The sequence below is a fragment of the Triticum urartu genome, chromosome 4A, assembly GCF_056163025.1.
Source record: "Triticum urartu cultivar PI428250 chromosome 4A, HENAU_Tu73, whole genome shotgun sequence".
NCBI classification, from domain to species: domain Eukaryota; kingdom Viridiplantae; phylum Streptophyta; class Magnoliopsida; order Poales; family Poaceae; genus Triticum; species Triticum urartu.
Genome location: NC_141876.1, coordinates 618,129,207 through 618,201,295, shown reverse-complemented (window position 1 = coordinate 618,201,295; position 72,089 = coordinate 618,129,207). Strand labels below are relative to the sequence as shown.

Genomic DNA, 72,089 nt, shown 5'->3' with positions numbered 1-72,089 from the left:
AGCTGTTGAAAAATTGGAAAGACTGCCCACTGCCGGGAAAGAAGCAAAAGGCGCCAGAGCCGGGAAAGAAGCGAAAGGTGCCAGAGCCGCTGCTGAAGGTATGGAAAACGAGGTCTGTTTTCTGGGACTTGCCGTACTGGAAGATCCACCGTGTGCCTCACAGCCTTGATGTCATGCATATCACGAAGAACGTGTGCGAGAGTCTGCTTGGTACCCTGCTCAACATGCCAGAGAGGACCAAAGATGGGCCGAAAGCAAGGGCAGACTTGAAATCAATGGGCATCAGGCAGGAGCTTCACGCTATATATGATGATCATGATGATGACGATGATGATGAGGCGAAGCAGGACACGGAAAGTCGTCACAAAGGCAAAAAAGCCAAGAAGACCGGAAATGACTACCCTCCCGCGTGCTTCACTCTAAGTCAGGAGGAGATCGAGCTGTTTTTCACCTGCCTCGTTGGAGTAAAACTTCCTTACGGTTACGCGGGGAAGATAAGCAGATATCTAGACCCAGCGAAGCTGAAGTTCAGCGGGATGAAGTCTCACGACTGTCACGTGCTGATGACGCAGATACTTCCTGTTGCAATCCGTGGGATCATGGACGCGCACGTCCGTGAAACCCTATTTGGCCTATGCAACTTTTTCGACGTAATCTCTCGGAAGTCTGTTGGCGTGAGGCAACTCAGAAGGCTACAGGAAGAGATCGTGGTGATACTATGCGAGCTTGAGATGTACTTCCCGCCCGCATTCTTCGACGTTATGGTGCATCTGCTGGTCCATATCGTGGACGATATCATCCAACTCGGGCCGACATTCCTGCACAGCATGATGCCGTTCAAAAGGATGAATGGTGTCATCAAAGGATACGTTCGCAACATGTCACGTCCAGAGGGAAGCATAGCCAGGGGCTTTCTAACCGAAGAGTGCATCTCCTACTGCACGAATTATCTAGGCATCGAGAACCCCGTTGGTCTGCCCGTCAACAGGCACCTCGGCAGGCTCGCTGGATGGGGTCACCATGAGGGTCGTCGCGAAATGCATGTCGACTTCGAGGGTCGACTCGCCGACTTTGAAAGAGCAAACCTAGTCGCGCTACAACACATAGACGTGGTCGATCCTTGGGTGGTACAGCACAAAACCTTTATTAAGAAGATGTACAATGACCGAGGCCAACAGAGGACGGACAGAGATATACTCAAAGAGCACAACTCATGTTTCACGCGTTGGTTCAAGCAGAAGCTTCTGTCGTACCCTTTACATGAGGATTCTTCCGCGGAAGAACAACTCGTATTCGCCTTGTCACAGGGCGCCGAGCACAACCTGATGACCTATGAGGCGTACGATATCAACGGCTACACATTCTACACTGAGGCCAAGGACATGAAGAGCGATGGTTATCAGAACTCCGGGGTAACGATGGAATCCTACAACGGTAACGACAAGGATAGATACTACGGAAGGATCGAGGAGATCTAGGAGCTGAGCTACGCTGGAGAGAAGGTCCCGATGTTCCGTGTCAGATGGGCCAAGAGCGTCCTAAAAGAAGACCAGTATTTCACCACCATGGTTATACCCGAAGCCAAATCCAAGACCGCGGGTGCAAACGTCACCACGAAAAATGAGCCATGGGTACTGGCTTCCCAAGTGGACCAATGCTTCTTCATTACCGACCCGTCAAAGCCCAGTCGTGTTGTCGTGAGGAGAGGCAAAAGGAAGATCATCGGAATGGATGGAGTAGCCAATGAGCAAGACTTCGACAAGTATGGCGACCCGAGGATCGAACATGACGACGATGATGAAGTAGCAGCATACACCACAAGAAGAAGCAGGACCACCCTACCTAAAGGACGTCCGTTCCACAGAAGAACTCCATTTGCGAAAAAGAAGGGCAAGAAGATTGTGAACAGATAGCTAGCTAAGATCGATTGTATTTAAATCGTAACCTTCATTTCTCGATTGTATTTCATCTGCACTTTTTGAACTATCATGAATATTTTTAAATTTCATGGACACTCGATCTCGATCCCCCTCCATCTCGATCGCTATCCCACCTCGCCAGATCCGGCCGTCCCCCTCGCCGCCGAGCACCCCCCGGTCCACCGGCCGCCGCCGCCGACCCCCCGCACCCTCAATTCCCCTACTCAACCGCCGCCGCCGACCCCCCGCACCCCTCCCCTACTCAACCGCCGCCGCCGACCCCCCGCACCCCGCGCACCCTCCCCCGCTCCACCGGCATTACTGTTTGATGTAATTTTTTAAAAAAATATTACTGTCTTATAAAAAAAATATTACTATTATGATTTAAACAAGTTTGAACATATTTAAACACAAATAAGTATCAAACAACATTTTAAATGCATAAAAAAAATTGTGGAGCCTGGGAATCGAACCCAGGGCCTCCTGGTGTGAGAACTGGCTGCTGACCAGTCGAGCTAGTAGAGGGAACTTTGTGTGGATCAGGTCAGGTGGAAGATAACCTGTTGGCTCGAGCAGAAATCAAAAAAAAATACTAATGGCGCACCATGGTGGGGTGCGCCATTAGTATGGATATACTTATGGCGCACCGAGGGGTGGTGCGCCATTAGTATTGTGCCATTAGTATGAGATTTCAGCGCCCACGCCATCCTCTCTCTCCCCTCTGTCTCTCTCCCCTCACTGCGCCGTCCCCGTCCCCGTGCCCGAGCCGCCCCCGTCGCCGTGCCCGAGCCGCCCCCGTCGCCGCCGACCCCCACCGCCCTCGCCGCCCTGACCCACTGCGCCCTGCCTCCTCGCCCCGTCCCCACTTGCCCCCTCGCGCTTCCCCTCGCCCTTCCCCTCGCCCTCTTGCCTTCTCCTCTCCCCCAGATCCGCATCGGCAACCCGCGCGCGACGCGCCCATCGCCGGCCACCTTGCACCACGTTGGGGTGCCCAAGCACTCCACCTCCCTCGAGTACGTCTCCCCGGACAAGCCGCAGGACTCCGGACGCCCCCGCGACACCTTCCCCGCCACCGGCTTCCTCTTCGGCCCGGTGGACTCCGCCGACAATTCGCTCCGGCGAGCTCTTCCCCGAGCCCGCTTTGCTCACCTGCAGGTGACGGTGAGCTCCTCTGTCGATCCCCTCCCTTTCCCCTTCATCGTGATGCACAAGTACATGAATATTGCTACCGTGCTTATAAGATAGGTATATATATCTCATTTGTAAGAACATGAATATTGTGGTTCTGTTGTAATTAGTGTTCATCATTACTTATTGGAACACAGTTTTTGTTAACGTGTCTGCTTGATTTTTTTCATCATTAAAATTAGAGGAATCGAACAAGTGTTGAAGTCAGGTTTATGCATAAAAAAGAATTATACAATGAGGCACGACATAGCAAGGAGACCATTCAAGGAGATGTCAACTATTTTTTATGACTGTGTGCATGATCAACAATTTTTTTTGTATGTTAGTTCTCTGCAAGACCTTTTGTGCAACTGGAAAAAAAGGATAACTAACTGCAACATCAAATTCAATCAATTAAGCCACACATTCATGTATTAGGCATCAAATGGACTAGCATCATACAATGGACTAGCATCATACAATACGAAAATGATTCTGCAGTTCAGATTCGGTCACATGATTCCCGGGGACTTATCAGGAAAGCTAGGCGTTTTAGTATCTTCCCAGTTCCCACTACCGTTGCGTACACACGCCACATGATTCCCTCTGGCAGCAAATTACATCACAAAAAGTATTAGTAGTATTCCAAAAAATTCTCTAAAGCCTTCAAAAATTGAAGTACAGGAAATATCCTAAGAGGCTAAATATGGACTGTGCTTGCTCCCAGGACTGCATCTTGTAAAGCTACATATGTACGGCTAGTCACGTATCTATATGGGATTGGTTAGTGCTTTAGTTTAATGATTTTTTCTCTTGTTAGATCTTAACCTTCCTCAGTTCTCTATGTTTCCCTACTTGGGAATATTAAAAGGCAGTAAGTTGTTCAGAATAAGGATCAATTAGTGAGCTAAATAATGGTGGTTTAGGTGGACATACATGTGATCCCCAATACCAAAGTCCAATTGGGGAGCCTAACTATGCCAGAGCAATAGATTTTTCTTCCCAAGGCTGTTCCCTTTTGGGAGGGCTTTAAAGATTATTAGAATGTTAATTTGCCACAGCTTACTATGTAAGTACTGCTAACTGCAATTTTCTTGATTCCTCCCACTAGAACGTGTTTCTGCGCCCTGATCAGGGAGGAGGGCACTAAAATACTGCTCTGATTCATTATTCTGTGACATGTCTAGGAATCTTTGATGCCTCTTGGCAATGCAACAAAGGCAATGCATTTGACTTTCAGTGTTGGTGATTCTGCAGTTGCTGTAGACTACTATAGTGATGAGTGTCTAGCTTTTGTAATCTACACTTCTTGCATAATTTGGATGTATTTGGCATTAATTCAGATCCAGTCATGTACATTCCAGCATGCTTCCTCCTGTAAGTTATATGATTTATTATACAATCACTACTTTCCTATTCTCTTATGCAAGAGCTGTCAATCTAGTTTGCTACCAAAAAAGTTGTATTAATGAGTAATGACTGAGTTCAGTTTTCATTCTCCAGTGTTAAGAGTGTTGCTCCAAAAAAATGTTGTTTCGTAGTTAAATGGGTGCCTTTAACTTCTGTGCATTGGCTGGACGTCAACATACTACCATAAGTGTTTTGTTTTCTGTTGCCAGTTATTCTCCTTGGGATTGTGAGAAATAGTGCTTGGTATGTCTCCTGTTCTGGGTCATGGACTTTGTGCCATGCCCACATTGGTTTTCTGTTTGGCCTCAATTTGGCCTGACAAATGATGGTCTACTAGCTGGTCTACTAGCTGGCAAGATGCTTGGTATATATATGTTGTGTTCAGTTTTGGCAGGAGTTCAGAACTGTTAGGCAAAGGTCATGTCTCCGACCATCGTGTCCTTTTTTGCCTTGTCCACCCGAGAGGCCCTTGAGTTTGCTGGAATGTCGATTAACTTCCGTTCCGGCAAATTCGGGTACTCCATATGTCCTATTTTCAGCAAAGGTCATGCTGAAATTTTCCGTGAATTTTAGCATGACTTTGCTAAAAATAGGACATATGGGGTACTTGTGACTAATGCATGGGCCGGGGTATCTTAGTAGTTAATTAAGTAGGATCAAGTGCCCCGGTGTACTTGTGACTAATGCATGGCTTTTAGGGTGCCTCGGTGTCGATAAAAACCGAAATGATGAAAGTTTAGGCTTTTAGGGTGCCTCGGCGTCGAAAAACCCTAAATGATAAAAGCTTAGCTTTTAGGATGCCTCGGTGTCGAAAAACCCTAAATGATGAGACCATGATCTTGTTCCTTGACAATAACCAACTTTTTGACCAAACTTTGTTCCTATTTATAGAGAAACATGGCCAAAAACGATGAGGCCGGGGGTTCGGGCGGCAAGAAATTCTAGGAGCTGTCCCAGGAGATGGAGGAACAACCTCACTTGTATGAGGACGCCGCCTTCCCCACCGATCCTGAGACCACTGATGGTACCGCCGAGGATGACCCCACTGATGCCACCACTGATGGTGCCGCCGAGGATGCCACCACTGATGATGGCGGCGCACGCACAGATGGCAGCCAACCGAAGAGGCAACGGAAGGACCGGCGCCCGACCGTGCTCCGCACTCTCAAGGAGGAAGTTACTAAAGTGGACTCCAACGGGAATCCAACGGCGCCCGAACGAATAGTCAAGGGGTACTCGCTTCAGCTCGGGTGCATTCTCCGGAGCACCGTCTCGATCAACACCGAGAACCTCAGGCATCCTGACCGAGGGAATTTGCGCAACCTCCTCTTCACGAAGCTGCACGAACGATACAAGTTCCCCGCTGAATTTGAAAACACAAGCCTCAAAGGGAATAAAGTGAACAATGCTGCCCTCACGAAGATGAGCACGGCCCTGTCTACTTGGAAAAGCAATGTGAAGAGAATGATCGAGAAAGGGAGAGTTATGAGAAGATCAAGGAGAAAAATCCTTCAATCACCGAAGATGACTACAACGACTTCAAGATCAATTGCTCGAGCACCGCAAGCTCCGAATCAAGTAAGTGGGGAAAGAAATGCGGGAGCTGAACTTAGGGGAACACACACTCGGTCCCGGCAGTTACAGAGTGGCGGAGCCTATATGGGACAAGGAGGAGGCGGACCGTGCCGAGCAAGGCCTACCGCCCCTCTTCGATAAATGTGGTGACAAGCAGACCAGGAACTTTGTCAGGGCCCGGTACAAGAAGGACCCGAAAACAAAGGAGCTTACCATGGATCCGAAGACCAGGGCGCTAGCTTGTTCTGGTAAGGAATACACCCCCGCGTAATTAGCTCCATATGGTTGCATTCTAATTAATGAAGCCAAATTTCTAAATGGTTCACATTCCTACCGCAGGCGACTGAAAGCAGTAGCGCGGGGTCGACTAAGAGCAACCCTTGGGACACCACTCTAAATAGGGCGTTGAATGTAATGAAGAACAAGGATAAGCTCAGTAAGCCGACGTCAGCTGGTCGTGTGGCCCGCAAAGGCTTGTCGGCAAAATGGTCGTCATACTATAACACTGGTGGGCGAAAGGAGAAAAAGACCAGCTCGGAGAGCCAGACGCGCGAGGTTCAAGAACTCAGGGCACAGGTGGCGCGGATTCCGGAGATTGTCCAAGAGCAAGTGCAACAACAACTCGGAGCGACGATCACCGCCATTGTGCCTACCTTGATCCAGGGGATTAGTGCGTGGATTGCGGGCGGCCAACAGGGGCCGCCCCCGATTCCTAGCTTCACGACCAGCAACTCACAGAACGCAATGGCGGGGCCATTGGTGTCTCCGGCGGAGGCGGCACGGGAGCTTAATGCACCCGGGTGTACGCCGGCCGGCACCTCTGCAGCAAGCGGCCCCTGCCGGCACCTCTGCAGCAAGCGGCCCCTCCGTCAACTGCACGCCCGCCGTTGGCGGTGCCTCGACATTAGCCGAGCTCGACGCCATCATCACGGTAACTAATTAAGCCTCTCTCGGCCGAGGACTTCATCTCCTTGCCTTTGACTGGGCATCCCTGACGCCCTACATGTTTTCGCAGGGCGCCGCCGACGTTCCATGCACTCTCCTGCACTTCGTGAACAACGAGTTGGTCGATGTCGCCAAGGGCAAAATCGTTCAACTGGGCAACCCCTTGTTCCACGGTACCCAGATGCCACCCAACTTGTTTAGGGTTCAACTGGTTCGGGTGCTGCCAGGCTGCGACGAGTTGTTACCTCCGATTCGACCCGTTGGGGCCGACGATGATGACGTGATGACCCTCAGCGCTTGCCTGAGCTGGCCCCTGCTTTGGCCGAAGAGCCAGATTCGTTTGGGGGCGGGGGACACCACCCCAAAGACAACACCGCCAGTCGTGCCGCCGCCAAGTCGGCCCCATGGCAAGACCGCCGCAACGGTGCCGGACATCCCTATGCCACTGGATCCAAACATGCATATGGCATAGGATCAGAACGACGACGACGACGATACATTTGCCAACGTCGATCAGTACTTTGCAGATCATGGGTACGGTGGCGACTTCACGGGGCCTCCTTCTTAAGAACCCAACCCAACAAAAGACGTGCGCGATCTAGCTGGTATCGCGGAGAAGCCAAGTTGCAATAGGCGTCGTCTGCAGTTCAGCTCTCAGGAAACGCCTCCAGTTGCCGACTTCATCGAGCCTCAGATAGGCGAGGTGCGAAATATGATCAGCCCCAACACACTCAAGAAGGCGGTCTGTGAGCAGAACTCGGTCCCATTACAGGAGAAGAAGAAGGCACGCAAAAGAAAGACTAACAAGGGTGCGGGCCAGCCGGCACCGATTACGATCCGTGCTCAGGACGGGCCACCTTCACCTGAGGATATCTCGAGGAGGGTGCATGTGGCGGGTAGGCCGATGCTACCGAGAAATATGCTCAATGCTGCAACCGGTGCTATGCGGAGTCTGCATGACAGTGTTCTTTCTTTGGAGAAGCGGCGTCTCGGAGAGGATGTGGCATACCCGGTTTTTGCGGCCAAGGTGCCAGAGGGCAAGGGCTTTGTGGATAACTCCATCGGGGGTACGATCGTCCTGCGGTTTGATGACATCCACGCTATGTTGAACCTTCATCCGCTGCACTACACCTTCGTTCGGCTATATTCGCTGACTATGGAGATGCAGATCATTCGCGACAAGACCCCGGACATCGTGATAGTCGACCCCTTCTACATGCATGCCAAGATCTTGGGCAGCGCTGGGGACCGGCAAGTCGCGAGTTCTTACCTCGAAGGCGTCATTCTGGCAAAGCAAGATAAGGATAACTTCCTCGTGCCTTACTTTCCCGAGTAAGTCCTCCCCTCAACCGCCCCGTAACATATGAATTCTTAGATTTTGATCGTTTTTCTTTTAACATTCCGTGTTTTCTGCAGTGACACACATTGCACGCTCATCCTCCTAAGCCCCAAATATTCCATGGCCACGTATTTCGACCCGGACCGTCAGTCGAACATAGACTACACAAATGTCAAGAAGGTTCTTGATGATGTTCTCCCCGGCTACGTCAAATCTGGAGGCACCTTCACCAGGCCTATTCATAAGTACGGCAAGCACGTGTTCTCCCACAATACGACGTTCTGCTGCGTCAAGCAGCCGCCTAGCGGTCAGAAGGGTGGCTACTACGCCATCCATCACATGCGGGCGATCGTACGGGACCATCATCACCTTCTGCTACCGAGTAGACTCAAAGATTGGGCCGCGAGCGTGTCGGCAATCCAGGACGCGGACATCAGACAAGAATTCTTTCGCATCCAGTCGGAGTTTGCGGAAATCATCCATCAAGATGTCCTTCATACCTCGGGGCAGTTCTACCTCAGAAATCAACCGTCCAACAGTGACATCGACACAATCCTACAAATGCAGGCTGACAACGCCCGTTCTTTCATGACTCCCACGATAGACGACGGCTTCATCCACGCTCCGGTCCCTTGAGTCTCATGTTGTAATTAAACTTTAATGAACTTGTAGTATATCTCTTTAGTTTCGAGAGTCGTTCAACTTAAGATGTAATCGATGCTATTAATGTCTTGCTTTTCTCTTCCGATCGTTCTGTTGCATACTTATATATTGCTTATGTATTGTCTGTGAATTGGTACTAATGTTTTGTTTGGCTACTGCATAGCGATGCCGTGGTATGTCGTGTACAAGGGTAAGGTTCCCGGAGTCTACGACGACTGGGAGGAGTGTCGGAGACAGGTTCACTGATTCAGCGGTAACAGTTACAAAGGGTACGCCACTAGGGCCGAGGCCGAATCTAGATACGCCCGCTATCTTGCGGGAGAGGGGAGGGAGCGTTGGAGGAACCGGATGAAGACGAGTTTCATCGTGATGATTCTCATCGTGATGACCGCAACTCTCTTCTATGTGATGGTAGTTTAGATGATCAATATCGACTTGTAATGTGAAGACAAACTTGCGGTCTCGAGACTTGTAATATAATGTTCTATCTTTGTTCGGTCTTTTCAATTCGGAGACTAATATGATGACTTGTATTCGGAGACTAAAATGATGAATTGTATTCAGAGACTAATCTTCTGTTGTATTCGATGAATCTGTTGTTGATGTGTGATGTCTATATTTTGTCCAATTATACATTTTGTAACCTGTGCAAAAAACAAAAAATAAAAAAATAAAAAAAACCTAATATTCATACTAATGGCGCATCACATCATAGTGCGCCATTAGTATGCCAAAGGATACTAATGGCGCATCATCAAAGAGTGCGCCATTAGTATGCCGAAGTTACTAATGGCGCATCTTGCTGTCGTGCGCCTTTAGTATGCCAAAGCACCTAGGTATACATGGCCCCCTAGGAGGCATACTAATGGCGCACTGTTGTATATACTAATGGCGCATCCGGGGTGCGCCATTAGTATACCAGATACTAATGGCGCACGGTGCGCCATTAGTAAAATATACTAATGGCGTGCTAGTAATGGCACACCACTAATGCACCATTAATGGCCAAATTAGGTGCGCCATTAGTAGGCCTTTTCCTAGTAGTGATCAGGCATCCCCAAGCTTAATTCCTGCTCGTCCTCGAGTAGGTAAATGATAAAAAGATAATTTTTGATGCGGAGTGCTACTTGGCATAATTTCAATGTAAATCTTCTTAATTGTGGTATGAATATTCAGATTAGAAAGATTCAAGACAAAAGTTTATATTGACATAAAAATAATAATACTTCAAGCATACTAACAAAGCAATTATGTCTTCTCAAAATAACATGGCCAAAGAAAGTTATCCCTACAAAATCATATAGTCTGGCTATGCTCCATCTTCACCACACAAAATATTTAAATCATGCACAACCCCGATGACAAGCCAAGCAATTGTTTCATACTCTAACTTTTTCAAAACTTTTTCAATCTTCATGCAATACATGAGCGTGAGCCATGGACATAGCACTATAGGTGGAATAGAATGGTGGTTGTGGAGAAGACAAAAAAGGAGAAGGTAGTCTCACATCAACTAGGCATATCAATGGGCTATGGAGATACCCATCAATAGATATCAATGTGAGTGAGTAGTGATTGCCATGCAACAGATGCACTAGAGCTATAAATGTATGAAAGCTCAACAAAAGAAACTAGTGGGTGTGCATCCAACTTGCTTGCTCACGAAGACCTAGGGCAATTTGAGGAAGCCCATCATTGGAATATACAAGCCAAGTTCTATAATGTAAAATTCCCACTAGTATATGAAAGTGACAACATATGACACTCTCTATATGAAGAACATGGTGCTACTTTGAAGCACAATATATGAGACTCGCTATATCATGGTGCTACTTTGAAGCACAAGTGTGAAAAAGGATAGTAGCATTGCCCCTTTTTATTTATTTTATTTTTTTGGGCCTTCTTTTTTTCTCTTTGGCCTTTCTTTTTTTAATATTTGGGACAATGTTCTATTAAATGATAATCATCACACTTCTATTTATTTACAACTCAATGATTACAACTTGATACTAAAACAAAGTATGACTCTATATGGATGCCTCCGGTGGTGTACCGGGATATGCAATGAATCAAGAGTGACAAGTATGAAGAATTATGAACGGTGGCTTTGCCACAAATACTATGTCAACTACATGATCATGCTAGCAATATGGCAATGATGGAGTGTGTCATAATAAACAGAAGGGTGGAAAGTTGCATGGAAATATATCTCGGAATGGCTATGGAAATGCCATAATAGGTAGGTATGGTGGCTGTTTTGAGGAAGGTATATGGTAGGTGTATGATACCGGCGAAAGGTGCGCAGTATTAGAGAGGCTAGCAAAGGTGGAAGGGTGAGAGTGCGTATGATCCATGGACTCAACATTAGTCATAAAGAACTCATATACTTATTGCAAAAATCTAGAAGTTATCAAAGCAAAGTACTACACGCATGCTCCTAGGGGGATAGATTGGTAGGAAAAATACCATCGCAAGTCCCCGACCGCCACTCATAAGGAAGACAATCAATAAATAAATCATGCTCCGACTGCATCACATAACGGTTCACCATACGTGCATGCTACGGGAATCACAAACTTCAACACAAGTATTCTTTAAATTCACAACTACTCAACTAGCATGACTTTAATATTATCACCTCCATATCTCAAAACAATTATCATGCTTCAATCTTTTCTTAGTATTCAACACACTCAAAAGAAAGTTTCACAAATCTTGAATACCAAGCATATTATTATTAAGTAAATTACCATGGTATTAAGAGACTCTCAAAATAATTTAAGTGAAGCATGAGAGATCAATAGTTTCTTTAAAACAAATCCACCACCGTGCTCTAAAAGATCTAAGTGAAGCACATAGAGCAAAATTACTTAGCTCAAAATATATAAGTGAAGCACATAGAGCAAAACTACTTAGCTCAAAAGATATAAGTGAAGCACATAGAGTATTCTATCAAATTTTAATTCATGTATGGCTCTCTCAAAAGGTGTGTAAAGCAAGGATGATTGTGGCACATTAACAAACAAATAAACAAATAATACAAGACGCTCCAAGCAAAACACATATCATGTTGGTGAATAAAAATATAGCTCCTAGTAAATTACCGATGGAAGTGGACGAAAGAGGGGATGCCTTCCGGGGCATCCCCAAGCTTTGATTTTTTGGTGTCCATGGATTATCTTGGGGGTGCCATGGGCATCCCCAAGCTTAGGCTCTTGCCACTCCTTGTTTCATAATCCATCACAAGAATTCACCCAAAACTTGAAAACTTCACAACACAAAACTCAAAATAGAAAACCCGTGAGCTCCGTTAGCGAAAGAAAACAAAAGACCACTTCAAGGTACTGTAATGAACTCATTATTTATTTATATTGGTGTTAAAACTACTTTATTCCAACTTCTCTATGGATTATAAACTATTTTACTAGCCATAGATTCATCAAAATAAGCAAACAACACACGAAAAACAGAAACTGTCAAAAACAGAACAGTCTGTAGTAATCCGTAGCTAGCGCAAGATCTGGAACCCCAAAAATTCTAAAATAAACCGCTGGACGTGAGGAATTTATCTATTAATCATCTGCAAAAATAATTAAATAAATATCGCTCTCCAAATAAAAATGACAGCAGTTCTCGTGAGCGCTAAAGTTTCTGTTTTTTACAGCAAGTTCAACAAGACTTTCCCCAAGTCTTCCCAACGGTTCTACTTGGCACAAACACTAATTAAACACAAAAAAACACAACCAAAACAGAGGCTAAATAATTTATTTATTACTAAACAGGAGCAAAAAGCAAAGAATAAAAATAAAATTGTGTTGCCTCCCAACAAGCACTATCGTTTAACGCCCCTAGCTAGGCATAAAAGCGATGATAGATCTAGGTATTGCCGTCTTTGGTAGGCAATCCATAAGTGGCTCTCATGATAGTTTCATATGGCAATTTTATTTTCTTTCTAGGAAAGTGTTCCATGCCCTTTTTAATGGAAATTGAAATCTAATATTCCCTTCCTTCACATCAATAATCGCACCAACCGTTCTAAGGAAAGGTCTACCAAGAATAATAGGGCAAGAAGGATTGCAATCTATATCAAGAACAATGAAATCTACGGGCACATAATTCCTATTTGCAACAATAAGAACATCATTAATTCTTCCCATAGGTTTCTTAATAGTGGAATCCGCAAGATGCAAGTTTAGAGAACAATCATCAAAATCGCGGAAATCTAGTAAATCACACAAAGTCTTGGAAATAGTAGAGACACTAGCACCCAAATCACACAAAGCATACAACTCATGATCTTTAATTTTAATTTTAATAGTTGGTTCCCACTCATCATAGAGTTTCCTAGGGATAGAAACTTTCAACTCAAGTTTTTCTTCATAAGATTGCATCAAGGCATCAACAATATCTTCGGTGAAGGCTTTATTTTGACTATATGCATGTGGAGAATTTAGCACGGATTGCAACAAGGAAATACAATCAATTAAAGAGCATCTTTCATAATTAAATTCCTTGAAATCCAATATAGTGGGTTTAGCAACATCTAGATTTTTATTTCTTTCAATCCCACTTTGATCAATTTCATCATTAAGATCTAAATACTCCGAATTTTTAGAACGCCTTCTAGGTAAAGGAAGATCATATCCAGTTTCATCAAGATTCATATTGCAAAACAAAGATTTAATAGGGGACACATCAATAACTTTTAGATCTTCATCTTGATTTTCATAGGAATTGGAAGAACACGCTTTAATAAAGGCATCTTTGGAAGCACGCATCCTAGCGGTTCTTTCCTTACACTCATCTATCAAAATTCTCATGGATTTTAGAGACTCACTGATATCATGCATAGGTGGAATAGATCTGAGCTTTAAAGAATCAACATCAAGAGCAATTCTATCAACGTTCCTAGCCAAATCATCAATCTTAAGCAATTTTTCTTCAATCATAGCATTAAAATTCTTTTGCGAAGAAATAAATTCTTTAATATTATATTCAAAATCAGAGGGCATCTTATTATAATTTCCATAAGAGTTGTTGTAGGAATTCCCATAATTATTAGAAGGATTACTAGGATATGGCCTAGGATTAAAATTCCCTCTATAAGCGTTGTTACCAAAATTATTCCTACCAACAAAATTCACATCCATAGATTCATTGTTATTCTCAATCAAAGTAGACAAAGGCATATTGTTAGGATCAGAAGAAACACTCTTAGTAGTAAATAATTTCATAAGTTCATCCATCTTTCCACTCAGCACATTAATTTCTTCTATCGCATGCACTTTTTTATTAGATGATATTTCAGTGTGCCATTGAGAATAATTAACCATAATATTATCTAGGTGTTAAGTAGCATCTCCTAACGTGATTTCCATAAAAGTGCCTCCCGTGGCCGAATCTAAAAGATTTCTAGAAGCAAAATTCAATCCGGCATAAAAATTCTGTATAATCATCCACAAATTCAAACCATGAGTAGGGCAATTACGTATCATTAATTTCATTCTCTCCCAAGATTGTGGAACATGTTCATGATCAAGTTGTTTAAAGTTCATAATATCGTTTCTAAGAGAGATGATCTTAGCGGGAGGAAAATACTTAGAGATAAAAGCATCTTTGCACTTGTTCCATGAATCAACACTATTCTTAGGCAAAGACGAAAACCAAGCTTTAGCATGATCTCTAAGCGAAAAAGGAAATAGCTTCAATTTAACGACATCATTATCGACATCTTTTTTCTTTTGCATATCACATAAATTAACGAAGCTATTCAGATGAGTAGCGGCATCTTCACTAGGAAGGCCGGCGAATTGATCTTTCATAACAAGATTCAACAAAGCAGCATTGATTTCACAAGATTCAGTATTGGCAAGAGGAGCAATTGGAGTGCTAAGGAAATCATTATTATTGGTATTGGTGAAGTCACACAATTTGGTAGTATCTTGAGCCATCACGACAAACAAGCAAACTAACACACGAGCAAACAAGAGCAAATGGGCAAAACAGGCAAATAGAGAGGGACGATAGAGAGAGAGAGAGGGCGAATAAAAAGGCAAGGGTGAAGTGGGGGAGAGGAAAACGAGAGGCAAATGGCAAATAATGTAATGCGAGAGATAAGGATTGTGATGAGTACTTGGTATTTTGACTTTTTGCGTAGACTTCCCGGCAACGGCGCCAGAAATCCTTCTTGCTACGTCTTGAGCTTGCGTTGGTTTTCCCCGAAGAGGAAGGGATGATGCAGCAGAGTAGCATAAGTATTTCCCTCGGTTTTTGAGAACCAAGGTATCAATCCAGTAGGAGGCCACACTCAAGTCCCTCGTACCTGCACAAAACGATAGCTACTCGCAACCAACGCGATTAGGGGTTTTCAATCCCTTCACGGTCACTTACGAGAGTGAGATCTGATAGATATAATATTTTTGGTATTTTTGGTATTTTTGGTATAAATATGCAAAGTGAAAAGTAAAAGCAAAGTAAAAAAGCAAAGCAAGATTAAAGTGATGGAGATTGATATGATGAGAATAGACCCGGGGGCCATATGTTTCACTAGTGGCTTCTCTCAAGAGCATAAGTATTCTACGGTGGGTGAAAAATTACTGTTGAGCAATTGAAAGAATTGAGCATAGTTATGAGAATATCTATGCATGATCATGTATATAGGCATCACGTCCGTGACAAGTAGACCAAAACGATTCTGCATCTACTACTATTACTCCACTCATCGACCGCTATCCAGCATGCATCTAGAGTATTAAGTTAAAAACAGAGTAACACCTTAAGCAAGATGACATGATGTAGAGAGATAAATTCATGCAATATGAAATAAACCACATCTTGTTATCCTCGATGGCGACAATGCAATACGTGCCTTGCTGCCCCTTCTGTTACTAGGAAAGGACACCGCAAGATCGAACCCAAAGCTAAGCACTTCTCCCATGGCAAGAACTACCAATCTAGTTGGCCAAACCAAACGGATAATTCGAAGAGACTTGTAAAGATAACCAATCATACATAAAAGAATTCAGAGAAGATTCAAATATTATTCATAGATACTTGATCATAAACCCACAATTCATCGATCTCAACAAACACACCGCAAAAAGAAGATTACATCGAATAGATCTCCACAAGAGAGGGGGAGAACTTTGTATTGAGATTCAAAGAGAGAGAAGAAGCCATCTAGCTACTAACTATGGACCCGAAAGTCTGAGGTAAACTACTCACACTTCATCGGAGGGGCTAGGATGATGTAGAAGCCCTCTGTGATGACGACCCTCTTCCGGCGGAGCTCCGGAACAGGCCCCAAGATGGGATCTCGTGGATACAGAAAGTTGCGGCGGTGGAATTAGGTTTTTGGCTCCTGTTCTGATCGTTTGGGGGTACGTAGGTATATATAGGAGGAAGGAGTACGTCGGTGGAGCACCGAGGGGCCCACGAGGCAGGGGGGCGCGCCCTGGGGGGGCGCCCCCACCCTCGTGACCTCCTCTTTGATCCCTTGCAGTAGGGTCCATGTCTCCTGGATCATGTTCGGTGACAAAATCACGTTCCTGAAGATTTTATTCCGTTTGGACTCCATTTGATATTCTGTTTCTCCGAAACACTGAAATAGGGAAAAAAACAGCAATTATGGGCTGTATTAAACGCATACGTGCCTTGCCAAAGCTAAGCACTTGCCAAAGCCTTGCCAAGCTGTCACTGGGAAAGGACACCGCAAGATTTAACCCAAAGTAAGCACTTCTCCCATTGCAAGAAAGATCAATCTAGTAGGCCAAACCAAATTGATAATTCGAAGAGACTTGCAAAGATAACCAATCATACATAATAGAATTCAGAGAAGATTCAAATATTGTTCATAGATAATCTTGATCATAAACCCACAATTCATCGGATCTCGACAAACACACCACAAAAAGAGTTACATCGAATAGATCTCCAAGAAGATCGAGGAGAAATTTGTATTGAGATCCAAAGAGAGAGAAGAAGCCATCTAGCTAATAACTATGGACCCGAAGGTCTGTGGTAAACTACTCACACATCAGCAGAGAGGCTATGGTGTTGATGTATAAGCCCTCCACGATCGATGCCCCCTCCGGCGGAGCGCCAGAAAAGGCCCCAAGATGGGATCTCACGGGTATAGAAGGTTGCGGCGGTGGAATTAGGTTTTTGTGGTGCTCATGGATGTTTTCAGGGTACGTAGGTACATATAGGAGGAAGAAGTAGGTCGGTGGAGTCACGAGGGGCCCACGAGGTTGGGGGCGCGCCTAGGGGGACAAGCGTGCCTCCCTACCTTGTGGCCTCCTCGGTTGTTTCTTGACGTCCACTCCAAGTCCTCTGGATCATGTTTGTTCCAAAAAATCACGTTCCCGAAGGTTTCATTCCGTTTGGACTCCGTTTGATATTCCTTTTCTGCGAAACACTGAAATAGGCAAAAAACTACAACAATTTGTACTGTGCCTTGGGTTAGTAGGTTAGTCCCAAAATAATATAAAATTGTATAATAAAGCCCATTAAACATCCAAAACAGAATATATATAATAGCATGGAACAATAAAAAATTATAGATACATTGGAGTCGTATCAAGCATCCCAAGCTTAATTCCTGCTCGTCCTCGAGTAGGTAAATGATAAAAACAGAATTTTTGATGTGGAATGCTTTCTAGCATATTCTTCAATGTAATTTTCTTTATTGTGGCATGAATGTTCAGATCCGAAAGATTCAAGATAAAATTTTAATATTAACACAAAATAATAATATTTCAAGCATGCTAACCAAGCAATTATGTCTTATCAAAATAACATAGCCAAAGAAAGCTTATCCCTACAAAACCATATAGTTTGGCCATGCTTCATTTTCGTCACACAAAATGCTCTCATCATGCACAACCCTGATGACAAGCCAAGCAATGGTTTCATACTTAGCCTTTTCAAACTCTTTCAACTTTTACGCAATATATGAGCACCAGCCATGGACATAGCACTATGGGTAGAATAGAATATAATGATTGAGGTTGTGTGAGGAGACAAAAAAAGGAGAAAGTCTCATATTGATGCGGCTAATCAACGGGCTAGGGAGATGCCCACCGATTGATGTCAATGCAAGGAGTAGGGATCGCCATGCAATTGATGCACTAGAGCTATAAATGTATGAAAGCTCAACAAAAGAAACTAAGTGGGTGTGTATCCAACTTTCTTACTCATGAAGACCTAGGGCATTTGAGGAAGCCCATCATTGGAATATACAAGCCAAGTTCTATAATGAAAAATTCCCACTAGTATATGAAAGTGACAAAACAAGAGACTCTCTATCGTGAAGATCTTGGTGCTACTTTGAAGCACAAGTGTGGAAAAAGGATAGTAACATTGTCCCTTCTCTCTTTTTCTCTCATTTTTTATTTTTATTTATTTTTTATTTGGGCCTTTTTTTTCTTTTGGCCTCTTTTTTTCGTCCGGAGTCTCATCCCGACTTATGGGGGAATCATAGTCTCCATCATTCTTTCCTCACATGGGACAATGCTCTAATGATGATCATCATACTTCTATTTATTTACAACTCAATGATTGCAACTCGATACTTACAACAAATTATGACTCAATGTGAATGCCTCCGGCGGTGTACCGGGATATGCAATGAATCAAGAGTCACATGTATGAAAAATGAGCATGGTGGATTTGCCACAAATACGATGTCAACTACATAATCATGCAAAGCAATATGACAATGATGATGCGTGTCATAATAAACGGAACAGTGGAAATTTGCATGGCAATATATCTTGGGATGGCTATGGAAATGCCATAATAGGTAGGTATGGTGGCTGTTTTGAGGAAGATATAAGGTGGTTTATGTGCGATAGAGAGTATCATATCACGGGGGTTGGATGCACCCGCGAAGTTTGCACCAACTCTCGAGGTGAGAAAGGGCAATGCACCGTACTGAAGAGGCTAGCAATGATGGAAGGGTGAGAGTGCGTATAATCCATGGACTCAACATTAGTCATAAAGAACTCACATACTTATTGCGAAAATCTACAAGTCATCAAAACCAAGCAGTACGCACATGCTCCTAGGGGGATAGATTGGTAGGAAAAGACCATCGCTCGTCCCCGACCACCACTCATAAAGAAAGCAATCAAAGAACACCTTATGCTTCAAATTTTTCACACAACGTTTACCAAACATGCATGCTACAAGACTTGCAAACTTCAACACAAGTATTTCTCAATTTCACAATTACTCAACTAGCACACCTCTAATATTACCACCTTTATATCTCAAAACAACTATCAAGTGTCAAACTTCTCTTGGTTTTTAATGCACTTTTAAAGTTTTTATATTGGATGCCCATCATATTATGACTAATTTTATAAACAAATAAAATTACCATGCTGTTCTAAATGACTCTCAGAATAATATAAGTGAAGCATGAGAGATCAACAATTTCTATAAAATAAAACCACCACCGTGCTGGCAAAAATAGAACAGTCTGTAGTAATCTGTATTAAACGCATACTTCTGGAACTCCAAAAATTCTAAAATAAATTTCTGGACGTGAGTAATTTATCTATTAATCATCTTCAAAAATAATCAAGTAAATATCACTCTCCAGTAAAAAGTTGTAGCTAATCTCGTGAGCGCTAAAGTTTCTGTTTTTTACAGCAGGATCAAAAAGACTTCACCCAGGTCTTCCCAAAGGTTCTACTTGGCACAAATACTAATTAAAACATAAAGCCACATCTAAAGAGATGCTAGGTGGATTATTTATTACTTAACAGAAGCAAAAAGCAAGAAACTAAAATAAAATTGGGTTGCCTCCCAACAAGCGCTATCATTTAACGCCCCTAGCTAGGCATAAAGGCAAGGATAGATCTAGGTGTTGCCATCTTTGGTAGGCAATTCTTCAATAAGACACTTATAACCCTTAGGAGTTTCCTTATTTTTATTAATTATCAAACTCCTAGGCAAGAAATTGAGAAAATCATTTGTAGCAAAAGGCTCCTTAACGATAGCAAGAAAGTTGGGGTGCACACTTATAGATTTGAGATCCGCATTTCCCTTACTAGAAATTTCACCCTTATTTTTAGGCACATGCATTAATTTGACAATTGTAGCATTAGAAGGTTTTGGACTATTTTTCGCAGAAGAAAAGGCAGACCCTAGGTTGGTAATAATATCCTCAATTTTATCAATTCTAGTGGAATCTTGATCTATCTTTTCGTTAACCATAGGTTCCTTTTCTTTAAAAAAATTAAGCACAACTCCTACCTTAGATCCGTATTGGGTAATTTAGTTGTGGATCTTTCTATCAAAATTTTCAGTTAAATCGATGGTGGCAACTTTATTTTCAATAATTTCAAGCCTTTGCGTCACTACTAGAAAAAGGCTTGTTAGTGGCGCACCTGTTTTGGCCATTAATGGCGCACTATAGGTGCGCCACTATTATCACGCCACTAGTAACAAATAGTAATGGCGCACCTCTGGTGCGCCATTAGTATCCTAGATAATAGTGGCGCACCACATAGTGCGCCATTACTATGCCTAGAAGTGCGCCATTACTATCTGACTTAGTAATGGCGCACCACATAGAAGTGCGCCATTACTAACAATTTTTTTCAATTTTTTTCATATTTTTTTCAAATATTTTTTTCAAAAAAGAATTCAATTTGTTTTTCGTTTTTTCTTAATCTCGGGTCACTATGGCTTAATATCGGGTCAATATGCTTAATCTCAAGTCAAATCGCACTCCATGGTCAAACTTCCCGAAAGGTAACCCATCCTCACACTACTCCAGCCCAAGCACGCTTAACTTCGCTGTTCTATCCAACCCCATTACCGGCTCACTTAACTGGCACTTGTTGATATATCTATCATATCAATCCTATTAAACCTTGTTGATGTCTAAGACTTTGTTTATATTCATGAGTGTGATGAAATTTTGGAAAAATATTTCAAACTTACCGGTCATATTACGTATCATATTTTGAACATTTTTTCCAAAAAAATTCGAAACAATTTTTTTTCTGTTACTAGTGGCGCACCTAGCAAATGGTGCGCCACTACTAAGTTTGAATTTTTCTTCATTTTCCCCGTCTAGATCTTAAAAGCCCCGTATCGTTTATTCTGTTAGGTTTTTGGGGATTCTGAAAATCTTCAACGTGGTTCCCAACAACTAAATTTCAGATAGATTTTGCAAATAAAGTCGAAATTCTTATTTGTAAATTTTCCCAACAACTAGACCACATATCACATGGGAAACTTATTTTCTTTTATTTTTTTGACATTTCCATCATTTTCTTTTATTTTATTTTTAAACTGAAAAGGCGGTCCACGGGGGGGTGCATTTAGCACCAGGGTTACTAATGACGCACCTAGTGTGTGGCGTTGGTATTCCCTTGAAGAGGAAAGGGTGATGCAACAAAGTAGCGTAAGTATTTCCCTCAGTTTTTGAGAACCAAGGTATCAATCCAGTAGGAGGCCACACGCAAGTCCCTCGTACCTACACAAACAAATAAGAACCTTGTAACCAACGTGATAAAGGGGTTGTCAATCCCTTCACGGCCACTTGCAAAAGTGAGATCTGATAGAGATGATAATATTTTTGGTATTTTTATGATAAAGATTAAAAGTAAAGATTGCAAAATAAAATAGATTGGAAACTTATATGATGGAAAATAGACCCAGGGGCCATAGGTTTCATTAGTGGCTTCTCTCAAGATAGCATAAGTATTACGGTGGGTGAAAAAATTACTGTCAAGCAATTGATAGAAAAGTGCATAATTATGAGAATATCTAGGCATGATCATGTATATAGGCATCACGTCCGTGACAAGTAGACCGACTCCTGCCTGCATCTACTACTATTACTCCGCACATCAACCGCTATCCAGCATGAATCTAGAGTATTAAGTTCATAAGAACAAAGTAACGCATTAGTTAAGATGATATGATGTAGAGGGATAAACTCAAGCAATATGATATAAACCCCATCTTTTATCCTCGATGGCAACAATACAATACGTGCCTTGCTGCCCCTGCTGTCACTGGGAAAGGACACCGCAAGATTGAACCCAAAGCTAAGCACTTCTCCCATTGCAGGAAAGATCAATCTAGTAGGCCAAACCAAATTGATAATTCGAAGAGACTTGCAAAGATAACCAATCGTACATAAAAGAATTCAGAGAAGATTCAAATATTGTTCATAGATAATCTTGATCATAAACCCACAATTCATCGGATCTCGACAAACACACCACAGAAAGAGTTACATCGAATAGATCTCCAAGAAGATCGAGGAGAAATTTGTATTGAGATCCAAAGAGAGAGAAGAAGCCATCTAGCTAATAACTATGGACCCGAAGGTCTGTGGTAAACTACTCACACATCAGCAGAGAGGCTATGGTGTTGATGTAGAAGCCCTCCACGATCGATGCCCCCTCCGGCGGAGCGCCAGAAAAGGCCCCAAGATGGGATCTCACGGGTATAGAAGGTTGCGGCGGTGGAATTAGGTTTTTGTGGTGCTCATGGATGTTTTCAGGGTACGTAGGTATATATAGGAGGAAGAAGTAGGTCGGTGGAGCCACGAGGGGCCCACGAGGGTGGGGGCGCACCCATGGGGGCAGGCGCGCCTCCCTACCTCGTGGCCTTCTCGGTTGTTTCTTGACGTCCACTCCAAGTCCTCTAGATCATGTTTGTTCCAAAAAGCACGTCCCCGAAGGTTTCATTCCGTTTGGACTCCGTTTGATATTCCTTTTCTGTGAAACACTAAAATAGGCAAAAAAAAGCAATTTGCACTGGGCCTTGGGTTAGTAGGTTAGTCCCAAAAATAATATAAAAGTGTATAATAAAGCCCATTAAACATCCAAAACAGAATATATAATAGCATGGAACAATCTAATATTATAGATACGTTGGAGACGTATCAACCTACGCATCAAAACCACAATGATTTTTTGTCAAGTGTGCTATTTTAACCTTCAACAAGGACCAGGCGTAGTCAAACTCGATTCAACTAAAAATTGAGAAACAGACACCCACTAGCCACTTGTGTGCGAAGCACGTCGGCAGAACCAGTCTCATGAACGCGGTCATGTAATGTCGGTCTGGGCCGCTTCATCCAACAATACCACCGAATCAAAGTAAGACGTTGCTGGTAAGCAGTATGACTATTATCTCCCACAAATCTTTTGTGTTCTACTCGTGCATATAACATCTACGCATAGACCTGGCTCAGATGCCACTATTGGGGAAAGTAGTAATTCATAAAATTTCATACGATCACGCAAGATGTATCTACGTGAAGCATAGCAACTAGAGGGGAGAGTGTCTTCATACCCTTGAAGAACGCAAAGCGGAAGAGTTTATCAACGTGGTTGATGTAGTCGTACACCTTCACGATCCGTCCGATCAAGTACCGAGAGTATGGCACCTCCATGTTCAGCACATGTTCAGCTCGATGACGTCCTCGCCTTCTTGATCCAGCAAGACGGGCGGAGTAGTAGATGAGTTCCGGTAGCACGACGGCGTGGTGACGGTGTTGGTGAAGAACAATCTCCGCAGGGCTTCGCCAAGCATAACAAAAACTATGACGAAGGATAAACTAGAGGGCGGGATTGCCGGCACACAGCTTGGTGTTTCTTAATGTGTCTTTGGTGCTAGCCCTGACCCTCTATTTATATGTTGAGCCCCGGGGTCGAAACTTGGAGTAAAAGCCTCCTCAAAGTCGGTTTTGCCCGCAAGGAATTGTCCTACTCGGACTTCCGGGACCAGAAGCCATATTCCTTGGCATCTGGCCTAGATAACATGGGCCTCGGTGTCTGGCCCAGGGCCAGACGCCAGGGTTCCGGCGTTTGGCCCCCTGAACTCCGCAAAACTCCTTTTGCTCTGACCTAAAGCCTCGTGGGCTTCACCCCTTGGTTGAACCATATCATCCTATATATAATCTTTACCTCCAGACCATTCCGGAGCTCCTCATCATGTCTGTGATCTTATCCTGGACTCCGAACGATATTCGGTCACCAACATACATAACTCATATAGTACTATATCGCTAACGAACGTTAAGTGTGCGGACCCTACGGGTTTGAGAACTATGTAGACATGACCGAGACACCTCTCTGGTCAATAACCAATAGCAGAACCTGGATGCCCATATTGGTTCCTACATATTCTACGAAGATCTTTATCGGTCAAACCTTATGATAACATACGTTATTTCCTTTGTCATCGGTATGTTACTTGCCCGAGATTCGATCGTTGGTATCCTCATACCTAGTTCAATCTCGTTACTGGAAAGTCTCTTTACTCGTTCTGTAATGCATCATCCCGTAACTAACTCATTAGTCACATTGCTTGCAAGGCTTATAGTGATGTGCATTACCGAGAGGGCCCAGAGATACCTCTCTCATACTCGGAGTGACAAATCCTAATATTGATCTATGCCAACCAAACAAACACCTTCGCGGACACCTGTAGAGCATCTTTATAATCACCGAGTTACATTGTGACATTTGATAGCACACAAGGTGTTCCTCTGGTATTCGGGAGATGCATAATCTCATAGTCAAAGGAATATGTATAAGTCATGAAGAAAGCAATAGCAGTAAAACTTAACGATTGTTATGCTAAGCTAACGGATGGGTCTTGTCCATCACATCATTCTCCTAATGATGTGATCCCGTTCATCAAATGACAGCACATGTCTATGGACACTAAACTTAACCATCTTTGATTAACGAGCTAGGCAAGTAGTGTCATACTAGGGACACTTTGTTTTGTCTATGTATTCACACATGTATCAACTTTCTGGTTAATACAATTCTAGCATGAATAATAAACATTTATCATGATATATGGAAATATAAATAACATCTCTATTATTGCCTCTAGGGCATATTTCCTTCAGCACTAACATGATGAACAACATCAGACAGTCGACCGCACTGCTTCGGTTGGAAAACCACACTGCATCAAATGGTCAAGTGAACCGCATTACTTGTTGGAGTTATTATTTTTCTTTTCTACCCCAGCGTATGTTCTGCACTGCAAGGATGCGGAATAGGTGCACCTCCTTATTTTGAAGGAGGCTGCTTGACTGATTCCGGAGCCGTATGGGCCTCTGGAATAGTATTCGGCTAGGGGCTCAATTGGATATGACCCCCATCGCTAGTCTCCAGGGGGATTTGCTCCCCCATGTGTCCGGCAGCCGAGGTATCACCCTCTGGCGCCACCTTGACGGCCTCTTGTACCTCTCCCTGGCCTTGGAAGGTCCTTCGAGACAACACCTCGGCGTCGTCCGTGGCCTTGGGAGAGGAGGCCGCCGGAAGTGACCCGCTGTCCATCACATTTGGATCCAGTGAGTTCCCCGGAGATGAGGATCGCTGGGGGCGGGCATGGGCCGGACTGCTGCACATGATTCGACATATTAAAACCACAAAGTAAAGAGGCTGGATATATGTGTGTATAAGTGCCTTTGAGTACTTACGATTCGGCCAGGGGCTTCTCCCTAGGGCACCACTCGGAGCTGCTGTCAGTGTCCAGCGGGGAGTTGTCCGCGAGGAAGACCCTCCCCTTCTTGGACGCATCTGCATCCAGATCCGTGGAGGCTGCCCTTTTCTTCCTTCCCCCCCAGGGGAAGAGTTGCTTTCCTCCTCCTCGTCGTCGTCGTCCTCGGCGGCGGGGGAGGAGTGGGTTTCGGCGTCTTCGGACGTCACGTCCGAAGTGCCTTTACGGCGAAGGCCGCCTCTACCCGCCTAGCCCTTCTTCTTGGCCTTCTTCTCCGGCGCCTGGTAGGGCGCCGGAACCAGCATCTTCATCAGAAGTGGGATAGCTGGGTTTTCGGGCAGGGGAGCCGGACACTCGATCCGCTCCGCCTTCTTTGTCCAGCCCTGAAAAGATAAATAGGGAAGCTTAGACATCCTCCTTGAATGTACAGGTGAAGGATACACCTTGAAATATGAAAAACTTACCGGGCTGGCGGGATGGGTCAGGTTGTACCCACGATCCTCGTTCATATTCGGCCACGTCTCATTGGCCTTAAAAATCACATTCCAGATGCCTTCGTGCATAGCGCCAAAGAACTGTTGCAGGGTCTGGTGCTTGGCTAGATCGAACTCCCACAAATGGCATGTCCGGCTTTGATAAGGAAGGATCCGGCGAAAAAGCATAACTTGGATCATGTTGACGAGCTTGATGTTCTTGTCCACCATGCTCTTGATGCACGTCTGTAGCGCTGTCAGCTCGTCCGACGATCCGTCGGTTTTGATACCGACAACGACCACTAGCGGGTGTGTCCGGGGTGTTACAGTTGGCCTTGTCATACTGTAGTTCTTCGTCTTCTTCACTTCATGGAAGTAGCATTGATGGACTGCTAGTGTTTAGTTTTTGTTTTCATTTGTATTGATGAACAATGTGAAACTATGTATGTATAATTGTATATATGGATGAACTCCGTGAAACTATGTATGCATTGGATGTTTTAATACAATATGTGTTCTATTGCATTGATGGACTGCTAGATGTTGGATAGATGGGATATGTTTGAGGTTGAAACTATATATATCATGTATGTCTTTTGAAAATGCAGGGATATAACAAAAAACAGAAAAAACAGTAACAATACAGGCACTTTGCCATCTGCGACCAACGGCAAAGTGGCCACGTGGCAACAACCTGTGCAACCTGGGAGCTGACCCATTTGTACACTTTGCCGTTCGTGGCAGACAGCAAAGTCCGGAGAGCTTTGTTGTATGTGGCAGACGACAAAGAGATAGGTGGAGTGACACGTCTGCTGATGTCACAAGGCATACGGCAAAGGGGAGGGCATGTTTGCCGTCCGCTGGAGGACGACAAAGCCTCCCGTTAGCCATGTAACATGGCTAACATATGTTCTTTGCCATCCACGTAGTTTGCCGTCTGCTTTCCTGGGAAAGCTGATAGCAAATTTCTTTGTCGTTTGCTATGCGAAAGCTGACGTCAAAGAAGCTGTTTACCGTAGCTTACTGTGCCGGACAGGTTTGCCTTCGGTGGCTGATGGCAAAGAAGTTTGTCATCAGTTTTCTGGGCCTTTTTCCTCTGCCATGGCAGACGGCAAAGAAGATGATTCCTGTAGTGCATGGAACAATAAAAAATAATAGATACGTTGGAGACGTATCAGAGGCGAGCGCCCGTTCCTCTTTGGGGCGATGGGACTGTGAGCCGACTCGACAGTGTCTTCCCTGACGGATCTGCTGTGTATCTTGTACGTGACTGGGACACGGCCGGGTTCTGCTATTCGGCTGCCTTCAGTAAGGCTCTGATCAGCCATAATTCTTCACCTGCCTCGGATCGAGATGGCTGGATGGAATCAGCGATTCGAGTGGCGACAACAAGACTTTGAATAGGAGTATGGAACACTTGGTTATCTTGGCGCGGACCACCCGAACACACCTGACATTGTCATCGATTGGAACTAGGCTGACGCGGTCTTCGAGCTTGATCATCAAGTGATTTCTGGAGGGCCTCCAGACGGTTGCGCTCAGCCAAGATGACTTGGCGCACAGCTTTCAAAGCTGAGCTTCGGCGGTCGTCCCGGTGATGGGCGTCCGGAGAGCCTGCTCGCTCCTACGCTGCAACTCTTCTCTTTGTTGTCAAGTGAGAGGTTGGGGATAGTACTTGCCATTGTGGTGGCCTTCGTCGCCGCCGAAGTCGACACGGGGGGCACCGCTGCCACCCGCGCCGTCACGGGTGAACCCAGGCGGGCGATGCGGGGAATCAACCATCAACACCTCTGCAGCAGGGTTGCTGCTCTAGCACTCGGATAAGCCGTCCGAGTCCCCCTGGAAGGAGGCGAACGAATTGAGAGCAGGCTCATTGAATTCTATTGCCGCGATTTGCAGGGCCGCGATTTGATGCGACACCACATGCTTGATCCCCCGCTGGAGCCGTGAATGCCCGGAGCGCTTGCGACGACGGCCGGCGGGGCAAAGAGGCGCTGACTAGTACGGCGATGACGGTTGTCAGAGTAGAATCTAGAAGTACTGGTGTGGAAGTGCACTGCGCCGCAGATGGGCAACGCTTCTACATCTAGCGGGGCCTCCTGAAACCACGCCGAATCGTTAGCGATGAAGGCGAGGGCGCCGAAACGGATCTCGCCGCCCATAGTCAGTGCGCCGCTGGATACCATGATGATGATCGGGGAAAAATGCAACTACGCGATAAGTGGCTAGACGTCTGCCCCATGGTGGGTGCCAACTGTTGTGGGAACGAGTCTGACAGTAGTGTATGGGGGTATGAATTAGGGGGCAGAGCCTAGCTATGACGCAGTTGTTACACTCGGATTAACTAGTCCGACCCCTCTCGGTGGAGGTAAAAAACCTAGGTCTCGGTGCTCTGGAGCTGGATTATTGGAACGTACAGATTACAAAGGATTGCGAACCCTTGGAATGGAGCACGGGGTGGTTTATATAGTGACCGATCCATGCCATGAATGCCACCATTACCAGGGGATAAAGGGGAGTTAAGGGCGCCATTACTGTTAATGGGCGAACTAATTACACATTAAGAGGGGCAACGTGCGTCCTGACCGTTGCTCCTCCTGGCCTTCTCTGTCAAGTGAGTGTCAGGTACTCCAAGTGAGGTAAGATGTCTTCCTTCCGAGTGGGTCTTCCTTCCGAGTGGATTTTCAGTACCGAGTGGGTCTTCTATTCCGAGTGGATCTTCAGTACCGACTGGGTCTTCTATTCTGAGTGAATCTCAGTTTGTAAATTGCCGACTCACCAGTCTGGCCTTCGCACTCTGTACTTGGTGTGAGGAGTCCTACGGTAGGGTATGTAGGTCAGGCATGTTACCCTATCCCTAGTACATGTCCTCTTCAACCGGTCTCCGCGGCGCGCCGTTCACCAAAGGGTGCATGAGGGCCCCATCCTGCCAGATCATGCACCGGAGGACGTCGGCGACAAGGAGGAACAGGTAGGGGAAATCAGGTCCCCTTGGCGAAGGCCGCACCAGACTTCGAACCACTGCCCCGGCACGCCGTTGAGAAGGACAGCCGAATGGGAAGACTGGAAGATGGCGTCCATCCAGTCACACCACAACTCAGGGAAGCCGCGAACCAGCATGATCCGACCGAGACTCCCCCAGTCAATGGAGTCGAAGGCTTCCGCAAAGTCGACCTTGAGGACAAGGGTTGGGGCAGGACGACGGTGGCACCATTGGACGAGCTCGGCAGCGTAGGCGAAGTTTTCAGAGATGTTGCACCCGGCGAGAAAGCCGGACTAGTCCTCGTCGATGAGGCCCACGATCTGCTGCAGCCTCGCAGTGAGTCCACGGCAGAGGATAAGAGCCCTACTCCGGTGCTCCCCCCTAACCTAATTTCGGAGGGGTATTTTTGTCCCTGCGAGTTTGTTTTTTTCCTGGCCCCCCGCAGCCCAGATCCAAGCCCTGTCTAGCCCTGTATAACCCAGACCGTATACGTACAGTACCCTGATCCAAAAAAACATCACACGACCCCACGTCCACGTAAGACCTTCCGAATCCAATCATTCACGTGAGCAGCTCCATCAATCTCGCGAGCATTGACGCAGCTCCATAAGTCACGTAGTAGATCTCCAGCGGCGGCTATCTCATCGCCGGCGATCTCGTCGGACAGCGGGTGCGGCAACGTCATGAATCTCCAATGAGCGCGCACAGGTACCGCATCCCGCGTCCCCCCTCTAGTCTCGCTCGCGGCAACATCGAACGAACTGCCGCCACGCCAGTGGTAGTGGTTAACCTAGCGAGGCGGGTAACCTAGCTACCCGGCGGCGCATGCGATCATGGATCTTGTTCCAGTAGTGCTGCTCCTCGTGATCTGGGTTCATGTAGCGTCGGTTGCCGTTGGCTGTGCGCACTACCAGTATCGTTATTTGATGTGGCGGCTAACCTAGGTATTCGGCGACAGAGGTAATCGCAGATCTAGCTAGGTTTTGAGATCGTGCAGTTCCTCGCGATTGAAAGTGATCACGACGGGTGCTGTGGCCGTCTTCCTTACTAAGTTTGGCAGATCTGAACGGCCTCGGTTATGGTTGTTTACATAACATCCGTGATTGTGTGCTATGTGTTGTATATTTCATCATTGATAATGTTTGCACATGTGATGATACATATTATTGGTTGTAGGAAATGGCGGACGAGTTGTTAACTGATATCATGGTAGACATGGAGTTTGGAGAACTAATGAAAGGCTGGATAGAAGATTGGTCAGATGATGAAAATTCAGATCATGAAGATCGGTCAGAGAATGGGAACGAATGGGACGATCTTAATGTGAGTGGCATTGTCATGTTGTAATTTTTTGGTGGCATCCGACAACATTAAATCTTTGTGTAGAAAATTTATAGATCGATGAGCTTGATGATGATCAGGAAAACCACTCGGAGCTCTCGAATGAAGATTACATTAGTCAGGTACGTAAGTGAAATTTTTTGTTGGCTTGCAAATTGAATTTCTTCTGGAATATTATATGATAAGTAATTATGTATTTGTGTTGTATTTTTCAGTTCATTTCCGAATGTCATAATGCATACGACTATTACGGTGAATCCGACGCGGAGACATGACTTAACAACGAATCATGAGATGCACCTGATTCTGGGGAGTCCGAGTCGTCGGTCATCATGAGTGAGGTATGTGTGTAACCAATGTTCTATGGAAGTAAGTAATGTTAAACCATAGAAAACTGTTTTCATGGCTGTGGTTTGATTGTGTAGGTGACACAAGATGATGGGGCAAAGAATGTCCAAGATACTCCAGTGTAGATTATAAGAGGGATATGTTCATGCAGATAATGGAAATGACCTTTACGTCTGACGATGCTGCGTATGATTTCTACAACAGCTATGCTAGAGATAATGGTTTCAGCATTAGAAAGAATAAGGTTAGGTATAGCAAAATGGAGTCACGTCATATGCGTTATAGGCGGTTTGTTTGTTCGAGACAAGGGAAACGTGACATCAAGTTGCTAACCGAGGAAGGACACAGCCGTAGTCTCAGAGCCGAGACACGCTGCTTTTGCAAAGCGCACCTGACCGTCAAGCTTGACCAAAAGCATGGGGTTTGGTATGTTGAAAGTTTTGAGGACAAGCATAGCCATATGTTGGCAACCCCGGACGAGGTACCTTTTCTTTGGTCGCACAGAAAAATCAAAGAGTACCAGAAGCATGAGATAATGTCCATGGGAGCTGCATGGATTAGAATTCATGACATGATGGATTGCTTCATCAGCAAACATGTATGGTACGGCGGTGTTGGTTTTACCAGGCGTGAAATATACAACATTTGCGGCAAGGAGAAGAGGAAGCTGCTTTCAAAAGGTGATGCTGCCACAGCCATAGGCATCATGGCCAGTAGGAAACAGAGGGATCCTAGCTTCTTTTTCGAGTACAAGCTAGATAAGGAAGGACATTTGAATAGGATGTTCTGGTGCGACTCCTAGTCTCGTCATGACTATGAGGACTTCGGCGACGTCCTTGTATTTGACATCACGTACAAGATGAACCGCTATGGTATGCCATTCATACCTTTTGTTGGTCTTAACAATCACCAGAAGACCACTGTTTTTGGTTGTACCATAGTTTCGGACGAGACCGAGGAGACATAAGTGTGGCTTCTGCAGACTTTTTTGAGGTCCATGTATCAAAAGATGCCTAAGAGTGTTATCATAGACGCCGACACTGCGATGAACATAAGTGTGGCTTCTGCAGACTTTTTTGAGGTCCATGTGTAAAAAGATGCCTAAGAGTGTTATCACAGACGCCGACACTGCGATGATCAAGGCAATTCGCGAAGTCTTGCCAGACGTGTGGCACCGTATATGTACGTGGCACATAGAGAAAAATATGAAGATTCACCTCATTCACAAGTCCTTGAAGGAGTTCCGAACTCTTCTGTACTACAACACGTCCACGGCCATGTTTGAGGAGAGATGGCACGCATTTTCCAAAAGATGGCAGTCGGAAAAAACTGTAACATGGTTGAGGCAGATGTATAAGAAGAGGAGACTGTGGGCCGCGGCTTATCTAACAGAGGGGTTTTGGCTTGGCATGAAAAGCAACCACCGGAGTGAAAGCCTGAACTCATGCCTTCACCTCCGCCTAGACGCTAAAATGACCCTGGTGGATATGATTTTGCACTATGAGAACGCCGTTGTGTGTATCCGTGAAAACGACGCGCGAGATGACTGCACGACCTCACAGAGCTTACCAGTGCCAGTTACTAGCTCGAGGGAACTTGAGATAGCTGCTTCTCACGTCTTCACTCCAGCAAACTTCTTTATGTTGCAGGATGATCTTAGAAAAATTGACGGCATGGAGATTGTAGAAATTAAGTTGGGAGACGGATCACAACAGTACATTGTGGCCTGGAAGAATAACCGGAAGCGCCGTTTTTGGGTGGAGTATACACCAGTAAATTCCGCAGAAACTATAAGGTGCAGCTACAGAAGAATGATTCGAAAGGCTATACCTTGCAAGCACATATTCCATGTACTGAAGCACTTGAACATATCTGAAATACCAAAGTTTTTAGTTCTTGTTCGGTTCACGAAAGAAGCAAGGTTGGGACTGCCCGCGAGGCGCACAAGCGATTTGTTGGGATTTGGTTGGACTGGGGCCGGGGAAAGAATGAAATATAGCCAGGTCAGTGTGTTAGCGTCTGAAGCTATGCATGCGGCATGCAAACACCCTGCTTTGTGGGATCAGTTACAGGAGAGTTTGAAGGCTGTGATAGCTGAGTCATGAGTATGATCTGCTACAGGAAAATTTGTTGAAGCAAACAAATGACATCAGTAAGTGTGCAGTTGAATATGTGGACGATGGTGAAGGCAACATGATTGAGGTTAAAGATCCTATGAAAGTGTCAAGCAAAGGTGCAACAAAGTTAGATGAGAGTCGCCCTGTCTCCAAAAATTGGTAGACCACTCTCTTTTGATGAGTTGAAAACCCGGTGCGGCGCTTGCAAATTGGTAGGACACACTAGACATAGCAAGAAATGCAAACTAAATCAGAAGTAAGTGTTTGTATGCATTGTGGATTATTAAATTTTGTATCATTCATTAACTTAGCTTGTCTTTTATCATCTACAGAAAAGTGGAGAAGGAACAAGAGTAGAACACTTACTTCAATTATTTACTGTGTTAATCGGCCGGCTCATACTTTGGCTAAAGGTAGCTGTAGGCGATTGTGTTTCTTTGGTTTGGAGGCTTTCGCCCCCTGATTGTATCCTTAGTGTATTAGTAGACGAGAATCCAGTCTTTGTTTAAATAAAGTAAGATGTTTCCCTCTAAACAAAAATCAAAAAAATTATTTACTATGTTATGACCGGGGCGGGAGGTAGAAAGAATATTGTACATTTCCCCTACCCATGTCCTAAAAGCCATTAAATAAGTAACTGTACCACTCTCCTCCCCACCACACACTCACCAACCTCCCACGGGCGCCGGTTTGAACTCCCCTCTTATCCCCACCTACATTAGATTGAGAAAACCCTCGCCGGCGACCGCTGCAGCCGCCTCCATGGAGAGAAGCCTCGGCTGGCAGAGAGCGATGATGGACCTCGCCGGCGATGATGGACCTCGCAGTTGACGGAGGTGTGCGGCTGGTTCCCCAGCACGGAGATGTTGGTCAACCACGCACGTGGCCTCGTCAAAGTCCTCACCGACGCCGAGAGGAAGCACGCCTTCCCCTACGGCCACGGCATCCTGCCGGCTGTCCTCCTCGTGTGGGCAATGCGAGAGGCCACGCTGAGTGACTCCCCTGCTCAGCGCACAAGGTGGTGGATGTACCGCTCCACCACCATGACGCTGCGGCCAGATTCAGCACGCGTCGCGTCGAGGGTGGAGCGTTTCGACATCGAGCTCGCTCTCCCTACGCCTGTCAGCCCGGACTACCAGGTCCGCCATGTGCCGAAGCCAGTGCTGCCGTTGGGCTCTGATGTCGTGGAGGACGACGTGGAGGAGGTACTGTTCATCCCTGATGACCATGAGGAGGGCGAGGAGGACACTGTGCAGATGGTAGCGCCGGTCGCCGTCGAGGGTGGCAAGAGAATGCCCATCGACGTCGAGCTCCTTCCCCTCCTCCCTGACATAGTGAAGGTGGAAGAAGAGGAGGTGGCTCAAGATCAGGTGGCTCAGAATCAGGTGGCGCTGCTGTCGAACAGAAAGGCGGTCAAGAAGAAGGCTTCTCCGTGTGTGGTGCGCCGCTCACGCCGCCTCAAATTTCTGGAGAAGTGAAGATGGGCATAGTTGCTGAAGGAGGAGGAAGCTGCTGGTTATGTTAAGTTAAGTATGCTGTTATATGTTTCAGCATATAAGTTAACATTATTTTGGGTTTGATGTTGGTTAGGTATGCTTTTATATGTAAGCATATAAGTTATGCAATCGGTACGGTTTGATCAGGTTCTTTGTGGCTGAAGAACTGAATATCTACTGCTCACCCTAAGTGTCAAGTTCAGTTAAATTTCTAAATATTGAATATGTACTGTTGCTTTGCTTCAGTGTTGCATGAAAGGAGGAGGAAGCTGCTAGATGTTGCTCCTATGTTGCAACAAGACAATGAACTGGGTTGCTGCATAAATCAGTAGTGTTGCTAGGTGATGTGCCCATGTGCATCACATACCAAATTTAGAACATGCCAAAAGTACATTGTCTGCCAAATATAGAACATGCCAAAAGTGCATTGTCTGCCAAATACAGAACATGCCAAAAGTGCATTGTCTACCAATCATGATGGCCCCATGTTATTTATGCTGCAATCTCTATCACACTTTGCCCATAAACTGAATAGCAAATAATTCAGCAGCATTTCATCATGTCAATTACAATGATGTCAATAACTTTATGAACAATCTACTTGCTAACTATGATAGCAATCATAGTGGCAAGCAGGCCAAGATACAGAAGACCTCCAAATCCTAAAATCCTATCCCTATAGAGCAATATTTCCTTGTGCATCTTAACCATTACCCTCTTTTCTTTCTCATTCCTTTTAATTTCAGCTTCAAATTCTGTAATCTTAGTCTCCAGTTTCTTGTTCTTCATGGCAAGATACTTAATGACTGACTTTGCTTTGCTATCCCACTCCCCATCAACCCATTCAACATACTCAGAAGTGATATCATCCTAAATAAATCATGAGCAATTCAAGTCATTTTATAACTGAACTTGTCATTGCAAGCGTTAAACACTGAACATTTTTGCAGCTTGACCGCAATAGCAGTACTAGTTTGAAGATCATGATCAGTAGACTAACCTCAAACACACATCCCCCGAGTGCGCTGCCAAAATTTTCTGCATCTATGCAGACATGGCCACCAGGAGTTTCCTGATGACCACATAGATGGAGCTTGTCATGGCCAAAGGTGATGAATTGTGGGCGATAGTGTTGGGATGTAAAGAACAACGGTAAAGAACTTACCTTTTTGCCACCAAAGTGTAGCACTGAAGAAACCCTAGCCATGGGTTCTCCCGACCCGCCGCCGCCCACGAAACCCCCATCCCCTGTTCCACTCGATCCGCCGCCGCTACCTCTTGTGCCACTGAATCCGCCCCACCTGCTTGCAGGACCCAGGGTTCGACCTAACCTGCGGTCGCCACCGCTCTTCTCGCCGCAGCCGCCACCGCCCGACGCCCAGCTCGCTGTCATGCTTTCACCGTCGAGATTTGGAGGCACAAATGGAGAGAGAGGGCTAGGGATTTGGAAAGGGAAATGAGAAAAGGGGAAAGATCGATGTGAACCTGGCAAAATGGGCTGGTGTAGCGCCGCCGGCACGATAGCCCGCCTGTGGGGCCCCTCATGTGGTTAGATGGGTCGTGCCTGGCATCATGGTGAGTACAGAAAAAGTTAATTATACATATAATAAAAACAACGGGTTTGTAAGACAAAATAGAAAAACATGATGCCTGATAACACGTGATAGAGCCAACGAGCTGACATGACTAATTTTGATCAGTGTAATATTACATTTTGGCTCGATATATTTACTTATCTACCGTGACTACTTTTCATAATCATGTGATGAGGGGGAATTACCAGGAGATTATGCAAGATGATGACATGCAGATAGCTAAGGCAGAAGGCTAAGCTTGGTAGAGTTTTTAAAAAAGTAAAGATTGTGAAAATTTTAATATGAAACTTACGAGGGCAGTTGAAGAGAAAAATAGACTATTATAAAAAATTGAAGAACGAGAAAAATATTAAGCAAGAACACTTGATAAGTGAAGCCGTGAAAAATACAGTTATAAAAAATTGGAGAATGAGAAAAATATTAAGCACGAACAATTGATAAGTGAAGCCAAAACTTTATTGGTACGACCAAATTGTCTTCTCCGAGCGAATTGTATGACCGAATTGTCTGATACGAGCGAATTGTCTGGCAGACACTTACACATGTATATGTCACAATATTCGAGATGCCCTGTTTATTACATAAAAATGATAGAACCCCTAAGATAATCATGCCATTGAAACCTTCGACCGGACTAAATCCAAACCACTAAAACTTCAATCTTGCATGCCGCATGAATTCTTCAGGCGCGCATTTTCCTTGCGATTTCGCGAATTTTGTTCTTAACACACTCCATCATGTTCGAAGGTGACATAATCAACTCTGCGACGAAACGTCTTCTCCTTGCGTCAACGGTGGCCTGCAAAAAATGACATAAAGGTTACATGAACCGAAGTTACTACACGACCATAGTAGCTAGTCTACAAACGTAAATAACAGCATACTTGTGAAAAATTGCAGGTCATTCGGTCCCCGTCCCAATGTTCTAGACATTCTGTGACAAAAAGGCCACAAGATTTCCTGGTACATATGCAAACATTAGCGGTGAGCAATACGAACATGTGTGTTGTTGTATGAATGTGCATGATGTCCTATTAACTCACCCATCCTCTTGTTGGGGCATGTCATACTCCTTGATAGGCCACTTACTTACATCCAGATATTTCCCTGTTGTAATAAGATTTGCTAGGTGCATATCGTGTGCTATAGCCATTCTCTCTAAAGAGGATAGTGTTAAAGAATAAACATAAACAACATCTAAGACCAATGGAACAATTGTTGGTTATATTACCAGTGCTTTCACAGTCTTTTCTGTCAGGTCCAGAGGATAGAGCGAATCCAGAACTTGGAATTCTTGCTTGATCAAGTGCAAGACCACGGTAATCCAGTGGGCATTGTCGATATTCAACGCGATGTACATCTACATTGCAAAAAACCCATTATGGATCAAACGAAATACTTGATGAAATGTCCTATAGTGAAGAATTACAAACATAACGTACCTTATCACACATAGTATACTCTTTCGTGACTCTATTAACTGTTCTAGCTTTGGACAGAGCACTATCCATGTTGTAGCTCGACGGCAATGGATCGTCTCATGCAATAGCACTATCTACAAGGAATTTGGACCTCCATGCTGGACAGAGGTAACGATCATGACCAACACGCAGCTCCAAATGTCCCATATAAGCATCAATTACCTTCATAGAATATCAGGGGATTACATGTTGAAAGTTGAGACATAGATTATTGAGAATGTTAATAACAGGACATGCAAGTAGAACTTACATCGTCGGACATCCGTCTGTGAGTTAGTACCGGTCGAATCCTTTCGTAAGTCAGAGATATGCCATGCCCTTCACTGTAGTAAACTTTCTTCCCCTTAGTCTTCTCGGTGCTAGCAGCTAACTAGACAAATGAAACAGCTGCATCAATTATTTCCGGCGTCAACTCATCTTCCACAACCTCCGGCTCATATGCATTCGTAGCATATAACAAAATAAGAAAGTTAGTTACGATACCTCTAGTAGCAGTAGAAGTACCGGAGGGTTTCTGACCACGGTTGGGACGCCTGCTGGGCTTGTCAAGTGCATAGGGGGATTCAAATTTCTTAGGAACGGTCCTCTTGCGCTTACCGGACATAACTTCCTCATCCTTATCGATTGTTGCACCCTTTTTTCCATTCTCCTTAGCCATGAACTTGCTCACAGAAGATGGAGAAATGTCTATGTCCGATGAAGGTGCTTGAGTAGAAGTACCAACGACCCAAGGGTTTTCGGGTGTACCACCAAATTCATCATTATGCATAATAGGTGAAGCTTCCTTGTGTCCATTCATCTTCGGTGGGGTTTTCTGTTTGGCAAACAAAATCGTGTGAACATATCAGCACGTAAATAAATTAAAGGAGAAAATTATAGACAGAAATATATATACATAGTACCTCAGGTACGGTTTTATGGTTGGGAACCACTTCATCAGGCCACGTCATGTCAATGACAGGCTCTCCGCGTGAGTCTATGTCATCTTTGTACACGAATTCCTTCTTTTCATATGGACCGTTCTCAAACGAATCCAGTTCTTCATCCACATCATTGTCCGCGGATGGCACGACAGCAGCCGGCTTGTACATGACACCTGATATGTTCAACTTCTTAAACAACCTCTGCAATAGAAATATAAATTTAGTAATGCTAGCATGGTTGAAAACATCAAACATATTGTAAACTATAAAGTTTGGTTGTGACACCTCAGCAACTTGATCAGGGATTTGCCTCATCTGGGTGTGTATGAAGTCCATGCACTGCTTCATTAGAAGCTCCATCAAATCTTCCGACAATGGGGCTGTCATCGACATCTTTGTGTTTCCATTTGCAGGCTTGTTTTTTGGCTTCATGGTAGGCACATTATTTGGGATGTTGGGCTCCTGAGCCCTATACTCCTGGGTGATATTATTTTCGATCTGCATGCGATATTGAAGTACATGTGATGAATAAAAAATAAATATTATTAAGTTACAAAATATTTAATAAAGACGGAACACAATGACTTACCCTGACGTTCCACGGTCCCGCCCATTGTCATAGTTGAACCGATCTCTCCTAGTGGCTGCACCTTCGGTCCAGTTCCTCATAAGAGGTTGTATGGACAAGTTGGGATTATAGGCGCATTTGCCTTCGACCGGTTGCACCTTCTCCTAGTACAAGTACTACAAAAAAATATGAGGATTTAGATTTAGCACAATACATCACATAAAATTGCAATGATATGATAATTGACATTATGCAACGGGTCTCATATGTGTACCTGCAAGAGAGCCAAATTGCCTTTCGGCCATTGGCAGAGGTGTTTGCCTTTCATCACTAAACGAAGGCAATCAAGGAGAACACGCATGGTGAAGGCATTCTAGTTAATCTTTGAAATACGTTTCAAATCGGCGCATTTGCCTTCGACCGGTTGCACCTTCTCCCAGTACAAGTACTACAAAAAAATATGAGGATTTAGAGTTAGCACAATACATCACATAAAATTGCAATGATATGATAATTGAAATTATGCAACGGGTCTCATATGTGTACCTGCAAGAGAGCCAAATTGCCTTTCGGCCATTGGCAGAGGTGTTTGCCTTTTATCACTATTCGAAGGAAATCAAGGAGAACACGCATGGTGAAGGCATTCTAGTTAATCTTTGAAATACGTTTCAAATCATCGACCAAAGCGTAGTACTGCTTTGGCACAATCTTGCTCGACATGGGAGCAATAATTGTTCCTAACAGGACAAGGACTACTTTCCGAAGGAAATCATCGTCGGTAGCTTTAATTTTAATTATGTCCTCAATGAGATTATCTATCACTATGTTTTCTGATGTCTTACTGAGAAATTGTGGCGGCACCCGCTCCTTGATGTCCTCGCCTTCTTTAGTCAGAATGTCCGAAGAGGACAGTCCTTGGTTCTCGAGGTTAAAGATGCACTCGACGTCGACCGCACCGAGAGTCACCTCCCCAACCTGCTCTTGTATAGTGAATCTGGCCGTGCTGGCCTGAAAATTCTCAATCATATACCTAATCAGTAGGGTATGCATCTTAATAGATGGTATCTGCAGCATGCTGCACAATGTTGTATCAGCCCCTCTAGCGCGTTGACCGCTCAATAGAGCTGCAACAAGCTTGCACCATCTCTCAACGGCGCATACTATTTCTCCATTCAGCTCGTCCATCCCGTTGAAAGAAAATATATAACTTCATGACATTAGCGAACACTAAAGAAAAAATAACAATAGACATGCAAAAATATAAAACTTTCTGGTAGTAGCTAACACTAATTTAAAAATAACACTAATGCAAATACAAAACTAGCACCATGTATACTGCAACATGCAGCCAAGTGTGTGCTGACATGAGGCAATTAAAAAAATAACTACAACTGGTAATTGAATTTACTTGTATCTGATCAAGTTCTATGTGTATCAGATAAATTATATAATCAATAAATTTAATATGGTAAACTGTTACTAATTCGTCTGGTTGTCTTATTAACAGGCTGGCAAATTGATTAGTTGTAAATAACTAGAGTCTATAGCAATGGTACCTATTTGAGGTTCATCAACATCTAATGCTAATAACTCTTTAATGTTCTATGTGCACAACAATATAATTGGATCGTGTGACAAAAATATAATTGGATCATGTTTCAAAAAATCTATTGCATCATGCTTCTCGAGAAACAACATCTTATTCTACCATGCTATGAAAGAACCAAAGATTGTTTTCATCTACACCATCTGGTCAGAACGCATCCAGTCGAGTTGATACTAGTTGAAAATATGTGGTAAACCTAAGTCCATCAAAGCAACGAGACGGAGGAAGTAGCTTGCTAAGAAGGCGCGAGGTAAGGAGGATAATTTACTTGATCGGTCGACGAAGCTGAAAGACGTCGGCGATGCGTTGTCGACGTAGTTCATCGAGGTCGGCCTGCACGTGCGGACGACCTTGATCGTCTCGGGGTTTTTTGTGGCGTGTGGGATGCGGCGGACGGAGCTGTCGACGACTCGCCGGCATGAGGCGATCTAGTCGACGACATGTGCGAGGAGGAGGAGATTATATATGACGTCGACTCCTAGGCCGTCGTAACTTCCCTGTGGCCAATCTCGCGATCTATATTTTCCTCCATTGAAGCGAGGCTGAACGTGCTCCTCGATCATAGGGATTAGGAACATATGGATTAGCACGATCCCAGAATTGTGTAACAGAACGGCAACTACTCCCGTGATTGACGTGCGTGTGATCGACGTGCATGGAAAGTGCAGCGTTGTGGGCGCCAACAATATGGATCCGACAGCTATTTGCGGTCTTGGCCGGCCCACCTACCTGCATTGTTTCTTCCCTCAAAATAAATATCATTGGTTCTTCCCTAAAAAAACTCTTTGTGACACCTATTAGTTATTGTATACTTGTATATGTTCAACAATATTTATAGTATCTCTATCATTTCTACAATATTATACATTCAAATGTATTGTTCCTCTTTCCCTTTTAATTTGGTTTTCCTATTATTTTATGTTTTCTCCTTATTCCTATTTTTTTGTTCATGTTTCATAATTCCATATCACTTCTTCTCATTGTTTTCAATTTCATTAAAAATATGTACGATTAAATGTTATCCTATTTATGACTTCCTAATTGGTGGGACCGGCAAGGAAAACCACTTTCAGACCTGCCCTCCGGTAGACCCGAATGGTCCTGCTTGTACATGGTGCATGTGGAGGCATGCATGAGATGACACCAACTTTTGGGACCATGTGGGCATGGCCAATGTGGTCCCCCAGGGAAGGTGTGCACAAATTCGGACACAAAACGCACATTGCGTCACGTGGGGGCAGTGTTGTAGGGTTTTGTCACCGAAAAAACCCTAGAAAATGCGTTGAGTGTCGGAAATGAACGATACTTGTCATGCATGCATGCCATGGTCATCCTAGGGTATGCATAAAGTTTGGGATCATTTGGTGGGACCGTCAAGGAAAACCACTTTCAGACCTGCCCTCCGGCAGACCCGAATGGTCCTGCTTGTACATGGTGCATGTGGAAGCATGCATGAGATGACCCCAACTTTTGGGACCATGTGGGCTTGGCCAATGTGGTCCCTAGGCAAGGTATGCACGAATTCGGACACAAAACACACATTGCGTCACGTGGGGCAGTGTTGTAGGGTTTTGTCATCGGAAAAACCCTAGAAAATGCATCGAGTGTCAGAAATGAACGATACTTGTCATGCATGCATGCCATGGTCATCCTAGGGTATGCATAAAGTTTGGGATCATTTGGTGGGACCGTCAAGGAAAACCACTTTCAGACCTGCCCTCCGGTAGACCCGAATGGTCCTGCTTGTACATGGTGCATGTGGAAGCATGCATGAGATGACCCCAACTTTTGGGACCATGTGGGCTTGGCCAATGTGGTCCCCCAGGCAAGGTCTGCACGAATTCGGACACAAAACGCACGTTGCGTCACGTGGGGGCAGTGTTGTAGGGTTTTGTCGCCGAAAAAACCCTAGAAAATGCATCGAGTGACGGAAATGAACGATACTTGCCATGCATGCTTGCCATGGTCATCCTAGGGTGTGCATACAGTTTGGTCTCAATTGTTGAGACTGAGAATAAACCTGCTTCTAGTACATGGTGCATGTGGAGGCATGCATATGATTGTCCCAACTAGATTTGATTTAATTATATTTCAAGTATCAAATAGAAAATAAAATTTATAATTAGTAACGGAAACATATTATCTTACATTTAAAAAATAATTCAAATGTAAAAAAGATAAGATCTATCAGGACGAAGAAGTGCAATAGAAGATAACATATTATCTTACATTTTGGAAAAATTTCAAATATAAAGAAGAGAACAAATATTAGAATGAAGAAGTGAAATAAAACAGAACATTTTATCTTACAAACTAAAAATATTTCAAAAATAATAAAGAAAAGAAATATTAGAATGTAGAATTGAAATAAAACACACCATTTTAGTTTATATTTCGTAAATATTATCAATATACAAAAGAGAACGAACAAATGAAATAAAACACAACAGAATTTGGCATAATATTTTAATTTTAGTAAACACTGTTAGAAACAATATATAAAAAATAGATTTGATTTTAAATATTAGAAATATAAACAACAAAAGAAATTTTGGAGTTAAGAAGTGAAAAACAAAGAAACTATAAAACAGATTAGCGCGCGGGTAAGGCTGCCCTGGGCCAGCCTGCCCCAATTGGGCCCAAGGCAGAGCCCTGCAGGGCATAGCGCAGCGCACAACCGTGGGGTGGTGGGAGTTTAGTCCTACCTCGCTAAGCGAGAGAGCGCCGCACCGGTTTATATACCCGGCTGCGACTCCCCTCCCAAGCTCCTATCATATGCACACAGTACATTGCCTAACTCTCGTCCCCTCTGCCCCGTGGGGCCTACTAGCAGCAGAAATTCTGCACCACGGGCCTGCATCCTTGCCCATGAACGGCTGAGTTCCTAGTCGTATGCAGGCCGGGGTGTATGAATTCCCCTACTCTGGTAGGTGGGCACATTTTTTTGGCATTTTGCCATGTGTTTTGATCTTCAAATCACACACTAAATTATACACATGCTCACTTGCATTCAATACACATTTTTTTGCATATATGACAAGTTAATGTTTCCACCTTCAAATCATCTAATAAATTTTACACATGCTCACTTACATGTAATACACATGGATATTAATGGGATTTCAAAAAAAAGAGTCCATGGGTATGAATTCTCCTCCCACGTGCATGCCAAGGTCAGGGTAGGGTGTGCAAAAAGTTTGGGATCATTTGGTGGGACCGGCAAGGAAAACCACTTTCAAACTTGCCCTCCGGCAGACCCGAATGGTCCGGCTTGTACATGGTTCATGTGGAGGCATGCATGAGATGACCCCAACTTTTTGGGAGCACGTGGGCATGGCCAATGTGGCCCCCCAGGCAAGGTGTGCACGAATTCGGACACAATACGCACGTTGCGTCACGTCGGGGCACTGTTCTACGGTTTTATCACCGCAAAACGCCTACAAAATGCATAGAGTGTCGGAAATGAACGGTAGTTGCCAGGCATGCTTGCTATGCTCATCGTAGGGTGTGCATGAAAGTTTGGTATCAATTGGTGAGACCGATAAAACCTGCTTGTAGTACATGGTGCAAGTGGAGGCATACATGCGATTGTCCCAACTATATTTGATTTAATAATATTTCAAATATGAAACAGAAAAAAATTATAATTAGGAAAGACAACCATGAAAAGTGAAATAAAAGACAACATTATATCATACATTATTTAAATTTATAACTGTCAGAACAAAGAAAAGAGGAGAATATAGAAAACAGAAGAAAAATTTGAATGAATAAGTGTAATAAAAGACAACACATTATCTTACATTTAAAAAATAATTCAAATATAAAAAAGATAAGATCTATTAGAATGAAGAAGTGAAATAAAAGATAACATATTATCTTACATTTCCAAAATATTTCAAATATAAAGAAGAGAACAAATATTAGAATGAAGAAGTGAAATAAAACAGAACATTTTATCTTACAAACTAAAAATATTTCAAAAATAATAAATATAAGAAATATTAGAATGAAGAATTGAAATAAAACACACCATTTTAATTTATATTTCGTAAATATTATCAATATACAAAAGAGAACGAACAAATGAAATAAAACACAACAGAATTTGGCATAATTTTTTAATTTTAGTAAACACTGTTAGAAATAGTATAGAAATAAAGAGATTTGATTTTAAATAATAGAAATATAAGCAAGAAAAAAATTGGAGTTAAGAAGTGGAAAACAAAGAGGATATCAAACAGATCAGCGCGCGGGTAAGGCTGCCCTGGGCCGGCCCGCCCGAATTGGGCCCAAGGCGGAGCCGCGCAGGGCACATTGCAGTGCACAGCCGTTGGGTGGTGGGAGTTTAGTCCCACCTCGCCAAGCGAGAGAGCGCCACACCGGTTTATATACCCAGCTGCGACTCCCCTCCCAAGCTCCTATCAATTGCAGGCAGTACATTCCCTAACTCTCGTCCCCTCTGCCCCGTGGGGCCTACTAACAGCAGAGATATTCTGCACCACGGGCCTGCATCCTGGCCCATGCACGGCAGGGTTCCTAGTTGTATGCAGGCCATGGAGTATGAATTCTCCTGCTCTGGTAGGTGGGCACTTTTTTGGCATATTGCCATGTGTATTGATCTTCAAAACACACACTAAATTATACACATGCTCACTTGCATTCAATACACATTTTTTTGCATATATGACAAGTTAATGTTTTGACCTTCAAGTCATCTAATAAATTTTACACATGCTCACTTACATGTAATACAAATGGATATTAATGGGATTCAACAAAAATGAGGCAGTGGTGTATGAATTCTCCTCCCACATGCAGGCCATGGTCATGGTAGGGTGTGCAAAAAGTCTGGGATCATTTGGTGGGTCCGGCAAGGAAAACCTCTTTCAAACTTGCCCTCCGGCAGACCCGAATGGTCCGGCTTGTACATGGTGCATGTGGGGTCATGCATGAGATGACCCCAACTTTTGGGAGCATGTGCACTAGAAGAAATATGTCAACTTGTGACCCTCACTATTGGCTGCTGAAAGGTCATAGGTTTTCATTTGCGACCTTTTTGTGACCAAAAACAGAAGGTCAAAAGCTGGCGGTCGTAAACTGAAATTAGTGACCTTCTTTGTGATATGTAAAAGGTCGTTGGTTCCATGACCACATTTTTGGTCACTAGCAACCTCCTTAGGCCACGTTGGCATCCAGCGTGGCAAGCTGATGTGGCACAAGAATCAGCCCGGTCCGATTCAGCGTTTTACATGGGCCGAGCCCAACAATTCGGCCTTTTTAATGTATTTTTTCCATCAATTTTTGATCGGGCTCATGGGCCAAGCCCAGTATTGTAGCCTTTTTATTGTTAGTTCCCATGGACCGGCCTTTTTATTTTCTGGGTCGTGGCCTTTTTGGCTCCAAAGTTTATGATTTTTTTAGAAGGTGGGCCCACTAGTGAGATGGGACCAGTTCTAATAAGTGAGACCTAATTGTCACGGTTATATTCTTTAGATCTCAATTATCCAGTAAATAAATAACAATATTAAATCAAAACAGACAGAAAATAAAATGCTTCAAACAGAGCATAACTAATCCAGAAAAACATGGTTCATATCATGAATACAATCAAACAGAGCCAAACTTGGCACATTATTACAATCAACCATGGTTAACATCAGGTTTACAATAATAGAATGTTCACATCAGGTAACACAACTATCAAAAAAATATAACTAGCTATCACAGTATAACTATCTCCAATGAGCCCGACTTGTTCATCCTCGACCTCACGACAAAACACGAAGGAAGGCTAGCATCTGCAAGTTATCAAACAAAATGGTTAGGAACAAAATAAAAGCAAATCTAACAGCATGTTAGAACAAGCAAAATGCAACATTTTCATCATTTAAGCATAGAATGACAGGGTCAACAACATCAGAATTTCAATGTTTGAATAGCAAAAAAAATATACAGCAGATCATATGTGGTTTAAATCACCCCCTAAAGAAAGACACATTGACACCAATATTTGGCAACATCTGTAGAAATTGAACCTCGTAAACATGCAATGTGGAATTTGTATCTCAAAGAAGTATACATATTTATCAGGTTTGATTACCACAGAGAAGCCAAATGCTAGTAACTCATGATTAGTACACAAGAGCTGATTCAACAAAGTAAACAAGAAGGTGGCTGCAATACAAAAGTAAGATCATCGCAGAGAATAAAATGAGTGGAACTACAGTACATCCTCTAAATTGTCATGTTCACAAGATTAAAAGTAAGCTCAGCATAAGCATATGAGTTTTGTTTGGCACCACCACATCAAAAGACACTTAAAAGTTCGCAAATTAGACTTGCTACCAGAAGCACAAGATCAGGTCACAAACTTAAACTGTTATACAGGAGGATAAACAATCATGTACTTATTTCCTACAGAGCAGGAAGTTGGGCATGTTAGTAGTGAAACGTGGGGTATAAAGCAGAAATAGACACCATGATTGTTCTACACATAATATAGATAATCATCACACAATATGGAGGAGGGTTTTCCCTACTTCAATCCAATATCTGAGATGAAGAGGGAGCAGGCATGTGGATGGGACCTAGAGGGCAGGGGCCGGCATGAGCGAGAGTAGCACCCGGGACACCTCGTGCATCGTCGGCCGGTCAATGGGGTGCCGCTTGGTGCATAGCAGGGCCAGCTGGAACGCCTTCTAGACCAGCCACATGTCTGTGCATGTCACCGACACCTTCGAGTCCACCGCCTCCATCCATTTGTTGTCATCGGCTCTCGACATTATCTACACACACATAGAGACAGGGTGGTCAAATGATCATACCATGATAGTATATAGAAACCATTGCAGCACATCATGCATGCTGAAAGATCGTAACATGGTTGACAAAAGATAACTTCAATCTCACTCTTATCAGTGACTTGCACAATGTAATGAAAAGATATATGTAATATGATCCGAGACTCGGGAGTTTAGGGCGAATGACTTACCAACTGGTGCAAATTGGAATCGTTGTCAACGATCTTCATCCCTTTGAGGAACTCGAGAAGAACGATACCGGAGCTGTACACATCGGACTTCTCGTTCAGCCTCGACATCTGGGCGTACTCTTGATCGATGTAGCCAATGGTTCCAACTTCCAAGCACATAAGTGGACACATAGGTCTTTGGCAGCTGGGACGCCTGGCAGTGGCTGCAAATGAGACGCACGCCCACACCTGCTGCATCCAAATCCAAATCGGACAAGAACAAAAAAAATTAGGAATGGTTGCAAACTCATTCACTCTCTGGGATTCAATTTCAGGACTACTTTATGCATCCGGGAAGAGTAAGTATTAGGCTCTATGCAGTCGCAAAACAGAGTATACTTCAATATTACATATTCTACAGAAAACTAAACTAGAGCATGTGTGAGCATGGCCAATGTGGCCCCCCAGGAAAGGTGTGCACAAATCCGTAGGCATGATTGGCACATGTGGGTCCCATGTTCAAGAAAGTTTGGGTGATTTGGAGGTGGTGGAAAAAATCACATTTGTTCTAAAACTGGCTTAAGTTAGACCAAATGGCCCCTCCAGAATGCCGTCATTTTTTCGACCACCTCCAAATCACCTCAACTTTGGCACACATGATCTCTTGCACAAACAAAGCTAGGTTTCCAAGGTTTTATAATTTTTTGAATTTTTTTATTAATTTATAATGCCCTCTAGACTGACTGGTCAAAACATTGGTTTATACCTCAGGGGGGCATTGTAAAATATTCTTTTTCCAAATTTTCTTTCGTAGGCATGATAAGAACATGTGGGTCACCATGTTCAAGAAAGTTTGGGTGAGTTGGAGCTGGTGGGAAAAATCACATTTGTTCAAAAACTGGCTTAAGTTAGACCAAATGGCCCTTCCGAAATGCGGTCATTTTTTCGACCACCTCCAAATCACCTCAACTTTGGCACACATGATCTATTGCATAAACAAAGCTAGGTTCCAAGGTTTTATATTTTTTGAATTTTTTATTAATTTATAATGCCCTCTAGACTGACGGGTCAAAACATCGGTCTATACCTCAGGGGGCATTGTAAAATATTCTTTTTCCAAATTTTCTTTCGTCGGCATGATTAGCACATGTGGGTCACCATATTGAAGAAAGTTTGGGTGATTTGGAGGTGGTGGGAAAAATCACATTTGTTCAAAAACTAGCTTAAGTTAGACCAAATGGCCCCTCCGGAATGCGGTCATTTTCTCGAGCACCTCCAAATCACCTCAACTTTGGCACACATGATCTCTTGCACAAACAAAGCTAGGTTTCCAAGGTTTTATATTTTTTGAATTTTTTATTAATTTATAATGCCCTCTAGACTGGCTGGTCAAATTTTCTTTGAAATTTCTAATGCCCTCTTATAATTGTTTATAATGCCCTCTTATATTTTCTTTGAAATTTATAATGCCCTCTTATATTTTCTTTCTATTTTTTTGATTTTTTAATTTATAATGCTCTCTTATATTTGTTTATTTTTTTAATGCCCTCTATTTTTTCTGAATTTTTTATTTATAAAGTTAGGTTTCCAAGATGGCTAGGCTGGCCCATGCTTTTCCTTTTGTTTATCTTTTTCCTTTTCCTTCAGTTTACATAAAAATTACCTGAGCACTCAAACAATAACATAAAAATTACATGACCCCTCAAATAATAACATACCAAAAATTCAAAAGGTATTTTTATCAAACACATCTTTTTGAATATTTATATTTTCTTTTCTTATAAATAGGGTAATATAACTTTATTAAAAAATAAAGTAGATCTTATTTCAAATTCCTTTTTTGCACACATTATTTTTAACTAGTATTACATTACTCTTCTAAATTTACATTTAATTCCTTCACACTTTGATGATGGAATATTTGCTCTGTTATTGCAACATTGGTTCAAATGATGGAACATTTGACCTTTTTGCTTATTCAAATTATGCATTGATGGAATGTGTGAGGATGAACAATTATCAGTAACTTTATGAAACCCCATGTACTATAATTCATGACAGCCAATTTAGAACATCGCCATATTCTATATTTGGTATAATTGGCACATGCGCACAACATGTTGCACCTGCCCACAACATAGACAAGTGTTGCAGCATGTCTGAAGCAACACTGAAGCGCCATTTATGATCATTGCACCATCGAAACAAGTAATCATGAAGGAAGCATTCACCACCAATAAAGTTAAGGCCACACATATATAGATAGCATTCTAGGTTACCACCACATGTACCAGGCAGTTCACAACAGATCCAGTTCAGACACATAATACATTACATTACATTACATTAATAGAGGTAGTTTCCAACCAGTTCAGACCCAGATGCAGCTTTCCAAAAGTAAAACATCATCAAATATACTGATGATGAGTACGGCTTCCAGCTTCTGATGATCAGCATGATGTAGGACTAGAGGTTAGGGTTTCTCAGGACCTTTAGGAGGGCAGAATGCTCAGCCCTGATCTTATAGTCATCACTGAAGATCGATATAGCCCGACAATGTTCCATCAGATGCTCCAATAACCCAGACCTGGGCTTGGGATTGCTGCAGAAGGGCAGCGGTACTTTTCCATCCTCCAGTTGTGGTACATACCAGGTCCTTGGGCCCTGATCTTCAAGAGCACCTTCTCTTCAAACAACTCGACGCTCCCCTCGACCACATCATCTCCAGATTCATACTGCACACATTAATGACTGACATTAATACATTATTCATTCAAATACTATAAACACGTAATACTAACTCAATGCACGAATAACATTTAAACTAGGCCTTACTTTATATGGCTCCTCTTCATCAGAGTCATATGGGTAGAACCCAGTCTTGTCCCACTTCCTCTTGTTGCCCACAAGATCCTCCTCCTCCTCCTGCTATATTCTCAAACAAGCACATCAATTACAATGAATTGAATTGCAGTTCAAAGAATGTCATTATAGACAAAATTGTGAATGTGAACCACATTGGTATGTTGCAAGTGACCAAATGCTTTCCTTATAAATACAGAATCTAAGCAATCAATCAACAGACAAATGCTTTCCTTCATAAATGCTAATGAATATCCAAGCTGGATTCTTGAGGGAATCCCCCCCCCCACACACTACTTAATGGAAACATATAGTATATTTTGTTGCTGGGATCCTGTCTTGGAATGTTTACTTCATCGTTATACAATGGTGACATCCTAGCTGCATATTTTTGTAATTCATCATAAGTATTTGCACAAGAGGAAAATCTCTGGCCAGGTTCATTTTATGAGGCTGGACAATAGGCCTGCCTACAACATTTGGTTTATAAAAGTTTTGGGCAAGGACAATATTTCAAGGCCATGTTACTGTTTTTGAGGCCACCCTTCTGCAATTGTAAAGTGATTTATCTCTTAGCCCCCTAAATATAAAATTACATCCATTTCTACTAATTACAAAAGCCAACTACAAATTTTAATACGACAAATTACTGTTTTTGGGATAATGCAGCAAAGCTCCTACACATATTAACATAATGCAGTAGTTAATTAGGTACAACTTCAACTATAAATTCATACAGCTCCAACAAACATCTAAAATTTCATTACTTACCTAAACAACAACAAATTATACTATAGATGAATCTTGTATCATCTAAATCAATTCATTGGCACATCAAAATTAATGCATTCCAAATCAAATATGTTTCCATCCACTATCATTGAACCACAAATCAAATCAAATCAAATAATCATATATGTCTGCAGCATTGAACTACAGATCTAATAATCATATGACGTCTATCAGACCTTAAATTCCCCCTTAAATAAGGTATTCAACCTCATACTAATTAAAATATAACAAGCAAAAATTCCATTACTAACCATTGAAAAAACCCCAAGGTGCTTTTATCTCTGAAGCAACGACATTGGAGAGGATGTTCAATGCTGTAAATATCTCTAAAGCAATGGCAAAATTCCACTACTAACCCAAGCTTAATAAGCATAGACTGCCCATTCCCTCTCCTTCAGAAGCCCCAATCCAACACAAACAAATCCAGCCCTTCAGAAGCTCTTTTTGATTAACATGACAACACCCATTACATGAGCACATCCTTCACTATATTTACAACCAAACTAATGCACCATCTAATCACCTTAGGTAGACATTTTCCAAAAACACAAGGCCATGCACAGCCCATCTCATAGCCTCTGCCTGACATGCATCAATCAAGCAAAGAACTGCAACTATGACAACATTCATCAATCAAGCATCTAAGAATTGCAACTATGACAGGCATAATCCCTAGAACTAAGCATCCATTTAATTAATCATCAAGCCAAAGAACTAAAGCAGGCACCAACCCAAACCAATAGAGATGTATATATTTGACTAATCCATCGTCTAATCCTCAAGCCAAACACCTAAAGAATTGCAAAATTTCCACTACTAATCTAATAAGCATCTGAAAAAAACCCATCCCTCAATCCGGCTACTTCTAACCTAATCTAATAATCATATGAGGTCCACCATTCTTGCACTAATCAAATACACAAAAACCCTAATGCAGAGAAAACCCTACATCCAACAAATCTAACCAAAAAACCTTCTAGCCACAAACCCTACAATCTAAAAAATACCACATTAAAGTGATAAGCAGATACCTTCTTCTCCGCCTGCTCCTCGCCAGAGCCGGCCTCCACCTTCTCCACCTCGTGCGCTTCGCCAGAGCCCGCCTCCACCTTCTGCGCCTCACCGGAGATCGCCAGAGCGGGCGCATCTGGCTGGACTGTGCCGCTGCAGGCCGCCCCCGCCTTCTCCAGATCTGCAGAGGGGGGAGCACCGCGCTGGACGCCGGCACGTCGCCTCACAAAGGTGCCCGAACCGACCTGCCACGCCTGCTCCACCAGATCTGCGCCCCCATTGGGGCGCTCGCCTCCTGCGTCCGCCATGGCGATGGAGAGGATGCGGTGAGGGCGACGAGGAGGTTGGAGAGGAGAGGGAGTGGGGAGTTGGGAGTGGGGAGTGGGAGACGATGCGGCGGGGGGAGATGGTAGGCGATGCGGCCGGAGGTGGTTGCCGTCCACATTTATATGATGGGACGGTTTTGGAATCTACCCATGACACGTGCTGCCCCACGCGCGGGCGGCTCCACGCGTGCATGAAACGCCGCCATATACAAATACGTATACGGCCGGGCATACGATCTAACCGGACCCGTACGGGCCTCCCAGGGCTCCTCGACGGCTATACACGGGGGCAACAAAGACGATCGTGCCCCTCGTTATGAACCGTTTTTGTTCATCCTAGCCGTCGATGTGTTTTCCACCTCGCGTTCAGCCCAAGGGGAGCACCGGAGCAGAAACCAGAGGATAAAAGATAAAAAGCTGGTTGCAACCATTAGCAAGCTCTAAGGCCACCCAACAAATAGCCACCACACCAATCGTTTGGTGCTCCACTCCTCTTTTCCCACTCACTTAGGACATGTAGTTTTTCCAGCCAGTGATTCTCCAGTTTGACAAACTGATGATCAGTCGACAATAAATGGATTTTTACCATAAGCTCCAAAAATCTATGGAACTAATAATGCCTTGTATATCCACGCAAAAAAAACAAAAAAATAATGCCTTGTATATATCAGTAGTTAAGCTCATGGTTACTGATTGTTTATCATGCTACATGCTACTCGTGACATCAGATTGTTCTTATTTAATTCGCTTGAGACTCGCAGCACCATTTGTCTCTTTTTGCCAATGCCGTCCATGGATCGTTACTGGTTGGTTAGGTGAGCCTTGCAACTACGTACTCAGCAGGCAACCCACAGTTTCCTGGCTTTTTCGGCCGGCTCCATAAAAACAAACAAAGATGTAACAGATAGGATCAAAGCCTGAGACAAGTTGTCCTTACTTTATTAGCGTAACACCGTGTCTCACTTTGCTCAATGGACATGCTAACTAACTACCACTACCACCCGTAAAATATCATCAAGGACCATCCATCGTGATTCGGCTAGTGAATGCGCCAACCTAACGTGAATTAAGTACTCCTACACACTAGCCTCGCCCCAAGTCTTCATCTGACCCGAGCTGCTCGGACCAGGCTGGGCCTGCCATTGTTAGGTGAACCGAAGATAAAATGTCATCATGAGATTGAATTAAAAAAATTAATCCAACGAGAAGATAGCAGGTCTTTTGTGAGAATTGGAAATCAAATATTACTAACGATCCAAAGCCGAGTTCAGTTTGAAGGGAGACAATAATACACGATACTTTCAATTGGTTGTCATGCATAAAATATCATCAAGGACCATGCATTGTGATTAGGCCAGTGATAAATATATACTAGTGTAAAATACGCTCTTATATTATAAGACGAAGGGAGTAGCAAATTGGAACACGTACGTAATGATGTATATATTATAGTACGGCCATATTTAAGAACCACTTGACGCAGACCTTAATTACTACACCATTTGTCCTAAATATATATGAAGTTTTGGCAATTCAATTTAAACTGCTAAAATGTTTCATATTTAAAAACAAATGTGATATTTATCTCGCTCTGGCTCTGTGATCGTATCGAGCAGTTGGTTGCCGGGTAGTGCCACCGCCTCTTGCCATCGAATTCCCTTGGCCCGATGCCGTGCTTTCGAATGACTGCTTGGTATTTCACTCTATGTTCGCAGATGAACACGTCACCGTGTACCTCTAACGTCGAGGGTGATGCACCGCAGCTCACATCATAGGAGACCCGTCCGGAAGCACAATACGCAGGCAATCTGGCGGGTGCTTCTGAGGACATGAAACCCCACACGTTCGGGAGGGACCCCATCTGGGCGCACGCCGGCTATGGGATGCCCTAGATCGACCTGATCGCCCCTAGGGCCTCGAGGTTCGCCGCCCTGCAAACAAAGAACGAGAAGAAGAAGAACAAGGGTTAAGGAGAAAAGATAAAAGATAAAAATGGATAGATTGATTTGATCGAGTATGTGTTGTTCAATCGGCCGTCCCCCTTAGGTATATATGAGGTGACTGGACTACCCATACAAGAAAAAGGTTTGGATTCACGTCCAAAAACCTAGTCAAATTCAGATTGGTTTTGTCTGAACTTTCCAAAACTGTTCGGTCTAAAACTGGATGCACATTGCGGGTCTTTTTTGAGGTGGTAAACGACCTCGGATGGAAACGATCCCAAAAGCAATCTTGACAGTTTCGACGAGACGAACAACTTTCATGTTGAACATTTTTTGATCAAAGGTCATCTCGAGGTCAAATCGCTCGCGCAAAACAGGCTACTATTCACGCTACCCAGCAGACACAGTGGCTGATGAGGCGCGCCACTTTTGGCTCGTGACAGGGCTGTATTCGGATGGCTCTAACTTTTGCATACGAACACGGATTAGGACGAGTTTTATGTCAAAATCGACCGCTTTGACAAGACGAAGACAATTCGTGTAGAAAGGTTTTTCATATGAGGCCATCCTGAGGGCGTAATCAGTGTCAAAAACGCTCTTATATTATGGAACGAAGGAAGTAGCAAATTGGAACACATACGTAATGATGTATATATTATAGTACGGCCATATTTAAGAACCACTTGACGCAGACCTTAATTACTACACCACTTGTCCTAAATATATTAAGTTTTGGCAATTCAATTTAAACTGCTAAAACGTTTCATATTTAGAAACAAATGTGATATTTATCTCACTCTGGCTTGGCTCTGGCTCTGTGATCGTATCGAGCAGTTGGTTGCCGGGTAGTGCCACCTCCTCTTGCCATCGAATTCCCTTGGCCGGATGTCGTGCTTTCGAATGACTGCTTGGCATTTCACTCTGTGGTCTGCCCCGATGGTCCATAGTCACCTCAATTGTTCCAAATAGAAGCTTCCGTTTCCGATGACTGAGGTCATGCGGTAGTATGGTTAACCTTTGTATTGACCCGGCTGGTGGCTTACCCTAGCCGGGTAAAGAAGACATGTGCAACGATTTGGTAAGTACACAGGACGAATATAAACGCAATACGAACATAATCTCTTGCATACTATTTACAAGAAACAGCATTCAAATAGTTCGCCTGTTAAATCGAATGCTCATTGCTTATCTATAAATTATTATATGTTTAAAACAAATAAATATATTTATGAAAAGCTTGTATATAATATTACAAAAACGTCATAGATTTTATAAAATATCCTTACACATGTAGATAGATGTTAATATAATATGGAAAATGCTTAAGTCACAAAGAAAGTAAAAGAACGAAACATATGAGCCAAAACACCACTCTCAAGAATGAAAACATAAACGTGCAAGGGTAAAAATATAAGTGGTTGGTGAAAGGAAAGGAAGGAATAGAAGAAACTAAAAATAAAGAAAGAAAATTGTGTTGAAACCATCTAGTAGGAAATCGAAAGAAATGCCAAAAGACTGAATGAAACCATAAAAAAGTAACTGAAAACCGGGTTTGCCAATGACTATTGGATCTATAACCACACATGCACCTCCGTGTGGGCTGGCCCAATCAAGGAGGCAAGTGCTCGATCTGAGCGCTCCGGTTTCCCCGGTTCGCTGGTGACGGTTGACTGGTCCATGGTTGACTGTTGACTTTGTGAGGAAATACGTTTTTAAAAATAAAGAATTCAAAAATAGTTCATTAATTTTAAAGAAAATGTTGGTTTCAAAAGAGTTCACGACGTCCAAAAAGTTCAGAAGGTAAAAAAAAAGTTGGTGGATTTGAAAAAAATTCACGTACTCGAAAAAGATCACGGGTTCAATAAAAGTTCACGGGATTCAAAAAAAGTTCTAGCATTAGAAAAAAGTTCATGGATTTCAAAAAAAGGCCGTGTATTTGAAAACAAAGTTCATGATTGTTTCAGATTTGAAAAAAGTTCATGATTTTCATGGAAAAAACATTCACACACAAAAAATATCATGAATTTCACAAAAACTTCACGAATTTGATAAATGTTTTTGAATATGAAAATGTTCACTCATTTAGAAAAACAAATAGAAAAATAAAAGGTTCATGAATTCCTAGGTTGCTGCTCATTTCTCCTTTCTTCTTCCCCTTTCCATTAACTTGGCAATGGTTGCTTTCTTGTCTTCAGTTTTTTCTTACTTGTGTTAATGCTTTGCTCGTTGATTAGCGCATATGAATTGTGTATCTTCGTTTGATAAAGAAAAACTATATGGTTTATCATGACAAGAGTTTCCCTTCTTTCCTAAGCGCAGAAGCTGCAGCCTTGCTTTCTGAAGGTGTCGCCTCTTCGTCATCAAGCCATAGGTGAGCTCGTTTGAGACAATGGAGATGCTCAATGCCTGAATAGAAGCCATTAGCTTTTGCCGCCGACACATCTGCTCGAGCTTGGGCGCAGACCCTTTCACGGACGAAACATATGCTCGTTTCGTTTCTCTGAGGTTAAGCACCTTCAGACTCGGGAAAGAAACGCCTTGGACTGTAACAACAAACTTATTTGATACCAATAGTTGCAGGCGGAGTAAGGATGGAAACTGCCCAAGAGTAAGCAGCCCGTCTTCCGCCATTTCAGTTAAGCTGATGCGTAGGTCGGCAAGGTTGGTGAGTGCACCCAAAACCTTTGAGAAAAAGACGGCTGAGGGAACTAGGAATCTAAGAAGTCGACGGAACCACGGTACCCATCTATATCCAAAGAACGAAGTTTGTAGGTGCCAAGCTTGCATAGTGAGGAGAGGAACGCCTCTTTTTCACATCTCTTGTCCTCGCAGGATATTTCATCACCAAGATTGAAACGGAGTTCCTCCAAACTTGTCAGGTTCCCTAGATCCTCCAACACATCTGTTTCTTGCGATGTACTCAATGTTTTAAATAGCGGGCAATGGAAAATAGCGGGCTAAAGCGGACTATTTGTGAAGGCGACCATTTAGCGGCACCTTGCTGAAAAGGCTATAGCTCTAGCGGAGCTATAGCCGGCTAAATAGCATAAAACTACTAGTTTACAGGTTAGGGTTCCAATAAACTACCACTTTTTAAATTTTCTTAGAAAGCTACCAAACGCGCGGTCCGCTGTTTCAAAAAACCCAAACCCGCGGTGACTAGCGATTTAACCGTTTTTCTGACGGATTGGGCCCATCTGTCAGCCCACGTGGCCACGCGCGCTCACGGCGCGGCAGTTAACGGTCGTTAGCCGACGGGGTCCGGTCGGAACCAAAGTAGGCGGTCGGGCAACACACTCTCTCACTCCCCCTCCTCTCCCCCTCCTCTCCCCCGCAGTGACCTAGGTGGGCGATGGCGGCGGCGCAGCCAAATGTCGTCGGCGGCGAGCTATTGAGCCAAGGCGGCACCGGCCAGGAGGGCGGTGGACAGTCAGAGATGGACAAATGGCTAGGCAGCTCGAGCTTCCCGGCGCAGCGGTCGCAGCAGCCATCACCGCCCGCGGCTCCTGTGGATCCGGCGAGCTCAGATCCAGAAGTCCGCGCGCCCAGGGCAGTGGCGAAGCGCATCCACGCTGATCCAGCAGGCGGCCACCATTGGGCGTCGTCCTTTGGTGGAGTGAGGTAAACACTGGTCAATGTTTCTGGTCTGGGTCCTTTAGTTAAAAATTTTGGGTGCTTTAGTTCAAATTAGAACTAGAGATAGTAATTGTTTGTTCTTGGCATGCTACTGTATTTTATTGGTTAAGTCAGTGTAGAAGAAAGTGCATTTGGTTAGTTCATTTGGTCAGTGCATTCACTGTAATTAGAAGAAAGTTCAGTAATGTTCAGTGACTTAAAAAACGGTTGTTTGTCAATTTAATCCTACAGCTTAGATGAAGAGATTTGGGACTTGAGGCTACATTTCCAAGGAATATATAATATGGAGAAAAAGTATTCAGTTTCCTCATATATCAGTTATCTGACCATATTAGCATTGGTTGAGTTGGAGGGCTATGGCATGGATGCATTTCTGACATATGTAAAGGAAGAGGGAAAGGGGCTGGAGGGTGTGGAGGCCCTGGATAGTGAGGGGGCATTAGAGGAAATGCTTGACTTATTTGTTGATAATAAGGTACTGAACATCAGTGTCAGAAAAGCTACTGATCCAAGCCCAGCAGATGAGGAACAGATCCCCATTGATCATGTTGGTGATCCTGTTGTTTACAGAGTTTCACAAGAAGGTGTTCTGTACCCTGCCTCTAATGCTAGTTTGTCAGCTTTAACCCCTGATGAGCCCTACATGAACACAGAGCAAAGCAGCAATTTTAACAAAGGGAAAACAATTGTGGAAGAAGAAGATGTAGAAGAAGAAGCAGATGAAGAAGAAGAAGATGTACCAGAGGAAGAAGATGAAGTTGAAGATGACAAATCATCTTCAGATTTTGAGTTCTTTAGGGGTGATTACAGAGGGGAGAAAATTTCTTACAAAGATTGGTGTAGGGGTGAAGATGAGGCTGGCACTGATACTGCAGAGCACTTTTGTGCAGCTAACTCATAACCTTCTGAGTTTTGGGAGGAAGAACCAGTTGTTTCTGAAGATGAAGTAGTAGAGGATCCTGCTGTAACTACAAAAGCAGCCAAAAAGCTATGGATCCAGATGAGGCTGAACAAGCACCAGGTATGTCCATTCATTCCATTGTTACATTCATTGCATTGTTACATTCATTTCATTTGTAGGAAAATAGTTCTAACTAATATTGTTGTGTAGGAAAATAGAGCAAACTACTCTGAGGCTGGTTCTTCAATGGCTGCAACTGCACAAAGGCCACCAAGGGTACCTGCTGCCTCTGCACCTGCACCAACTCCTCCTCCAACAACAACTGAGTCAACACAGACAGCTTCTAGGTCAAGGAAGAGGGCAGCACCAGCTACAACAGCAGCACCACCACCTCTCAAGAAGAGCAGGACCAACACCTCTTCTGCAACATTAGTACCACCTCCCAAGAAGAAGAACACAACTATTTCTGGCAATGGATCAAGGTCTTCTCCAACAAAGAACACCAGGTCATCAAGGTCTTCTCCAGCAAAGAACACCAGGTCAGCTGTTGCCAATAGAGCTGGCACTGGATCTTTCATTGCTCCTAGACAATCTCGTACAAGTGCTGTGCAGGATGGGTCAAAGAGGGTCAGGAAGCCATCTAATAGGCTGAAAGATTACTTTTATGCAAGTGGTAACTAGCTGAAGTTGTTGAACTCCAAGTGCTTGATACTGTTTGATTTGGTTTGTAATAACATTGCCTCACTAAGTACTTGATACTGCACTGTTTGATTTGGTTTGTAATATGGTACTATATGTGGATTCTGCACTTGTTTGCAACTTCATTTCATCTGCAACTTTTATCTATATGTGGATTCAACACTTGATATACACCTTACAGATAGAAACATAGATAGAAAGATAGTCTCATAGATAGTCTCATAGATAGAGAGATATCTATCTGACCAAGTGCATTATATGGTACTGAGAGCACTGACCAAATGCATACATTTATTCAGAAACATCCACATGTTACATAGATAGATGTCTAGATAGATAGATAGTCTCATAGATTACATAGATAGATAGTCTCATAGATTACATCCAAATCTCACAAAAACTACCAAAACTCTATCTCAAATTGACTTACAGATAGAAAGATAGATAGCTAGAGCAGTCATAGCGCTCAAAGAAACGGACCCACTTGGCCCTAGTTGCTGGATGAGGAGCCATGACTGCCCTAATCCTTGCCCACCTAATGATCTCCATGAATGATCTTCCCCTGCCTCCAGTGAAAACCAGCTCTAGTTCTTCATCATTGCACTTCTCCAGTACCTTGTTGGAGAGTCGGCGGTTGAACTCCTCTTGCTGCTCATCCTGGGCCGCCTCTAGGGCCCTCTGCCTGCGCCTCCTCCTCCTCCTCCTCTGTGCAGCTGCTGCTGTCCTAACCTCCACAGCCTCCCCCTCTTCCTCTGTGATATCTCCCATGTTAGGATCCATCTGTAGGGTTTCTTTTGGGTGGCGGCTGGTGGAGTCACTGGGAAAGGGTGGGGGTGGGGAGGGGTTTATATTGAGAGATGGATGGGGGGTTGGGTTTAGTAGGCCTAGGGTTGCATTTGGTCAGAGAGTAGTGGGCCACTAAGCCCAATTACCCACAGAAATAATATATGTAGGCTAACAAATAACATATAAAAGATATAAGATCAAGTTGAACACTTAATAGCATAAAAGATCCACAACTTAGTAGCATAAGAGATCCATTTCCACTACTTAATAGCATAGGTGATCCATTACAACACTTAATACCATAGGTGATCCATTACAACTTAACAACATAGCAAATAAGGTTCTTACACTAGGTTAAACTTCACATTCCCCCAAAATGTACACCCATAATCACTTGAAGTCATGCCAGGCCACATCCTTATATAAAGGCCTTTGGATGTACTTACTTCACCAACATATCACAACAAGTTCAAGACTCAAGGATGGCCTGGATTTGCTCTAACTTCTCCTTGCTGCCATACCCTTCTTTCAGCAGCTCAGCAACAACAAGCTCAAGCTTTGCCTTCTCCTTCTTAAGAACATCTCTGTCAACTTCAACATCCTTCATAGCCTTCCTGGTGTTCTTGATGATATCAGCTTGGCTCTGCAAAATGCACCTCTGCTCTTTTGCAAGTTTGAGCTTGTCCATCTGCACCTCCAACATGGCTTTCTCCTCTAGCTCCTTCTTCTTCTTCTCAAGTTCTTCTTCCTCCACTTGTTTTTGGTACACCTTCTTGTCCACCCTACCATCCTGCCAATCAAACATCTTGGATACATCATCAACAAGCTTGGTGTACTCAATGCAAAGCTTGTCATTTTCAGTCCTAAGCTTGGCCAACTCCCTTTCATGCTCACTCTTAAGCCTGGCCAACTCCTTCTCAAACTTTTCCTTGTCATGTACCCTTCCAAAGTTCTACTCATGGAACATCTCCCATAGCTTGCACAAACATCTCTGAAGAACAGTTGGCCAAGGCCCATCAACCCACTCTACAACACCACAATTCACACCATTTTCCTGCATTTGTAAATGTGATAAGTTATTACAAAAGGACTAGTACCTTATTTCAATTCCATGATTAACTTGATAAACTTAAGAGTTTCTAACTATTAATAACATAAATGAGATATGATAAGTTATTACAGTGCCATGATTAAGTTTCCAAAGTGACAAAAATACATATGTGTCTGTCATATCAAACAAACTGCTGCATCATATCAAACATCACTGAACATCCATAGCAGAAAACTTAATTAGCATCTAACCTGGACTGGGCAGCCATAGAAACGCCTCCCTGTTACAGGCCCTTCAAAAGCAACACGCTAATTAATAGGCCTCAGTTGGTGCAGAATGCACTTGGGATGAGCAAGCTCAAGTTGGCCACAGAAAAGGGGCTCCACAGTGGTGTCTGGTTCCTCCTACAACCATAATAACCAACAAACACTGGTTTCAATCTGCACTCAATACCAGAATCAACTTGCACTGTTCATTAAATCCCCAAATCAGCATGAACCCTAACACTGTACAGAGATGAACCCTAGGTTACCTCAATCCTACAATCAAACCCCACCCTCACTAATCAAGAACAGTATCACACACACAACAACAACACTACACTAAGCAACATCCATGGCTGAAGCCTAAGCTACTAGCAGCTAACCCTAACCCTAACCCTAGGTGGCAAAGAACTTACCACAAGTCCCATGTCCATGCTGACAACCTCGCACTCGTCCTCCGAGCTGGTTTCCTCGTCGTTCTAGGAAGGCATTGCGGCAAGGAGGTCGACGGCCACCGGCCTCGAAGACAGCGCGCGGCGGCGAGCTCGTACTAGAGCAGGGGACTGGGAGCAGGGGAGTGAGCGAGCACGAGAGAGTGAGCGAGCGTGTGATCCCGACCGATCGAGCGGGTATATTTACCCTAGTTCCGACCGGGCCGGTCGGCTAACGGCCATCAACTGCCGCGCCGTGAGCGCGTGTGGCCACGTGGGCTGACAGATGGGCCCAGGCCATCAGAAAAACGGTTAAATCGCTAGTCACCGCGGGTTTGGGTTTTTTGAAATAGCGAACCGCGCGTTTGGTAGCTTTCTGAGAAAAATTAAAAAGTGGTAGTTTTTTGAAACCTTAGCCTGTAAACTAGTAGTTTTATGCTATTTACTCTAAAACTATGGATGTACTCCCTCTGTAAATAAATATAAGAGTGTTCAGATTACTAAAATAATGATCTAAATGCTCTTATATTCCTTTACCCCCAATGCCATTTGATAGCTTGTCCACAAATCCAATCAGGTGTCATAGTGTAGTCAGCCGAGTAAAATCCAAGGTCTCTAGATTACCTAGCATCACGATCCCTAATGGTAGCTTTGATATTCTTGTGTCCTTAAAGCTGAGGTACTTTAGCTACAATAATTTGTCCATGTCTTTCATATCATAGCCCTCTGAACCCCTACAACCTTCAAAATCGAGAACTCGTAAATCTTCAAACCAATCAAGACTAGGCAAGTGTGTGACGCAACATGATGGCATTACTATAAAGTTCGAACATGGCTTAGATCTACATTTGCTAATGCAGATGCAAGTTCCTTGTCAATGTACTTGATTGACAGCTGCCAAATAAAGCCTTGATGATTTGCCAAGCTGGTTTGGCCTCCACCTACCACAGTCATAAAATTTTCTTCAACAGATTTTGAACTAATAAGTTCGAGGATCATGACATGGACCCGACATGCTTGTACCTTGCCACCGTAGCAAATGTTCACGGGTTCGACCATACTTTTGTTGATAAGCTCGTTAAAGTAATTCTCGGCGACCTCTTGCACTTGCTTTGTCCACGCTCTTCAGAGATAAGGCCTTCTGCCATCCATTGCCTCACTAGCATATCTCTTTCAATGACATGGTCCTTGGGATATAAACTGAGATACAATAAGCATGTCCTGAGATTAGGTGGAAGATCATTATAGCTTTGAGATAGTATGTTACGCATTCCCTCTAGACTCTTGGTTTCTTCTAATGCGGAACCTATTTACCTCTTAACCTTCGCCCACTTCTCCTTTGTAGCAATTCGGTTTGCTAGTAAACCTGATATACTGATAATTGCCAATGGTAGGCCCCCACATGTCTTTAGGATTTTGGTTGAAATTTCTTTCAACATGTAAGGGCAATGTTCCTCGGAGCCAAATATTCTTTTGAAAAATAATCTTCTAGAGTGGAGATCACGTAAGGCTTCCAGTTCATACATGTGGTCATCACCATCCGAACAACATGACTTTGCTACGTCAATGATACGTGTATTAACTATAATTCCACTCAAACCATTATTCGCTGGAAAAGCACACTTGATAATGTTCCATGCTTGTGTAGACCATACATCATCCATGATGATGAGATACATGCAAAATTAGCTGATGATATCAACCAATTGTAATTAAAACAATGTGCTTGGATACTCAAACATGCCATGAATCTCCAATCTTGCTTCATGTTTTTTGATATGGACGTGATGCCTATATTCATGATCATTGCCTTAGATATCGTCATAACTTTGCGCTTATCAATTGCTCGGCAGTAATTTGTTCACTCACCATAATATTTTCTATCTTGAGAGAAGCCTCTAGTGAAACCTAGGGCCCCCAGGTCTATTTTCCATCATACAATCTTCTACTTTACATCATATAAGTTCTGATATACAATCTTAGTTTCCTATTTTACTTCCTTTGCAATATTTTACTTTCTGTTCCATAAAACAAAAATACCAAAAATATTACTTTACTGTTTAATCATCTCTATCATATCTCACTTTCAAATAAACGTGAAGGGATTGACAACCCCTTATCGCGTTGGGTGCAAGTTGGTGTTTGTTTGTGCAGGTATTCGGTGACTTGTTCGTTGTCTCCTACTAGATTGATACCTTGGTTCTCAAAACTGAAGGAAATACTTAATCTACTTTGCTGCATCACCCTTTCCTCTTCAAGGGAAAAACAACGCAAGCTCAAGAAGTAGCAGGAAGAAATTCTGGCGCCATTGCCGGGGAGATCTACGCCAAGTCAAGACATACCAAGTACCCATCATAAACTCTCATCTCTTGCATTACATTATTTGCCATTTGCCTCTCATTTTCCTCTCCCCCACTTCTGAAATGATTTTCGAAAAGTTTGCCTTTTTTCTTCGCCCCTCTTTCGTTTGCCAGATCTGTTTGCTGCCACTATGTCTGAAATTGGGGAGGTTATCATTGAAAAAGAAAGTAGTAACGATGAGGGAAACTTTGATACTTTTACCAATACTAATATTCATGAAGAATCTACTATGGGTGTGCTGGTGTGCTTCCCACTTTGGGTGGTTCTATTCTCCATAGAACTAGTAGCCTTGCGGATGCTATATCTTTGCTCATAATTAAACTCGAAAGACAATTTGTTCATATGCATCCTTCATACAAAGGATCTTTTTAGAGTTTTAATATTGAGCATTCTTCTATAAAGCGTGCCGCCACTATATTCCTAGCTCATGAGTTTAGGTTTATTATGAAAGAAGCTAGTGAATTTTTTGTGCATTATAAGGTAGATGGCGGTCACCCTCCCATAGAGGGAATTCTTTTTAATCAAGAGGACATAATGCGTTTATGATCTCTAGATCATGTTGCTTATAATGAAAATTTAAGAAAGCAGGTCCATACTGATGTTTTAGTTGATAAGATTTCTGAGCTTAATGATAATTTTGCTATACAAAACAATGGCTTGGGTTTCTCTCTTGGACACAAGCTCATGACTTTTTGCCAAAAGAATGCTTATAATGATGAATTAGTCATATAATATGTAGGGCCAAAGGAGGAAACAATTCCTCCCGAGATCGACTTGGGGATTCTTACCCTATGAAATTTAGCCCTTTAGATTACTTTTGCTTCCCACAAAGAAAACTTGCTGCTGAACGTAGGGAGTATGAGATGAGTTTTTGAGATTTTACTAATCATTGTTATGATAATACTTAGATCTATTCATGTTTTATGCCTAGCTAAGGGCGTTAAACAATAGCGCTTGTTGGGAGGCAACCCAATTTTCTTTTTGTTTTTGCTTTTAGGTTCTGTTTAGTAATAAATAATTCATCTAGCCTCTGGTTAGATTCGGCTTTATGTTTTAATAAGTGTTTGTGCCAAGTAAGACCTTTGGGATAGCTTACGATGATAGTTGATTTGATCTTTCTGAAAAACAGAAACTTTTGCCGTCAGGAAAATAATTTTCAGAATTCACAGAAGAGAGATTTTGATTTGATTCTTTTTGCAGAAGATTCATAAAACAATTCCTTATGTCTTCCTAACTGTTCAGAATTTTGAGTTGCAGAAGTATTCAAAATATCCAAATTGCTACAGACTGTTCTGTTTTTTTACAGATTCTGTTTTCTATGTGTTGTTTGCTTATTTTGATGAACCTATGGCTCGTATCGGGGGGGTATGAATCATGGAAAAGTTGGAATACAGTAGATATTACACCAATATAAATAAAAGATGAGTTTACAACAGTACCAAAAGTTGTGATTTGTTTTATTATACTAACAGAGCTTATGAGATTTTCTGTTGAGTTTTGTGTTGTGAATTTTTCAAGTTTTGGGTATGGATTTGATTTACTATGGAATAAAGAGTGGTAAGATGCTAAGCTTGGGGATTCCCAAGGCACCCCAAGGTAATATTCAAGGACATCCAAGAGCATAAGCTTCGGGATGCCCCGGAAGGCATCCACTCTTTTGTCTTTGTCTATCGGTAACTTTACTTGAGGCTATATTTTTATTCACCGCATGATATGTGTTTGTTTGGAGCGTCTTGTATGATTTGAGTCTTTGCTTTTTAGTTTTCCACAATCATCCTTTCTGTAGACACCTTTTGAGAGAGACACACATGAATCGTGGTTTATTAGAATACTCTATGTGCTTCACTTATATCTTTTGAGCTAGGCAATGTTTCTCTAGTAGTTCACTTATATCTTTTTAGAGCATGGTTGTGGCTTTATTTTATAGAAATTGATGAACTCTCTTCCTTCACTTATATTATTTTGAGAGTCCCTAAACAGCATGGTAATTTTGTTTGGTTATAAATTTAGTCCTAGTATGATAGGCATCCAAGAGGGATATAATAAAAACTTTCATATAAAGTGCATTGAATACTACGAGAAGTTTGATTCCTCTGATTGTTTTGAGATATGAAGATGGTGATATTAGAGTCATGCTAGTGAGTAGCTGTGAATTTAAAAAATACTTGTGTTAAACTTTGTGATTCCCATAGCATGCACGTATGGTGAACCGTTATGTGATGAAGTCGGAGCATGATTTATTTATTGATTGTCTTATGAGTGGCGGTCGGGGACGAGCCATGGTCTCTTCTAACAATCTACCCCCCTAGGAGCATGAGCGTAATACTTTGTTTCGATAAATAATAGATTTTTGTAATAAGTATATGAGTTCTTTATGACTAATGTTGAGTCCATGGATTATATGGCACTCTCACCCTTCCACCATTGCTAGCCTCTCTAGTACCGCGCAATTTTCGTCAGTGCCATAAATCCACCATATACCTTCATCAAAACAACCACCATACCTACCTATCATGGCATTTCCATAGCCATTCCGAGATATATTGCCATGCAACTTTCCACCGTTCCGTTTGCTATGACACGCTTCGTCATTGTCATATTGCTTTGCATGATCATGTAGTTGACATCGTATTTGTGGCAAACCCACTGTTCATAACTCTTTCATACATGTCATTCTTGATTCATTTCACATCCCGGTGTTCGGAGGTTATCGAATGTTAGCCTCAAGTCGTCTATTAGAGATTCTACATGTCTTGTTTTAACGACCACATCATCTACGTATGCCTCCACTGTTTTGCCGATCTGGTTTGCCAGACATGTCTGAATCATGCGCTGATATGTTGCGCCAGCATTTTTGAGCCCGAAGGGCGTTGTGTTGAAGCAGAATGGGCCATATGGTGTGATGAATGCCGTTGCGGCTTGGTCTGACTCTGCCATCTTTATTTGATGGTAGCCGGAGTATGCGTCGAGGAAACACAACGAATCGTGTCCTGCGGTAGCGTCGATAATTTGATCGATGCGGGGGAGGGGGAAGGGATCCTTTGGGCAAGCCTTGTTAAGGTCTTTAAAATCAATGCACAGGCGCCAGGATTTGTCCTTCTTTGGTACCATCACCAGGTTTGCTAGCCAGTCCGGGTGTTTTATATCTTTGATGAATCCGGCCTCCAATAGCTTGGCTAGTTCCTCTCCCATGGCATGTCTCTTAGGTTCGAAAAAACGCCGAAGAGCCTGTTTGACTGGCTTGAATCCTTTTAGGATATTTAAGCTATGTTCGGCCAGCCTGCGTGGGATTCCTGGCATGTCTGAAGGGTGCCAGGCGAAAATGTCCCAGTTCTCTCGTAGGAACTCTCGCAGTGCGGCGTCTACACCAGGGTTTAATTGTGCCCCGATGGAAGCTGTTTTATTGGGGTCCGTTGGATGGACCTGGAATTTGACTATTTCGTCCGCCGGTTTAAAGGAGGTGGACTTGGATCTTTTGTCGAGTATCACATCGTCCCTATTCACTGTGGAGCGCAGCGCAGTCAGTTCCTCAGCCGCTAGGGCTTCGGATAGCGCCTCGAGGGCCAGTGCGGCTGTCTTGTTTTCGGCGCGGAGTGCTATGTCCGGATCACTAGCGAGAGTGATGATTCCGTTAGGCCCGGGCATCTTGAGCTTCATGTACCCATAATGGGGTATTGCTTGGATGATTGTAAACGCTTCCCGCCCTAGCAGAGCGTGATATCCTCTACTGAACGGGGCCACTTGGAACGTGACCTCTTCGAACCTGTAATTATCCGCGTGCCGAACACCACATCTAGTGTGATTTTTCCTGTACAGCGCGCTTCCTGACTAGGGATTATTCGTCTAAAGGTTGTGCTGCTTCGCTCAATGCGGTTCCAGTCTATTTCCATTTTTTGAAGGGTTTCCTCATAAATGAGGTTCAATCCGCTGTCGCCATCCATGAGTACCTTGGTAAGACGAAAGTCGTCCACTATTGGACTGAGGACCAATGCGGCTGGTGCTCGGTCTGTTCGGAATTTAGGTTCATCACTGGCGTTAAAAGTAATAGCCGTGTCACTCCATGGTTTTATTGTTGCTACTTGGTAGACTTCGGCAAGGCTGCGGAGTGTTCTTTTTCGCATATTATTTGATGCGAAAGTCTCGAAGACTGTTAATACCGTACTGGTGTCTCTGGGGTGGCTTTCTGTGGCTTCTGGAATTAGAAGATCTTCGCCAATTTTTGCCACCTGCCGGAGTATCCAACATGCTCTAAGGCTGTGAGTTGGTGTGACGCCCTCTGCACTGTGAATTTTACAGGGTCCATTAAGCCATCCTTCCAGTACGGTTCCATGCCCTGTAGAGGGCTTTTGCTTTTTGGTATTGAACCCGGGTGTCTGGCGATGATGCACCCTTTTATTTCGGACTGGGTTTGTATTCAGGGCCGGATTGTCCCAAATTTTTATTTCGGTTTTCCAGGCGCTTTCCATCGCACAGTACTTTTATACTATGGACGCCAAGTCAGCGAAGCGTGTAATATCACGGCGACTTATGGCATTGAGGATTCCCTTGTCCGTGCAATTATTGCAGAAGAATGAAATTGCGTCTTCCTCGCGGCATTCCTTTATCCTGTTCATAACCAGGAGGAATCTGGCCCAGTAATGATGTACTGTTTCTTCGGGCTCTTGCCTAATTTTGGATAGATCGCTTATGTACGGGTGGGTGGGTGGAATCAAATCCGAAACCTCACCCAATCTGAGACCCAGGGGCCAAGGAGTTTCCGAACTCGGAAGTTTGGATTCTTGGATGATGTCCAATGAATCTAGCCCGTCGCCTGACTTTAAGTTCAGGTCTTGAGTGATGTCCTCCCCTCCGCGGGTATCCGGCTTGGAGGGATCGGGAATCCGGACATAGCTAGTCCTTAAGATAGATGAAGGGTCGCCACACTGTCCCTCTACCACAGCAACGTGATGGGTGACCTGGGGAGAGTTAATCTCTCTCAGATCGGGTTTAGGCCCAATCTGGTCGTAATCTGTAGTGACTCCCAGGGCGGCGATGCGATCCAAGAGCTCGTTTAGGGAAGAGAGCTCCATTGGATCTAGCTGCTCGGCGAATTCCGAGCTGACGTGAAGATTGCTTTCGATGACCCGAGAGGTCATCGTCGGCGCAGCAGCCGAACAGGCGGTCATAAGGAAACCACCTAGCCGGAGAGTTTGGCCGACAGCCAAAGCTCCCTTAGCAACGGTGCCGTCTTTAAAGACGGGATGAGGCATCCTTCCTAATGGCGACGGCACAGAGGAACTCTCAGTGAAAGCACCAATGTCGGTGTCAAAACCGGCGGATCTCGGGTAGGGGGTCCCGAACTGTGCGTCTAGGCGGATGGTAACAGGAGACAAGGGACACGATATTTTTACCCAGGTTCGGGCCCTCTCGATGGAGGTAAAACCCTACTCCTGCTTGATTAATATTGATGATATGGGTAGTACAAGAGTAGATCTACCACGAGATCAAGGAGGCTAAACCCTAGAAGCTACCCTATGGTATGATTGTTGTTCCTACGGACTAAAACCCTCCGGTTTATATAGACACCGGAGAGGGTTAGGGTTACACAGACTCGGTTACAATGGTAGGAGATCTATATATCTGTACCGCCAAGCTTGCCTTCCACGCCAAGGAAAATCCCTTCCGGACACAGGACGAAGTCTTCAATCTTGTATATTCATAGTCCAGGAGTCCGGCCGAAGGTATAGTCCGGCTATCCGGACACCCCCTAATCCAAGACTCCCTCAAGGAGTTAAGGGCGCCGTTACTGGTAAAGGGCGAACTAATTACACATTAAGAGGGGTAACGTGCGTCCTAGCCGTTGCTCCTCTTGGCCTTCTCTGTCAAGTGAGTGTCAGGTATTCCGAGTGAGGTAACACGTCTGGCTGAACTGCGGCCTTCCGAGTGGATCTTCAATACCGAGTGGGTCTTCTATTCCGAGTGAATCTCAGTTTGTAAATTGCTGACTCGCCAGTCTGGCCTTGGCACTCTGTACTTGGTGTGAGGAGTCCTAGGGTAGGGTATGTAGGTCAGGCATGTTACCCTATCCCTGGTACATGTCCTCGTCAACCGGTCGCCGCGGCACGCCGTCCACCAAAGGTTGCATGAGGGCCCCATCATGCCGGATCATGCGCTGGAGGACGTCGGCGACAAGGAGGAACAGGTAGGGGAAATCGGGTCCCCTTGGCGCAGCCCGCACCGGACCTCAAACCACTACCCCGGCATGCCGTTGAGAAGGATAGCCGAACGGGAAGACCCGATGATGGCATCCATCCAGTCACACCGCAGCTCGGGGAAGCCGCAAACCAGCATGATCCAATGGAGACTCCCCCAGACAATGGAGTGGAAGGCTTTCGCGAAATCGAGCTTGAGGACGAGGGTTGGGGCAGAACGACGGTGGCAGCATTGGATGAGCTCGGCAGCGTAGGCGAAGTTTTCAGCGATGTTGCACCCGACGAGAAAGCTGTGCTGGTCCTCCTCGATGCGGCCCACGATCTGACACTGCAGCCTCGTAGTGAGGCCACGACAGAGAATAAAAGATAAAAGGCTGGTTGCAACCATTAGCAAGTTCTAAGGCCACCCAACAAATAGCCACCACACCAATCGTTTGGTGCTCCACTCATAGTGCTACTATCTTTTAGGTGCTACCATGATACAAGCTTCTAGGTCGTTGGATTCTCAGATCTGGTGGCTCTCAATAATTCTGCAACATTTGCAAAAACACCTACGTGGAGTCCAAAAATTGCACATCGACCCAGCAGACCAACAACTCTTGGATGCCGTCCAATCTAAGAATCCGACGGCCCAGATGTCCGTATCACGGTAGCATTTAAGGCTCGGTAGCACCAGATACTCTCCCGTGAATATGTAGTTTTTCCAGCAAGAGATTCGCCAGTTTGACAAACTGATGATCAGTCGATAATAAATGGATTTTTACCATAAGCTCCAAAAATCTACGGAACTAATAATGCCTTGTACTCCCTCCATTCCCAAATATAAGTCTTTTTAGAGATTCCACCAAATGACTATATACGGAGCAAAGTGAGTGAATTTACACTTTAAAATATGTCTACATACATCTGTATGTTGTATTCCATTTGAAATGTCTAAAAAAACTTATATTTAGGAACGGATGGGAGTATATATCAGTAGTTAAGCTCATGGTTACTGATTGTTTATCATGCTACATGCTACTCGTGACATCAGATTGTTCTTATTTAATTCGCTTGAGACTCGCAGCACCATTTGTCTCTTTTTGCCAATGCCGTCCATGGATCGTTACTGGTTGGTTAGGTGAGCCTTGCAACTACGTACTCAGCAGGCAACCCACAGTTTCCTGGCTTTTTCGGCCGGCTCCATAAAAACAAACAAAGATGTAACAGATAGGATCAAAGCCTGAGACAAGTTGTCCTTACTTTATTAGCGTAACACCGTGTCTCACTTTGCTCAATGGACATGCTAACTAACTACCACTACCACCCGTAAAATATCATCAAGGACCATCCATCGTGATTCGGCTAGTGAATGCGCCAACCTAACGTGAATTAAGTACTCCTACACACTAGCCTCGCCCCAAGTCTTCATCTGACC

The 72,089-nt window shown here is 43.7% G+C and overlaps 2 protein-coding genes and 2 pseudogenes across 2 annotated transcripts; 1 reads left to right on the top strand and 3 right to left on the bottom strand.

Annotated features, from left to right (window-relative positions):
* Positions 1-30,150: 30,150 nt before the first annotated feature.
* LOC147977465 (uncharacterized) lies at positions 30,151-64,478 on the top strand (annotated as a pseudogene).
* Positions 49,984-52,392, bottom strand: LOC147977467 (uncharacterized). Its single transcript, XM_087519983.1, has 3 exons — positions 52,105-52,392; positions 50,255-50,344; positions 49,984-50,154 (listed from the first exon to the last, which is right to left on the bottom strand). Exons 1-3 carry the CDS (start codon positions 52,390-52,392, stop codon positions 49,984-49,986), a joined length of 549 nt encoding a protein of 182 aa, XP_087376109.1.
* LOC147977466 (uncharacterized) lies at positions 60,845-61,342 on the bottom strand (annotated as a pseudogene).
* A 6,234-nt stretch (positions 64,479-70,712) lies between the features above and the next one.
* On the bottom strand, positions 70,713-71,060 carry LOC147977464 (uncharacterized). The gene has a single exon (XM_087521177.1). It carries the CDS (start codon positions 71,058-71,060, stop codon positions 70,713-70,715), a length of 348 nt encoding a protein of 115 aa, XP_087377303.1.
* Between the last annotated feature and the right edge of the window lie 1,029 nt (positions 71,061-72,089).

Coding starts and splice junctions, on each gene's coding strand:
- LOC147977467 (XM_087519983.1), bottom strand. CDS start 52,392: ATGGCGGACGCAGGAGGCGAGCGCCCCAATGGGGGCGCAGATCTGGTG. Junction 50,345..52,104: donor AGGAGCAGGCGGAGAAGAAG/GTATCTGCTTAT, acceptor AGAATATAGCAG/GAGGAGGAGGAGGATCTTGT. Junction 50,155..50,254: donor ATGAAGAGGAGCCATATAAA/GTAAGGCCTAGT, acceptor TAATGTGTGCAG/TATGAATCTGGAGATGATGT.
- LOC147977464 (XM_087521177.1), bottom strand. CDS start 71,060: ATGGTTGCAACCAGCCTTTTATCTTTTATTCTCTGTCGTGGCCTCACT.